The 72,089-nt window shown below is 40.2% G+C and overlaps 1 protein-coding gene, 1 non-coding gene and 1 pseudogene across 2 annotated transcripts; 1 reads left to right on the top strand and 2 right to left on the bottom strand.

Moving 5' to 3' along the window:
* Positions 1-35,547: 35,547 nt before the first annotated feature.
* Tesl (testis derived transcript-like) lies at positions 35,548-49,115 on the top strand. Its single transcript, NM_001113750.1, is given in 2 exon segments — positions 35,548-35,667; positions 47,791-49,115. A coding segment is annotated over 1 exon segment (1,221 nt). The 5' UTR covers positions 35,548-35,667; positions 47,791-47,792; the 3' UTR covers positions 49,014-49,115.
* A 6,765-nt stretch (positions 49,116-55,880) lies between these two features.
* Positions 55,881-56,163, bottom strand: LOC147998341 (Nuclear RNase P; annotated as a pseudogene).
* A 9,391-nt stretch (positions 56,164-65,554) lies between these two features.
* On the bottom strand, positions 65,555-65,659 carry LOC120099418 (U6 spliceosomal RNA). The gene has a single exon (XR_015647274.1). It is a non-coding gene; the product is annotated as a U6 spliceosomal RNA (small nuclear RNA).
* Positions 65,660-72,089: the final 6,430 nt, after the last annotated feature.

Raw genomic sequence — 72,089 nt, 5'->3', positions numbered from 1 at the left:
GGGAATTGCTATTCCTGGCACGTTTTTTCCCACCAATGATTCTAGACATTGCCGCTGGCAACCTGGAGAATGGAATGGTTTGTCCCTCTCCCAGGTCTCTGGATTGGGCCTCTGTGTTACCCTTATAACTCCCCCCTTACAGTATGCCCACCTTTGTAATCTCACCATTGCCCCTGATAAAAACAGTCAATACCTGTTGCCCCCTAATGATGCCTGGTGGGTTTGCCTCGATGGCCTTACTCCCTGCCTTTCAACTGAGGCCTTTTCCCCCATGAAGTCAGATTTTTGTATTCTTGTACAATTAGTTCCTCGATTAATTTATTATCGTTCAGAGGAATTTTTTCATCTCTGGGATCAGTCTTCTGACCTATCCCCCACCTTGGTCCGTCAGCGACGAGAACCTATTTCTGCCATCACCATATCAGTACTCCTTGGCCTTGGTGCCGTGGGAGCAGGAACAGGTATCTCTTCACTCGTTCTCTCTAAATCCAGGTACCAAGAACTCAGCGCTACCATCGATGCTGACGTCCAAAGACTCCAGCAAGGGGTTGACGACCTGTCTGACTCTCTGTCTTCCCTCGCAGAAGTGATCCTTCAGAATCGCAGAGGACTTGATCTGCTCTTTTTACAACAAGGAGGACTCTGTGCAGCACTCAAAGAAGAGTGTTGCTTCTATGTAGACAAAACAGGCATGGTAAAAGAGAGTATGAAAAAGGTTAGAGAAGGCTTAGAAAAGAGAAAGAAAGAGAGAGAAAAAGATGAAAGCTGGTATCAGAACTGGTTTTCAACCTCCCCATGGCTTACCACCTTACTGCCCTCCATTTTAGGACCACTGGTAGGATTAATTTTGCTTATTTCATTTGGCCCTTGGGCTCTCAGTAGACTTACAGGCTTTATAAAGCGACAAATAGATGATTTAATGGCTAAACCTATACAGATTCATTATCATAGGTTGGCTATGGAGGATCAACAAACACAAGACAAAAATATTATCCCACCTCGGGCACTTCCCACTCCCATCTCCACCCAACCTAAGAAAGGGCATTTCTGCCCCAGGACCTAATAAGGGGAGGTGTCCCAGGCCCTCCACCCTCTTGGTGACAAAGTTCCTTCTACCTTTGCTAAGGGAGGCGAGATGAGACACTACAAGGGGATGCCTTTATACAAAGCTCCTGGGCCCCCTGAGAGACAAGCCTGGCTCTTTTGATGCTCTTTATAAGATCCCTAATTAATACTTTGTCTGTGGTTACGGGGACCCGTGATTTTCAACAGGCTCATGGCATGTAAGCAACAACCCGAAACCACTCAAGCTAGGCATATGCAGGTCCATTGTCATCACCATGAGATGAATGATCGAGGTGTGTGCCTTGCTATCAACCACCTCCCCCTGTGAGCTGAACTGGACAGTCAATGACGGGTAAGAGAGCAACATTCTCTGACCATTTGAGGCCTAAGACAGGAGGGCCGCCATAAGCTGCTGCCTTATCCAATGACGGGCCTAGAGACCTAAGAATGGTTTGCTCCAACCTAAGACAGGCGCAGTTCCCGAGGGGCTCTCTCATGGCTTAAAGTCCTGCCCGAGACCACCCTGCCTGCTTGTGCCTTCCGTTGCCTGAGCTAAGTGTTGTTCGCCTCATGGGCCTCTGTATCCAGACAACATACGTGAGAGTTAACACCAGCCAAAAATACCAGAAGTCAGGCCTCTATCCCTACCTTAGCAAAAAGAAAAAAAAAATGTTACCACCATGGTCCTTCTAAGTAAAGAAAAAGGGGGAGATGTTGGGAGCAGCCTTGAGATGGCGAAAGCAGCCTTCAAGTTAAAAAGCAATTATGTTCTAACCTTATGCTGGAATAATAAGCAATATTCTTCAGGTTAAAAAGCAATTATATTTTAGCCTTATGATAGAACAAAAAACAATAGCCTTAAGTTAGATCAAAGCAGCACCTGCAGCTCTACATAAATTCAATAGATAGCATAAATCTAGGTGTCAGATCACTGAGTACTGGTGGTCAGGCACTGACGGTCAGGTCACTAAGCAACCCACCCTGCTGTTCCCCCGCTTGGCTGATTTACCTGGCCAATATCCTGGTTATCAAGCCAGGCCCATTCTTTGTGGTCACCCAACTCCTCCCCACATTTTGCTTCTACCAGTATATCTTCAGCCTGAGAAAAATTAAAAATTGTCAGCTTGATCAGACTTCTTGACTTGCTGTCCGTTCTTTGCGTCTCTTGTCCCCCATTCTCTCCTAGGTGTACCCCAGACCCTGGTCGACTGCCCTGCGGGTCGGGGCAGATACTTAGAAAATTTCATCTTAATGCTAATTCTTTGAGGTTTCACAATAGAGTAACCAAAGAACAAGCAGCTCAAGTAGTCAGTAGTACCCCATTTATTTCCTCTCTCAATTTGGGAGTTAACCCAAGATGGTTACAGCCTAATGATATTTAACAAATAGATGTTACTCATATAACTGAGATTCCTTATAATTCTCAAGGACTATATATATTGTAAAACAGGCATTATTAATTTTTAAAACAATATCTTCATGAATAAGAAAGGGGGAGTTATATCCCTATATGCAATACTATTATTTAAATAGTGCTCTTTTATTTTAAATTTTAAAATTTGGAGACCAAGGAACTCTCTGTTTCTGGCACCCTACAACTAGGCATACTTATGCCTAGGTGAAATGGAAGGATATTTACTGGCATATAACATGATCTTATTCAGGTGTTTAATATGGGGAGGAGGGCATGTTTCTGCTTTTTTTCTACAGGATGCTACAGGAGTATGCTAGCTGCCAGAGTGGCTGGTGGGACATGCTGATGCTGGGACAAAGAATGATGTTGACCTGTGAGCTTGCTGTGTGCTATGACAATGGCAACTGGGAAGCTGTTTTGGATATATGTTCCTGACCCATCTCTGCTTGCCTATATCCCAGATTGGACAAGCTGCCTTGCTTCAAGCTTTTAGACCTTGTGGGACAGAAAACATGGAAAATGCCTTCAAAAAATCAAAGAGAGGCTCCCTGCCTCCAGCTCACTGCTCCCAAACCCCGTGGGAGAGAGAGCTCACCGCCGAGACAGGTGGGCACTCCTGAGACTGCAGAGCAGAAGAAACCACCAACACTGCCCACCCCTGCCCACATCCCTGGCCCAAGAGAAAACTGTATACGGCCCCTGGGTTCCCTTGGATAAGGGCACAGGAGCAGCAAATCCGCTGTGTCTGATACACCGCGGGAACCTGAAGGGACCGACCGGATAAACAGTTCTCTGCACCCAAATCCCCTGGGAGGGAGAGTTAAACCTTCAGAGAGGCCGACACACCTGGGAAACCAGAAGAGACTACACTCTGCCCACATCTCTGACTCCAGAGGAAAACACCAAATGCCATCTGGAACCCTGGTACACGGAAGCTCCCGGAAAGGGTGGAACAGATCTTCCTGGTTGCTGCCCCCACGGAGAGGTCATAAGCAACACCCCACAAGCAAACTTGAGCCTCGAGACCACAGGTAAGACAAACTTCCTGCTACAAGCGACCTGATTGGTGAACTCAAGACACAGGCCCACAGGAACAGCTGAAGACCTGTAGATAGGAAAAACTACATGCCCGAAAGCAGAACACTCTGTCCCCATTACTGGCTGAAAGAAAACAGGAAAACAGGTATACAGCACTCGTGACACACAAGCTTATAGGACAGTATAGCCACTGTCAGAAATAGCGGAACAAAGTAAAACTAGAGATAATCTGATGGCGAGAGGCAAGTGCAGGAAGCCAAGCAACATAAACCAAGACTACATGGAATCATGGGAGCCCAATTCTCCCACCAAAGCAAACACAGAATATCCAAACACACCAAAAAAGCAAGATCTAGATTCAAAATCATATTTGATCATGATGCTGGAGGACTTCAAGAAAGACATGAAGAACTCCCTTAGAGAAACACAGGAAAACATAAATAAACAAGTAGAAGCCTACAGAGAGGGATCACAAAAATCCCTGAAAGAATTCCAGGAAAAAATAAATAAACATGTAGAAGCCTATAGAGAGGAATCACAAAAATCCCTGAAAGGATTCCAGGAAAACAAAATCAAACAACTGAAGGAATTAAAAATGGAAATAGAAGCAATCAGAAAGAACACATGGAAACAACCCTGGATATAGAAAACCAAAGGAAGAGACAAGGAGCCATAGATACAAGCATCACCAACAGAATACAAGAGATAGAAGAGAGAATCTTAGGAAAAGAAGATTCCATAGAAATCATCAACTCAACTGTCAAAGATAATGGAAAGCGGAAAAAGCTACTGGTCCAAAACATACAGGAAATCAAGGACTCAATGAGAAGATCAAACCTAAGGATAACAGGCATAGAAGAGAGTGACGACTCCCAGCTCAAAGGACCAGTAAATATCTTCAACAAAATCATAGAAGAAAACTGCCGTAACCTAAAGAAAGAGATACCCATACGCATACAAGAAGCCTACAGAACTCCCAGTAGATGGGACCAGAAAAGAAACAACTCCGACACATAATAGTCAAAACACAAAATGCACAAAATAAAGGAAGAATATTAAAAGCAGCAAGGGAAAAAGGTCAAGTAACATATAAAGGCAGACCTATCAGAATCACAGCAGACTTTTCGCCAGAGACTATGAAAGCCAGAAGATCGTGGACAGATGTCATACAGACCCTAAGAGAACACAAATACCAGCCCAGGTTACATATCCTGCAAAACTCTCAATTAACAAAGATAGAGAAACCAAGATATTCCATGACAAAACCAAATTTACACAATGTCTTTCTACAAATCCAGCACTACAAAGGATAATAAATGGTGAAGCCCAACATAAAGAGGCAAGCTACACCCTAGAAAAAGAAAGAAACTAATCGTCTTGGCAGCAAAACAAAGAGAAGAAAAGCACAGAAACATAACCTCACATCCAAATATGAATAAAACAGGAAGCAATAATCACTAATCCTTAACATTTCTCAACATCAATGGTCTCAACTCCCCAAGAAAAAGACATAGATTAACAAACAGGTTATGCAATCAGGACCCTGCATTCTGCTGCCTACAAGAAACACAACTCAGAGACAAAGACAGACACTCCCTCAGAGTGAAAGCCTGGAAATCAACTTTCCAAGCAAATGGTCAGAAGAAGCAAGCTGGAATAGCCATTCTAATATCAAATAAAATGAATTTTCAACAAAAAGTCATCAAAAAAGGTAAGGAAGGACACTTCATATTCATCAAAGGAAAAATCCACCAAGATGAACTCTCAATCCTAAATATCTATGCAACAAATAAAAGAGCACCTACATACGTAAAAGAAACCTTACTAAAGCTCAAAACACACATTAAACCTCACACAATAATAGTAGGAGACTTCAACACCGCACTCTAATCAATGGACAGATCATGGAAACAGAAATTAAAGAGAGACGTAGACAGACTAAGAGAAGTCATGAAACAAATGGACTTAACAGACATTTATAGAACATTCTATCCTAAAGCAAAATGATATACATTCTTCTCAGCTCCTCATGGTACTGTCTCCAAAATTGACCATCTAATTGGTCAAAAAACGGGCCTCAACAGGTACAGAAAGATAGAAATAATCCCATGCGTGCTATCAGACCACCACGGCCAAAAGCTGGTCTTCAATAACAATAAGGGTAGAATGCCCACATATACAAGGAAGTTGAACAATGCTCTACTCAACGATAACCTGGTCAAGTAATAAATAAAGAAAGAAATTAAAGACTTCTTAGAATTTAATAAAAATGAAGGTACAACATACCCAAACTTATGGGACACAATGAGAGGTGTGCTAAGAGGAAAACTCATAGCTCTGAGTGCCTGCAGAAAGAAACAGGAGAGAGCATATGCCAGCACCTTGACAGCACACCTAAAAGTTCTAGAACAAAAAGAAGCAAATACACCCAGGAAGAGTAGAAGACAGGAAATAATCAAACTCAGAGCTGAAATCAGCAAAGAAGATACAAAAAGGACCATAGAAAGAATCAACAGAACCAAAAGTTGGTTCTTTGAGAAAATCAACAAGATAGATAAACCCTTACCCAGACTAACGAGAGGACACAGAGAGTGTGTCCAAATTAACAAAATCAGAAATGAAAAGGGAGACATAACTACAGATTCAGAGGAAATTCAAAAAATCATCAGATCTTACTATAAAAGCCTATATTCAACAAAACTTGAAAATCTTCAGGAAATGGACAATTTCCTAGACAGATACCAGGTAATGAAGTTAAATCAGGAACAGATAAACCAGTAAACAACCCCATAACTCCTAAGAAAATGGAAGGATTCATTAAAGGTCTCCCAACCAAAAAGAGCCCAGGTCCAGACAAGTTTAGTGCAGAATTCTATCTGAACTTCATAGAAGACCTCATACCAGTACTATCCAAACTGTTCCACAAAATTGAAACAGATGGAGCACTACCGAATTCCTTCTATGAAGCCACAATTACTCTTATACCTACACCACACAAAGACTCAACAAAGAGAGAACTTCAGACCAATTTCCCTTATGAATATCGATGCAAAAATACTCAATAAAATTCTGGCAAGCCGAATCCAAGAGCACTTCAAAACAATCATCCACCATGATCAAGTAGTCTTCATCCCAGGCATGCAGGGATGGTTTAATGTACGGAAAACCACCAACGTGATTCATTATATAAACAAACTGAAAGAACAAAACCACATGATCATTTCATTAGACGCTGAGAAAGCCTTTGACAAAATTCAAAACCCCTTCATGATAAAAGTCCTGGAAAGATTAGGAATTCAAGGCCCATACCTAAACATAGTAAAAGCCATATACAGCAAACCAGTTGCTAACATGAAACTAAATGGAGAGAAACTTGAAGCAATCCCACTAAAATCAGGGACTAAACAAGGCTGGCAACTCTCTCCCTACTTATTCAATATAGTTCTTGAAGTTCTAGCCAGAGCAATCAGACAACAAAAGGAAATCAAGGGGATTCAGATTGGTAAAGAAGGAGTCAAAATGTCACCATTTGCAGATGATATGATAGTATATTTAAGTGATCCCAAAAGTTCCACCAGAGAACTACTAAAGTTTATAAACAACTTCAGCAAAGTGGCTGGGTATAAAATTAGCTCAAATAAATCAGTAGTCTTCCTCTACATAAAAGAGAACCAAGCCGAGAAAGAAATAAGGGAAACGACACCCTTCATAATAGACCCAAACAATATAAAGTACCTCAGTATGACTTTAACCAAGCAAGTAAAAGATCTGTACAATAAGAACTTCAAGACTCTGAAGAAAGAAATTGAAGAAGACCTCAGAAGATGGAAAGATCTCCCATGCTCATGGATTGGCAGGATTAATATAGTAAAAATGGCCATTTTACCAAAAGTGATCTACAGATTCAATGCAATCCCCATCAAAATACCAATCCAATTATTCAAATAGTTAGACAGAACAATTTGCAAATTCATCTGGAATAACAAAAAACCCAGGATAGCTAAAACTATTCTCAATATTAAAAGGACTTCAGGGGGAATCACTATCCCTGAACTCAAGAAATATTACAGAGCAATAGTGATAAAAACTGCATGGTATTGGTACAGAGACTGAAAGATAGACCAATGGAACAGAATTGAAGACACAGAAATGAACCCACACAACTATGGGCACCTGAGTTTTGACAAAGGAGCCAAAACCAAGGATAGCATTTTCAGCAAATGGTGCTGGTTCAACTGGAGGTCAACATGTAGAAGAATGCACATCGATCCATGCTTATCACCCTGAACAAAGCTTAAGTCCAAGTGGATGAAGGACCTCCACATCAAACCAGACACACTCAAACTAATAGAAGAAAAATTAGGGAAGCATCCTGAACACATGGGCACTGGAAAAAATTTCCTGAACAAAACACCAATGGCTTATGTTCTAAGATCAAGAATCGACAAATGGGATCTCATAAAACTGCAAAGCTTCTGTAAGGCAAAGGACACTGTGGTTTGGACAAAATGGCAACCAACAGATTGGGAAAAGATCTTTACCAATCCTGCAACAGATAGAGGGCTTATATCCAAAATATACAAAGAACTCAAGAATTTAGACCACTGGGAGACCAATAACCCTATTAAAAATTGGGGTTCAGAGCTAAACAAAGAATTGACAGCTGAGGAACGCCGAATGGCTGAGAAACAACTAAAGAAATGTTCAACAACTTTAGTCATAAGGGAAATGCAAATCAAAACAACCCTGAGATTTCACCTCATTCTCACAACACTGAGAATGGCTAAGATCAAATACTCAGGTGACAACAAATGCTGGCAAGGATTTAGAGAAAGAAGAACACTCCTCCATTGTTGGTGGGATTGCAGACTGGTAAAACCATTCTGGAAATCAGTCAGGATGTTCCTCAGAAAATGGGACATTGAACTACCTGGGATCCAGCTATACCACTCTGGGAAATATACCCACAAGATGCCCCAACATATAAAAAAAATACATGCCCAACTATGTTCATAGCAGCCTTATTTATAATATCCAAAAGCTGGAAAGAACCCAGATGCCCTTCAACATAGGAATGGATACAGAAAATGTGGTACAACTACACAATGGAATATTACTCAGATATAAAAAACAATGCCTTTACTGCCAAAAACAATTCCTATACAAATGGTTGGAACTGGAAAATATCATCCTGAGTGAGGTAACAAAATCACAGAAAAACACACATGGTATGCACTCACTGATAAGTGGCTATTAGCTCAAATGCTTGAATTACTCTAGATGCATAGAACACATGAAACACAAGATGGATGATCAAAATGTGAATGCTTCACTCCTTCTTTAAAAGGGGGAACAAGAATACACTTGGCAGGGGATAGAGAGGCAAAGATTAAAACAGAGACAGAAGGAACACCCATTCAGAGCCTGCCCCACATGTGGGTCATACATATACAGCCACCCAATTAGAGAAGATGGATGAAGTAATGAAGTGCAGGCTGACAGGCGCTGGATGTAGATCTCTCCTGAGAGACAAAGCCAGAATACAGCAAATACAGAGGAGAATGCTAGCAGAAAACCACTGAAGTGTGAATAGGACCCCTGTTGAAGGAATCAGAGAAAGAACTGGAAGAGCTTGAAGGGGCTCGAGACCCCATTTGAACAACAATGACAAGCAACTAGAGCTTCCAGGGACTAAGCCACTACCTAAAGACTATACATGGACTGACCCTGGACTCTGACCTCAAAGGTAGCAATCAATATCCTAGTAAGATCACCAGTGGAAGGGGAAGCCCTTGGTCCTGCTAAGACTGAACCCACAGTGAACGTGATTGTTGGGGGGCTGGCGGCAATGGCGGGAGGGTGGGGAGGAGAACACCCATAAAAAAGAGGAGGGGGATGGATTAGAGGGATGTTTGCCCAGAAATCGAGAAAGGGAATAACATTTGAAATGTAAATAAGAAATAGTCACGTTAATAAAAAAATAAAATAAAAAATATATCTAATAAAAAATTTTAAAAAATTTTAAAAAGATGGAGAAAAAAAAGAAGCCTATAGAACTGCAAATAGATTGGATCAGAAAAGACACACCTCCCGACACATAATAGTCAAAACACCAAATGCACAAAATAAAGAAAGAATATTAAAAGCAACAAGGGAAAAAGGTCAAGTAACATATAAAGGCAGACCTATCAGAATCACACCAGACTTTCGCCAGAGACTATGAAAGCCAGAAGATCCTGGACAGATGTCATACCGTCCCTAAGAGAACAAATGCCAGGCCAGGTTACTGTATCCAGCAAAACTCTCAATTAACATAGATGGAGAAACCAAGATATTCCATGACAAAACCAAATTTACACAACGTCTTTCTACAAATCCAGCACTACAAAGGATAATAAATGGTAAAGCCCAACAGAAGGAGGCAAGCTACACCCTAGAAAAAGCAAGAAACTAATCGTCTTGGCAACAAAACAAAGGGAAGAAAAGCACACAAACATAACCTCACATCCAAATGTGAATATAACAGGAAGCAATAATCACTTTTCCTTAATATCTCTCAACATCAATGGTCTCAAGTCCTCAAAAAAAGGCATAGATTCAGAAACAGGATATTCAAACAGGACCCTGGATTCTGCTGCGTATAGGAAACACACCTCAGAGACAAAGACAGACACTCCCTCAGAATGAAAGGCTGGAAATCAACTTTCCAAGCAAATGGTCGGAAGAAGCAAGCTGGAGTAGCCATTCTAATATCAAATAAAATCAATTTTCAACTAAAAGCCATCAAAAAAGATAAGGAAGGACACTTCATATTCATCAAAGGAAAAATCCACCATGATGAACTATCAATCCTAAATATTTATGCCCCAAATACAAGGGCACCTACATATGTAAAAGAAACCTTACTAAAGCTCAAAACACACATTGCACCTCACACAATAATAGTAGGAGATTTCAAAACCCCACTCTCATCAATGGACAGATCATGGAAAGAGAAATTAAAGAGAGACGTAGACAGACTGAGAGAAGTCATGAGCCAGATGGCCTTAACAGATATTTATAGAACATTCTATCCTAAAGCAAAAGGATATAACTTCTTCTCAGCTCCTCATGGTACTTTCTCCAAAATTGACCATTTAATTGGTCAAACAACAGGCCTCAACAAGAACAGAAAGATAGAAATTATCCCATGCGTGCTATCAGACCACCCAAAGCCTAAAGCTGGTCTTCAATAACAATAAGGGAAGAATGCCCACATATACATGGAAGTTGAACAATGCTCTACTCAGCGATAACCTAGTCAAGGAATAAATAAAAATGACATTAAAGACTTCTTAGAATTTAATAAAAATGAGGTATATCATACCCAAACTTATGGGACACAATTAAAGCTGTGCTAAGAGGGAAACTCATAGCTCTGAGTGCCTGCAGAAAGAAACAGGAGAAAGCATATGTCAGCAGTTTGACAGCACACCTAAAAGTTCTAGAACAAAAAGAAGCAAATAAACCCAGTAAGAGTAGAAGACAGGAAATAATCAAACTCAGAGCTGAAATCATCCAAGTAGAAACAAAAAGGACCATAGAAAGAATCAACAGAACCAAAAGTTGGTTCTTTGAGAAAATCAACAAGATAGATAAACCCTTAGCCAGACTAATGACAGGACACAGAGAGTGTGTCCAAATTAACAAAATCAGAAATGAAAAGAGAGACATAACTACAGATTCAGAGGAAATTCAAAAAATCATCAGATCTTAGTATAAAAGCCTATATTCAACAAAACTTGAAAATCTGCAGGAAATGGACAATTTCCTAGACAGATACCAGGTACCGAAGCTAAATAAGGAACAGATAAACCAGTGAAACCACCCCATAACTCCTAAGGAAATAGAAGCAGTCATTAAATTCTCCCAACCAAAAAGAGCCAAGGTCCAGACGGGTTTAGTGCAGAATTGTATCAGACCTTCATAGAAGACCTCATACTAATACTATCCAAACTATTCCACAAAATTGAAACAGATGGATCACTACCGAATTCCTTCTATGAAGCCACAATTACTCTTATACCTAAACCACACAAAGACCCAATAAAGAAAGAGAACTTCAGACCAATTTCCCTTATGAATATCGACGGAAAAATACTCAATAAAATTCTGGCAAACCGAATCCAAGAGCACATCAAAACAATCATCCACCATGATGAAGTAGGCTTCATCCCAACCATGCAGGGATGTTTTAATATACGGAAAACCATCAATGTGATCCATTATATAAACAAACTGAAAGAACAAAACCACATGATCATTTCATTAGATGCTGAGAAAGCATTTGAGAAAATTCACCACCCCTTCATGATAAAAGTCCTGGAAATATTAGGAATTCAAGGCCCAATCCTAAACATAGTAAAAGCCATATACAGCAAACCAGTTGCTAACATTAAACTAAATAGAGAGAAACTTGAAGCAATCCCACTAAAAAAAGGGACTAAACAAGGCTGCCCACTCTTTCCCCACTTATTCAATATAGTTCTTGAAGTTCTAGCCAGAGCAATCCGACAACAAAAGGAAATCAAGGGGATTCAGATTGGTAAAGAAGAAGTCAAAATATCACCATTTGCAGATGATGTGATAGTATATTTAAGTGATCCCAAAAGTTCCACCAGAGAACTACTAAAGCTGACAAACAACTTCAGCAAAGTGCCTGGGTATAAAATTAACTCAAATAAATCAGTAGCCTTCCTCTACATAAAAGAGAAACAAGCCGAGAAAGAAATTAGGGAAATGATACCCTTCATAATAGACCCAAACAATATAAAGTACCACTGTATGACTTTAACCAAGTAAAAGATCTGTACAATAAGACCTTCAAGACTCTGAAGAAAGAAATTGAAGAAGACCTCAGAAGATGGAAAGATCTCCCATGCTCATGGATTGGCAGGATTAATATAGTAAAAATGGCCATTTTACCAAAAGCGATCTACATATTCAATGCAATCCCCATCAAAATACCAATCCAATTCTTCAAAGAGTTAGACAGAACAATATGCAAATTCTTCTGGAATAACAAAAAACCCAGGATAGCTAAAACTATTCTCAACAATAAAAGGACTTCAGGGGGAATCACTATCCCTGAACTCAAGCAGTATTACAGAGCAATAGTGATAAAAATTGCATGGTATTGGTACAGAGACAGACAGATAGACCAATGGAACAGAATTGAAGACCAAGAAATGAACCCACTTACATATGGGCACCTGATTTTTGACAAAGGAGCCAAAACCATTCAATGGAAAAAAGATAGCATTTTCAGCAAATGGTGCTTGTTCAACTGCAGGTCAACATGTAGAAGAATGCAAATCGATCCATGCTTATCACCCTGTACAAAGCTTCAGTCCAAGGAACAAGGACCTCCACATCAAACCAGATACACGCAAACTAATAGAAGAAAAACTGGGGCAGCATCTCGAACATATGGGCACTGGAAAAAATTTCCTGAAAAAAACACCAATGGCTTATGCTCTAAGATCAAGAATCGACTAATGGCATCTCATAAAACTGCAAAGCTTCTGTAAGGCAAAGGACACTGTGGTTTGGACAAAATGGCAACCAACAGATTGGGAAAAGATCTTTACCAATCCTACAACAGATAGAGGGCTTATATCCAAAATACACAAAGAACTCAAGAAGTTAGACCGCTGAGAGACCAATAACCCTATTAAAAATTGGGGTTCAGGGGCTGGGGATTTAGCTCAGTGGTAGAGCGCTTACCTAGGGAGTGCAAGGCCCTGGGTTCGGTCCCCAGCTCCGAAAAAAAAAAAGAACCAAAAAAAAAATTGGGGTTCAGAGCTAAACAAAGAATTCACAGCTGAGGAATGCCGAATGGCTGAGAAACACCTAAAGAATGTTCAACAACTTTAGTCATAACGGAAACGCAAATCAAAACAACCCTGAGATTTCACCTCATACCAGTGAGAGTGGCTAAGATCAAAAACTCAGGTGACATCAAATGCTGGCTAGGATGTGGAGAAAGAGGAACACTCCTCCATTTTTGGTGGGATTGCAGACTGGTAAAACCATTCTGGAAATCAGTCTGGAGGTTCCTCAGAAAGTGGATATTGAACTACCTGAGTATCCAGCTACACCTCTCTTGGGCATATACCCAAAAGATGCCCCAACATATAACAAAGACACATGTTCCACTATGTTCATAGCAGCCTTATTTATAATATCCAGAAGCTGGAAAGAACCCAGATGCCCTTCAACAGAGGAATGGATACAGAAAATTTGGTACATCTACACAATGGATTATTACTCAGCTATCAAAAACAATGCGTTTATGAAATTCGTAGGCAAATGGTTGGAACTGGAAAATATCATCCTGAGTGAGGTAACCCAATCACAGTAAAACACACCTGGTATGCACTCATTGATAAGTGGCTATTAGCCCAAGTGCTTGAATTACCCTAGATGCATAGTACACATGGAACTCAAGACAGATGATCAAAATGTGAATGCCTCACACCTTCTTTAAAAGGGGGAACAAGAATAAACTTGGCAGGGAATAGAGAGGCAAAGATTGAAACAGAGACAGAAGGAACACCCATTCAGAGCCTGCCCCACATGTGGCCCATACGTATAGAGCCACCCAATTAGAGAAGATGGATGAAGTAAATTAGTGCAGGCCGACAGGACCTGGATGTAGATCTCTCCTGAGAGACACAGACAGAATACAGCAAATGCAGAGGCGAATGCCAGAAGCAAAGCAGTGAACTGAGAACAGGACCCCCGTTGAAGGAATCAGAGAAAGAACTGGAAGAGCTTGAAGGTGCTCGAGACCCCATATGTACAACAATGCCAAGCAACCAGAGCTTCCAGGGACTAAGCCACTACCTAAAGACTATACATGGACGGACCCTGGACTCTGACCTCATAGGTAGCAATGAATATCCTAGTAAGATCACCAGTGGTAGGGGAAGCCCTTGGTGCTGCTAAGACTGAACCCCCAGTGAACGTGATGGTTGGTAGGAGGGCAGCAATGGGGGGAGGGTGGGGAGGAGAACACCCTAAAGAAGCGGAGGGGGAGGGATTATGGGGATGTTTGCCCGGAAACCGGGAAAGGGAATAACATTCGAAATGTAAATAAGAAATACTCACGATATTAAAAAAATAAAATAATATAATATATCGAATAAAAAATTTAAAAAGAATTTTAAAAAGATGGAGAAAAAAAAAAAGAAGCCTACAAAACACCAAATAGATTCGATCAGAAAAGAAACACCCCCGACACATAATAGTCAAAACACCAAATGCACTAAATAAAGAAAGAATATTAAAAGCAGTGAGGGAAAAAGCTCAAGTAACATATAAAGGCAGACCTATCAGAATCACACCAGACTTTTCGACATAGCCTATGAAAGCCAGATGATCCTGGACAGATGTCATACAGACCCTAAGAGAACACAAATGCCAGCGCAGGTTACTGTATCCGGCAAAACTCTCAATTAACATAGATGGAGAAACAAAGAGATTCCATGACAAAACCAAATTTACACAATGTCCTTCTACAAATCCAGCAATACAAAGGATAATAAATGGTAAAGCCCAACACAAGGAGGCCAGCTACACCCTAGAAAGAGCAAGAAACTAATTGTCTTGGCAACAAAACATAGAGAAGAAAAGCATACAAACATAACCTCACATCCAAATATGAATATAACAGGAAGAAATAATCACTATTCCTTAATATCTCTCAACATCAATCGTCTCAACTCCCCAAGAAAAAGACATAGATTAACAATCAAGATATGCAATCAGGACCCTGGATTCTGCTGCCTACAGGAAACACACCTCAGAGACAAAGACAGACACTACCTCGGAGTGAAAGGCTGGAAATCAACTTTCCAAGCAAGGTCGGAAGAAGCAAGCTGAAGTAGCCATTCTAATATCAAATAAAATCAATTTTCAACTAAAAGCCATCAAAAAAGATAAGGAAGGAAACTTCATATTCATCAAGGGAATAATCCACCAAGATGAACTCTAAAATCCTAAATATCTATGCCCCAATCACAAGGGCACCTACATATGTAAAAGTCACCTTACTAATGCTCAAAACACACATTGCATCTCACACAGTAGTAGTAGGACATTTCAACACCCCACTCTCGTCAATGGACAGATCATGGAAAGAGAAATTAAAGAGAGACGTAGACAGACTAAGAGAAGTCATGAACCAAATTGACTTAACAGATATTTATAGAACATTCTATCCTAAAGCACAATGATATACATTCTTCTCAGCTCTTCATGGTACTTTCTCCAAAATTGACCATTTAATTGGTCAAAAAACGGGCCTCAACAGGTACAGAAAGATAGAAATAATCCCATGCATGCTATCAGACCAACCACGGCCGAAATCTGATCTTCAATAACAATAAGGGAAGAACACCCACATATACATGGAAGTTGAACAATGCTCTGCTCAACGATAACCTGGTTAAGGAATAAAGAAAGAAAGAAATTAAAGACTTCTTAGAATTTAATAAAAATGAAGGTACAACATACCCAAACTTATGGGACACAATGAAAGCTGTGCTAAGTGGAAAACTCATAGCTCTGAGTGCCTGCAGAAAGATACAGGAGAGAGCATATGTCAGCACCTTGACAGCACACCTAAAAGTTCTAGAACAAAAAGAAGCAAATACACCCAGTAAGAGTAGAAGACAGGAAATAATCAAACTCAGAGCTGAAATCATCCAAGTAGATACAAAAAGGACCACAGAAAGAATCAACAGAACCAAAAGTTGGTTCTTTGAGAAAATCAACAAGATAGATAAACCCTTAGGCAGACTAACGAGAGGACACAGAGAGTGTGTCCTAATTAACAAAATCAGAAATGAAAAGGGAGACATAACTACAGAATCAGAGGAAATTCAAAAAATCATCAGATCTTACTATAAAAACCTATATTCAACAAAACTTGAAAATCTTCCGGAAATGGACAATTTCCTAGACAGATACCAGGTACCAAAGTTAAATCAGGAACAGATAAACAAGCTAAACCACCCCATAACTCCTAAGGTAATAGAAGCAGCCATTAATGGTCTCCCAACCAAAAAGAGCCCAGGTCCAGATGGGTTTACTGCAGAATTCTATCAGACCTTCATAGAAGACCTCATACCAATACTATCCAAACTATTCCACAAAATTGAAACAGATGGAGCACTACCAAATTCCTTCTATGAAGCCACAATTACTCTTATACCTAAACCAGACAAAGACCCAACAAAGAAAGAGAACTTCAGACCAATTTCCCTTATGAATATCGACGCAAAAATACTCAATAAAATTCTGGCAAACCGAATCCAAGAGCACATCAAAACAATCATCCACCATGATCACGTAGTCTTCATCCCAGGCATGCAGGGATGGTTTTATATACGGAAAACCATCAACGTGATTCATTATATAAACAAACTGAAAGAACAAAACCACATGATCATTTCATTAGACGCTGAGAAAGCATGTGACAAAATTCAACACCCCTTCATGATAAAAGTCCTGGAAAAAATAGGAATTCAAGGCCCATACCTAAACATAGTAAAAGCCATATACAGCAAACCAGTAGCTAACATTAAACTAAATGGAGAGAAACTTGAAGCAATCCCACTAAAATCATGGACTAAACAATGCTGCCCACTCTCTCCCTACTTATTCAATATAGTTCTTGAAGTTCTAGCCAGAGCAATCAGACAACAAAAGGAAATCAATGGGATTCAGATTGGTAAAGAAGAAGTCAAAATATCACCATTTGCAAATGATATGATAGTATATTTATGTGATCCAAAAGTTCCACCAGAGAACTACTAAAGCGGATAAACAACTTCAGCAAAGTGGCTGGGTATAAAATTAACTCAAATAAATCAGTAGCCTTCCTCTACACAAAAGAAATACAAGCCGAGAAAGAAATTAGGGAAACGACACCCTTCATAATAGACCCAAACAATATAAAGTACCTCGGTGAGACTTTAACGAAATGACACCCTTCATAATAGACCCAAAAAATATAAAGTACCTCGGTGTGACTTTAACCAAGCAAGTAAAAGATCTGTACAATAAGAACTTCAAGACTCTGAAGAAAGAAATTGAAGAAGTCCTCAGAAGATGGAAAGATCTCCCATGCTCATGGGTTGGCAGATTTAATATAGTAAAAATGGCCATTTTACCAAAAGCAATCTACAGAATCAGTGCAATCCCCATCAAAATACCAATCCAATTCTTCAAAGAGTTAGACAGAAAAATTTGCAAATTCATCCGGAATAACAAAAAACCCAGGATAGCTAAAACTATTCTCAACAATAAAAGGACTTCAGGGGGAATCACAATCCCAGAACTCAAGCAGTATTACAGAGCAATATTGATAAAAACTGCATGGTATTGGTACAGAGACAGACAGATAGACCAATGGAACAGAATTGAAGACCCAGAAATGAACCCACACACTATGGGCACCTGATTTTTGACAAAGGAGCCAAAACCATTCAATGGAAAAAAGATAGCATTTTCAGCATATGGTGCTCGTTCAACTGGAGGTCAACATGTAGAAGAATGCAAATCGATCCATGTTTATCACCCTGTACAAAGCTTAAGTCCAAGTGGATCAAGGACCTCCACATCAAACCAGATACACTTAAACTAATAGAAGAAAAACTAGGGCAGCACCTCGAACACATGGGCACTGGAAAAAATTTCCTGAACAAAACACCAATGGCTTATGCTCTAAGATCAAGAATCGACAAATGGGATCTGATAATACTGTAAAGTTTCTGTAAAGCAAAGGACACTGTGGTTAGGACAAAACAGCAACCAACAGATTGGGAAAAGATCTTTACCAATCCTACAACAGATAGAGGCCTTATATCCAAAATATACAAAGAACCCAAGAAGTTTAGACCGCAGGGAGACAAATAACCCTATTAAAAAATGGGGTTCAGAGTTAAACAAAGAATTCACAGCTGAGGAATGCCGAATGGCTGAGAAACACCTAAAGAAATGTTCACCATCTTTAGTCATAAGGGAAATGCAAATCAAAACAACCCTGAGATTTCACCTCACACCACTGAGAGTGGCTAAGATCAAAAACTCAGGTGACAACAAATGCTGGCAAGGATGTGGAGAAAGAGGAACACTCCTCCATTGTTGGTGGGATTGCAGACTGGTAAAACCATTCTGGAAATCAGTCTGGAGGTTCCTCAGAAAATTGGATATTGAACTACCTGAGGATCCAACTATACCTCTCTTGGGCATATACCCACAAGATGCCCCAACATATAAAAAAGACACATGCTGCACTATGTTCATAGCAGCCTTATTTATAATAGCCTGAAGCTGGAAAGAACCCAGATGCCCTTCAACAGAGGATTGGATACAGAAAATGTGGTACATCTGCACAATTGAATATTACTCAGATATCAAAAACAATGCCTTTATGAAATTCCTAGACAAATGGTTGGAACTGGAAAATATCATCCTGAGTGAGGTAACAAAATCCCAGAAAAACATACCTGGTATGCACTCATTGATAAGTGGCTATTAGCCCAAATGCTTGAATTACCCTAGATGCATAGATCACATGTATCTCAAGATGGATGATCAAAATGTGAATGCTTCACTGCTTCTTTAAAAGGGGGAACAAGAATACACTTGGCCCGGAATAGAGAGGCAAAGATTAAAACAGACACACAAGGAACACCCATTCAGAGCCTGCACCACATGTGGCCCATACATATACAGCCACCCAATTAGAGAAGATGGATGAAGCAAAGAAGTGCAGGCCGACAGGACTTGTATGTAGATCTCTCCTGAGAGACACAGCCAGAATACAGGAAATGCAGAGGCGAATTCCAGCAGCAAACCACTGAACTGAGAATAGGACCCCCGTTGAAGGAATCAGAGAAAGAACTGGAAGAGTTTGAAGGGGCTTGAGACCCCTTATGAACAACAATGCCAAGCAACCAGAACTTCCAGTGACTAAGCCACTACCTAAAGACTATACATGGACTGACCCTTGACTCTGACCTCATAAGTAGCATTGAATATCCTAGTGAGATCACCAGTGTTAGGGGAAGCCCTTGGTCCTGCTATGACTGAACCCCCAGTGAATGTGATTGTTGGTGGGAGGGCGGCAATGGGGGGAGGGTGGGGAGGGGAACACCCATAAAGAATAGGAGGGGGAGGAATTAGGGGGATGTGTTCCCCGGAAACCGGGAAAGGGAATAACATTCGAAATGTAAATAAGAAATACTCAAGTTAATAAAAAATAAATAGATAGATAAATAAATAAATAAATAAATAAATAAGAAATGTTCTACAATGCAGTTATATACCATTGCAACATAATTTATAAAAGTTCATTCTATTAATTGGAAAAATATTAAGAACCCAGGAGTAAATTAGTCTAGTAGGGTAAAAGATTAAATATAATTCTTACCAAAGGAAACAGTCAATGCATGTTTAAAGTCAGTTCTATTTTATTTAACATTAAATAAAGTAAATGGAAACTAAAAAAAAATCAAAGAGAAATTATGACTCTTCTCTTTCCTTTAATGTGGCAATCAATCATAGACTGGTCAATCCGATATTGGAAATAACAGTTTTTATTTGGAAGATTCGTTCTGGACATTTTCAGAGACATTTAAAAGTTCACAATTGTCTTATATGAAGTTACATTTGATGCAGGAGCTAAATTTTTAACAAATGTTAATACAAGTGTTAAAACTCCTAATCTTTTATTTATTGGTCATGTTAAAATTACTTTTGTTCCTTCTACAATATTTAATGTTAGTTATATTGATTTGCACTTTCAATTTTGTTACTGTATTGAAATCTGGCATATACTAACTTTGTTTTATTGTTTGTGAGTATTATAGGACCTTGATGTTCTGAAAAAGGCTTGCAAATATTGGAAGAAGTGAGTCAGGTTTTAACCAGAAGATATAGGATAGTGGATTTGATTATTGCTGGTATAGTGTTATAGCAATAACACTATTGCTTTGATCCAAGAAGTTAAGACAGTTACTTTTGGTATTCATTTATCAAAAATGTTAATGTTTTGAGTATTCAAGAAGATTTATATGTTTGGAACAATGGATTGATGATTGTTGTGTTACCCAAATTGTGCTAATGCTGGAGATAGTGTTTACCATTCTTCACAGGAATGTCATCTACCTGAAGCTGCTGGAGACCATGAAACTCTGCCCTGGTTGTACAGATCTCAGGCATGGTTACCTGTTGGTCATTCTGGAGAGAAAATCAGCTGATCCTGAACCATCATAGGAAAGACCTTGGCATCTTCACTGCAATTGTAGCAGCCATTACCACTGCAGCCACTGCCACTGCAGTGTCTGGGATTGCACTCTCCCAATCTGATGTTAAGGCAAGCACAGTGGATAAACTTTCAGGAAAAGTTGCTGACAAATGGGAATTCTAAATTTAAATCAACAGTCAGTGCTTTTACAGAAAAATCTTGATCTCTTATCTTCACACATGTTTGTGTGAAACCTTACAGTGACCCTTGGTGTTATGGCACTCAGTGCTGCAGTAGTTCTTCACATGCACAGACAGCACTCCCAGTCCTTGACAGCAACTAAACAGGTGTTTCTCTCCTTGGTAGGAGACAATCCCTCTGTCCAAATCTGGCTCAGCTTTTAGAAGTAGTTAGCCAAAGATGGGCAACTCTTTGGGAACAATGGCCATGTAAGACAGAGGCTCTGAAACTGGCAGAGATTTCCAAAGATGGGCAAGGGGCTTGGTTTTCCCAAAGTGTCCTAAAACAGGCGCTACTTTAAAAATAAAAATATGGGGACTTGCCAGACCCTCCCAGGGTCCCTCAAGTGGTTGCCCCCTGCTGAGCCTTACTAATTCATCTAGAAACTTTTTGTTCTTAAGAACAAAGGAGCTCTGCCCCCAGACCCTGTGAGAGAGAGACCCAACCGCCTAGTCAGGTGGGCACTCCTGAGGCTGCAGAGCAGAAGAGACCACCAACACTGCTCACCCCTGCCCACATCCCTGGCCCAAGAGGAAACTGTATAAGGCCTCTGGGCTCCCGTGGGGGAGGGCCCAGGAGCGGCAGGACCCCTGCCTGAGACACCACCAGAACCTGAAGGAAACAGACCGGATAAACAGTTCTCTGCACCCAAATCCCGTGGGAGGGAGAGCTAAACCTTCAGAGAGGCAGACAAGCCTGGGAAACCAGAAGAGACTGCTCTCTGCACACACATCTCGGACGCCAGAGGAAAAAGCCAAAGACCATCTGGAACCCTGGTGCACTGAAGCTCCCGGAAACGGCGGCACAAGTCTTCCTGGTTGCTGCCGCTGCAGAGAGCCCGTGAGCAGCACCCCACGAGCGAACTTGAGCCTCGGGACCACAGGTAAGACCAACTTTTCTGCTGCAAGAAAGCTGCCTGGTGAACTCAAGACACAGGCCCACAGGAACAGCTGAAGACCTGTAGAGAGGAAAAACTACACGCCGTAAAGCAGAACACTCTGTCCCCATAACTGACTGAAAGAGAGGAAAACAGGTCTACGGCACTCCTGACACACAGGCTTATAGGACAGTCTAGCCACTGTCAGAAATAGCAGAACAAAGTAACACTAGAGATAATCTGATGGCGAGAGGCAAGCACAGGAACACAAGCAACAGAAACCAAGACTATATGGCACCATCGGAGCCCAATTCTCCCATCAAAACAAACATGGAATATCCAAACACACCAGAAAAGCAAGATCTAGTTTCAAAATCATTTTTGATCATGATGCTGGAGGACTTCAAGAAAGACGTGAAGAACTCCCTTAGAGAACAAGTAGAAGCCTACAGAGAGGAATCGCAAAAATGCCTGAAAGAATTCCAGGAAAACATAAATAAACAAGTAGAAGCCCATAGAGAGGAGACACAAAAATGCCTGAAAGAATTCCAGGAAAACATAAATAAACAAGTAGAAGCCCATAGAGAGGAGACACAAAAATGCCTGAAAGAATTCCAGGAAAACATAAATAAACAAGTAGAAGCCCATAAAGAGGAGACACAAAAATCCCTGAAAGAATTCCAGGAAAACACAATCAAACAGTTGAAGGAATTAAAAATGGAAATAGAAGCAATCAAGAAAGAACACATGGAAACAACCCTGGATATAGAAAACCAAAAGAAGAGACAAGGAGCTGTAGATACAAGCTTCACCAACAGAATACAAGAGATGGAAGAGAGAATCTCAGGAGCAGAAGATTCCATAGAAATCATTGACTCAACTGTCAAAGATGACGTAAAGCGGAAAAAGCTACTGGTCCAAAACATACAGGAAATCCAGGACTCAATGAGAAGATCAAACCTAAGGATAATAGGTATAGAAGAGAGTGAAGACATCCAGCTCAAAGGACCAGTAAATATCTTCAACAAAATCATAGAAGAAAACTTCCCTAACCTAAAAAAAGAGATACCCATAGACATACAAGAAGCCTACAGAACTCCAAATAGATTGGACCAGAAAAGAAACACCTCCCGTCACATAATTGTCAAAACACCAAACGCTCAAAATAAAGAAAGAATATTAAAAGCAGTAAGGGAAAAAGGTCAAGTAACATATAAAGGGAGACCTATCAGAATCACACCAGACTTCTTGCCAGAAACTATGAAGGCCAGAAGATACTGGACTGATGTCATACAGACCCTAAGAGAACACAAATGCCAGCCCAGGTACTGTATCCAGCAAAACTCTCAATTAACATTGATGGAGAAACCAAGATATTCCATGACAAAACCAAATTTACACAATATCTTTCTACAAATCCAGCACTCCAAAGGATAATAAATGGTAAAGCCCAACATAAGGAGGCAAGCTATACCCTAGAAGAAGCAAGAAACTAATCATCTTGGCAACAAAACAAAGAGAATGAAAGCACACAAACATAACCTCACATCCAAATATGAATATAATGGGAAGCAATAATCACTATTCCTTAATATCTCTCAATATCAATGGCCTCAACTCCCCAATAAAAAGACATAGATTAACAAACTGGATACGCAACGAGGACCCTGCATTCTGCTGCCTACAGGAAACACACCTCAGAGACAAAGACAGACACTACCTCAGAGTGAAAGGCTGGAAAACAACTTTCCAAGCAAATGGTCAGAAGAAGCAAGCTGGAGTAGCCATTCTAATATCAAATGAAATCAATTTTCTATTAAAAGTCATCAAAAAAGATAAGGAAGGACACTTCATATTCATCAAAGGAAAAATCCACCAAGATGAACTCTCAATCCTAAATATCTATGCCCCAAATACAAGGGCACCTACATACGTAAAAGAAACCTTACTAAAGCTCAAAACACACATTGCACCTCACACAATAATAGTGGGAGATTTCAACACCCCACTCTCATCAATGGACAGATCATGGAAACAGAAATTAAACAGAGACGTAGACAGACTAAGAGAAGTCATGAGCCAAATGGACTTAATGAATATTTATAGAACATTCTATCCTAAAGCAAAAGGACATACCTTCTTCTCAGCTCCTCATGGTACTTTCTCCAAAATTGACCATACATTTGGTCAAAAAACGGGCCTCAACAGGTACAGAAAGATAGAAATAATCCCATGCCTGCTATCAGACCACCACGGCCTAAAACGGGTCTTCAATAACAATAAGGGAAGAATGCCCACATATACGTGGAAATTGAACAATGCTCTACTCAGTGATATCCTAGTCAAGGAAGAAATAAAGAAAGAAATTAAAAACTTTTTAGAATTTGATGAAAATGAAGGTAAAACATACCCAAACTTATGGGACACAATGAAAGCTGTGCCAAGAGGAAAACTCATAGCGCTCTGTGCCTGCACAAAGAAACAGGAAAGAGCATATCTCAACATCTTGACAGCACACCTAAAAGCTCTAGAGCAAAAAGAAGCAAATACACCCAGGAGGAGTAGAAGGCAGGAAATAATCAAACTCAGAGCTGAAATCGACCAAGTAGAAACAAAAAAGACCATAGAAAGAATCAACAGAACCAAAAGTTGGTTCTTTGAGAAAATCAACAAGATAGATAAACCCTTAGCCAGACTAACGAGAGGACACAGAGAGTGCGTCCAAACTAACGAAATCAGAAATGAAAAGGGAGACATAACTACAGATTCAGAGGAAATTCAAAAAATCATCAGATCTTACTATAAAAGCCTATATTGAACAAAACTTGAAAATCTACAGGAAATGGAAAATTTCCTAGACAAATACCAAGTACCGAAGTTAAATCAGGAACAGATAAACCAGGTAAACAACCCCATAACTCCTAAGGAAATAGAAGCAGTCATTAAAGGTCTCCCAACCAAAAAGAGCCCAGGTCCAGACGGGTATACTGCAGAATTCTATCAAACCTTTATAGAAGACCTCATACCAATATTATCCAAACTATTCCACAAAATTGAAACAGATGGATCACTCCTGAATTCCTTCTATGAAGCCACAATTACTCTTATACCTAAACCACACAAAGACCCAACAAAGTAAGAGAACTTCAGACCAATTTCCCTTAGGAATATCGACGCAAAAATACTCAATAAAATTCTGGCAAACCGAATCCAAGAGCACATCAAAACAATCATCCACCATGATCAAGTAGGCTTCATCCCAGGCATGCAGGGATGGTTTAATATACGGAAAACCATCAATGTGATCCATTATATAAACAAACTGAAAGAACAAAACCACATGATCATTTCATTACATGCTGATAAAGCATTTGACAAAATTCAACACCCCTTCATGATAAAAGTCCTGGAAAGAATAGGAATTCAAGGCCCATACCTAAACATAGTAAAAGCCATATACAGCAAACCAGTTGCTAACATTAAACTAAATGGAGAGAAACTTGAAGCAATCCCACTAAAATCAGGGACTAGACAAGGCTGCCCACTCTCTCCCTACTTATTCAATATAGTTCTTGAAGTTCTAGCCAGAGCAGTCAGACAACAAAAGGAGGTCAAGGGGATACAGATCGGAAAAGAAGAAGTCAAAATATCACTATTTGCAGATGATATGATAGTTTATTTAAGTGATCCCAAAAGTTCCACCAGAGAACTACTAAAGCTGATAAACAACTTCAGCATAGTGGCTGGGTATAAAATTAACTCAAATAAATCAGTAGCCTTCCTCTACACAAAAGAGAAACAAGCCGAGAAAGAAATTAGGGAAACGACACCCTTCATAATAGACCCAAATAATATAAAATACCTTGGTGTGAATTTAACCAAGCGAGTAAAAGATCTGTACAATAAGAACTTCAAGACACTGAAGAAAGAAATTGAAGAAGACCTCAGAAGATGGAAAGATCTCCCATGCCCATGGATTGGCAGGATTAATATAGTAAAAATGGCCATTTTACCAAAAGCGATCTACAGATTCAATGCAATCCCCATCAAAATACCAATCCAATTCTTCAAAGAGTTAGACAGAACAATTTGCAAATTCATCTGGAATAACAAAAAACCCAGGATAGCTAAAACTATCCTCAACAATAAAAGGACTTCAGGGGGAATCACTATCCCTGAACTCAAGCAGTATTACAGAGCAATAGTGACAAAAACTGCATGGTATTGGTACAGAGACAAACAGATAGACCAATGGAATAGAATTGAAGACCCAGAAATGAACCCACACACCTATGGTCACTTGATTTTTGACAAAGGAGCCAAAACCATCCAATGGAAAAAGGATAGCATTTTCAGCAAATGGTGCTGGTTCAACTGGAGGTCAACATGTAGAAGAATGCAGATTGATCCATGCTTATCACCCTGTACAAAGCTTAAGTCCAAGTGGATCAAGGACCTCCACATCAAACCTGATACACTCAAACTAATAGAAGAAAAACTGGGGAAGCATCTGGAACACATGGGCACTGGAAAAAATTTCCTGAACAAAACACCAATGGCTTATGCTCTAAGATCAGGAATCGGCAAATGGGATCTCATAAAACTGCAAAGCTTCTGTTAGGCAAAGGACACTGTGGTTCGGATAAATCGGCAACCAACAGATTGGGAAAAGATCTTTACCAATCCTACAACAGATAGAGGTCTTTTATCCAAAATATACAAAGAACTCAAGAAGTTAGACCGAAGGGAGACAAATAACCCCATTAAAAAATGGGGTTCAGAGCTAAACAAAAAATTCACAGCTGAGGAATGCCGAATGGCTGAGAAACACCTAAAGAAATGTTCAACATCTTTAGTTATAAGGGAAATGCAAATCAAAATAACCCTGAGATTTCACCTCACACCAGTGATAATGGCTAAGATCAAAAACTCAGGTTACAGCAGATTCTGGCGAGGATGCAGAGAAAGAGGAACACTCCTCCATTGGTGGCGGGATTGCAGACTGGTACAACCATTCTGGAAATCAGTCTGGAGGTTCCTCAGAAAATTGGACATTGAACTGCCTGAGGATCCAGCTATACCTCTCTTGGGCATATACCCAAAAGATGCCCCAACATATAAAAAAGACACGTGCTCCACTATGTTCATCGCAGCCTTATTTATAATAGCCAGAAGCTGGAAAGAACCCAGATGCCCTTCAACAGAGGAATGGATACAGAAAATGTGGTACATCTACACAATGGAATATTAGTCAGCTATCAAAAACAACGGCTTTATGAAATTCGTAGGCAAATGGTTGGAACTGGAAAATATTATCCTGAGTGAGCTAACCCAATCACAGAAAGACATGCATGGTATGCACTCACTGATAAGTGGCTATTAGCCCAAATGCTTGAATTACCCTAGATGCCTAGAACAAATGAAACTCAAGATAGATGATCAAAATCTGAATGCTTCACTCCTTCTCTAAAAGGGGAACAAGAATACCCTTGGCAGGGAATAGAGAGGCAAAGATTAAAACAGAGACTGAAGGAACACCCATTCAGAGCCTGCCCCACATGTGGCCCATACATATACAGCCACCCAATTAGACAAGATGGATGAAGCAAAGAAGTGCAGACAGACAGGGGCCGGATATAGATCGCTCCTGAGAGACACAGCCAGAATACAGCAAATACAGAGGCGAATGCCAGCAGCAAACCACTGAACTGAGAACAGGACCCCGGTTGAAGGAATCAGAGAAAGAACTGGAAGAGCCTGAAGGGGCTCGAGACCCCATAGGTACCACAATGCCAAGCAACCAGAGCTTCCAGGGACCAAGCCACTACCTAAAGACTATACATGGACTGACCCTGGACTCTGACATCATAGGTAGCAATGAATATCCTAGTAAGAGCACCAGTGGAAGGGGAAGCCCTGGGTCCTGCTAAGACTGAACCCCCAGTGAACTAGACTGTTGGGGGGAGGGCAGCAATGGGGGGAGGGTTGGGAGGGGAACACCCATAAGGAAGGGGAGGGGGGAGGGGATTGTTTGCCCGGAAACCAAAGAATTATTATTAATTATTAAATAAATTTTTTAAAAAAAGAAAGAAAAAAAAGAAAAAAGTGTTGTACTTATACAATGGAAAATTATTCAGTCATTAAAGACAATGAAATCTTAAAGTTGTAGGCAAGTGGATGGAACTAGAGAAGATTATACTGAGTGAGGAGACCCAGACATATCAAGACAAACATAGTATGTATTCATTTATAAATCGACATTAGGGGTTAAGTAAAGGATAGTCACACCACAATTCTCAGACTGAAGGAGCGTAAGCAAAACAAGGAGGGCATAATGGGGAGAGGGCTTATGGATCTCCTTGGGAAGGGGACATAGAGTAGATTTTATAGGTGGATTTGAGGCAGGTAGGGATAAAAACAGGAGGAATAAGGCAGTAGGTGGGAAATCTGGAGGGATAGAGTACAGAATAGATGACCTGAGTTTATGGGGATTTGGGAGATGAAAGGATGGTCAAAACTCCCTGAAATCAACCTGTGTGATCCTAGGAAAATTGCCTACTAATGGCAGATATGGAACCTTGTTGAGAGCCGCACAGTTTGGAGCAGTTTGAAATACACAAATTAGGACACTGGTGTGAATTTAAAGACTGATGGTCTCCAGATATTCTAACTCTTTAACTATAGAATGTTGATAATAACTTCTAAGAAGTCCTAAAAACTTTCTTGCTCATTCCAAGGGTTAACAGTTGCTGGCTTAGGCTATTAACATTTGTAGACTAACAAGAGGGAGGGGGCAGCAGTTAACTTTCAGCCTGCTAGTTGAGGTAGCAGGAAGAATAAGGGACATGATGTTGAGAAGTGATTTTTATCATTTATTTCTAGGTTGTAAATTTTACTATGAAAGCTCTCTAAGAAAAAGTGGGAAAGCAGAATAATCCCGATGATCCTAAGCAGAAAAAGGGAAGTTTGAGCACATCTCTTTGTCCTCAGCATATATACATCTTTCAGAATACATGATCACATGAGAAAAAGTTTCCACATAAATTCAAATCATAAATCAAATAGGAAGTTTAAAACACAGTATGTTTACATGCATATCCATTGGGAGTAATTATCTGGCTAAACATTCATCATTTGTCACAGCTCTACAGGTTCATGGAGAGCTAAAAACCATAACAAAGTTGTTAGTGAAGTTTTGTATCTATAAACCCAGTCAACATATTACCTTCTGCCCTGGCACCTATAATAAATCATTAGTTCCTTTTATAAGACCTTTGGTTCATAGTTTTCCAACCTCTTGGAATGTATTCTGAGGGGTAGAATATCTAAGATACTAAGAGGATACTAAGAGGCAATCAACTGGTGACACATGGGAGACTGGCAGACTTCTCATTGCAGTTTTGACTATCAGAAAGAACCTAATAGCAGCCATACTATAAAAGAGATTAATAAATGCTGTTTTATGAATTTTAGGAATTCTTATATGATCCTTATTAAGAATTAAGAAGTTACTTACTCATCCATAAGGCATCATTACAAGACAGTGCATCTTTGTTGTTCTGCAGAGATCTGCTCAAAACAATGGGCTAGTACCTAGCGATTGTCATATATGTTTAACAATAACAGGAAAAATATTAATAGCAGGAATTTTTCCTAAACTGATTGTCTCCTGGGCCTTGCAAATCTGTCATGGATTATTTATTAATTCCAAACAGTCTCATCTCAGCAAGATCACCTGCTAGTTATTAGCTTGTCCTATGGTTGCTCCTAACAGTTGTTTAATTTCATTCATTTTGATGGCCCTCAGGGATACTCTCCTGTTTCCCCCTCCTATATTTGATCAAGCTTCCCTTTTCTTCTCCTCCTCCCTTCTCCATCCCAGGTCCCTCCCTCCCTCTACCTCTCTTGATTGCTTTCTTCTCCCTCCTAAGTGGGCTTGAAGCATCCTTACTTAGGCCTTTCTGATTCCTAACCTTCTTAAGTTCTGTGGATTGTATGGTAGGTATTCTGTATTTTTGGCTAATATCCATTTATTAGTGAGCATATATCATGCATGCCGTTTTGGTTCTGAGTTACCTCACTCAGGATGATATTTCTAGTTCCATTAATTTGCCTGCAAAACTTTATAATGTTCACATTATTAATGGCTGAAAGTTGTCCCAGAGAACTCATACAGTCCACCGCTAGTAGAAAGAAAGGGCATCAAGTTGAAGACTAGGGTTGGCATCCCACAGTCAAAAACCCTGATCCAGAATTGTCCCTGTCTAAAAGAACTGCAGGGACAAAAATGGAGATGAAACTGCGGGGAAGTCCAGTGACCAGCCCAAATTTGGACCCATCTCAATGGGGGCTCCAAAACCTGGCACTAGTACTGATGCTATAGTGTGCTTACAGAGAGGAGCCTTACATTGCTGTCCTCTGAGAGGCTCAACAAGCATCTGACTGTAACAGAGGCAAATACTTACACCCAATCATTGGGCTGAATCCCAGGACCCCTGTGGTTTAATTAAGGAAAGGCTAGAAGAAAAGGAGGAATAGGGTTCAATTACCCTGAATCCACAAGATCCCTTAGATAATGAGCTGCCAATCAGGCAGCATGCACTAGCTGGCCTGAGGCCCCAGATTTTATATATATGTCAATCACAGGACTGCCTGGTCTGGCATCAGTGAGAGAAGAAGCAGGTAACCCTCAAGGGACTTGAGGCCACATGGAATGTCAAGGTCTGGCAGGAGGATGGGTAGTGGAGATATCCTCTTGGAGATGGAAGAAGAAGGTAGGGATATGAAGAATGGTGGGAGGGTAAAGCAGGAGGGGAGTAATGACTAGACTGTAAAAAATTAAAAGTAATAAAAAGTGTAAGCAGTATTTACCTATAAATCCAGCACAGGATGACAATGGACACCATCATTTGGCAAAGCAGCACAATTTTGCCAATATCATATCCAATAGAAAGCTAATATACAAAATATGTAAAGTACATAAGAATCAGGACAGATACACAACAGAAAAATTGAGTACAGATATAAAAAGAGAATTCTCCAGAGAAGAAACTCAAATTACAAAGAAGCACTTAAAGAAATAATCAGCAACCTTAGTCATCGGGAAATGAAATTCAGAACTATTTTGAGGCTTCATCTTATACCAGACAGAATTGCCAAGATCAATATAACAAATGAGGGCTCATGCTGCTGAGCATGTGAAGTAAGGGGAGCATTCACCTAGTGAGAGTGAAACTTGTACAGCTGCTATACAAATCAATGTGGCAGTTTCTCAAGAAGCTGGGAATAGCTTTATCTCAAAATCCAAATATAAAATTCTTGGGCATAAACCAAAATGATATTTCAACCTTTCGTATAAACACTTGCTCAATCATGTACTTTACGCCTCATTCATAATAGCCAGAAATTGGAAACCACTTGGATCCCCATAAATGAATTAATTAGTGGCTAAAGGAAATGTGGTACATTTACACCATACAATTTATTAAACCATTAAAAAAGAATTTTAAGTCTAGGTTTGACTTTAATAGGAATACAAATAAGAATTGATTTAGATCTCATGGGAAAAATAAAAACAGTCCCTTCTGTAGATGAATGAATAATTGTATTATAATCCTAAAATCTAGTCATCAACATAGTCGTTATTAGTAACATCCTTTAGTGTATAGGGTCTTAACTTGGCCCAGGGGGTAAACTTGACTTCTGGTGATACAGTTAATATCACTTTTTGCCCTTCAATTTGAGAGTCACTATCTTTTTGGTGACTGTCTCCTCACCCTCTGCTATTGTCTTTGATACCCCTAGGCTAGAGGAGCCAGAGGGGAATTCACAATATTTCATTGGATCTATATAGAGTGACAGATAAATGCCTGTTCCCAAATTTATTCTCAAGATGTAAAAATAGGGCACGTTATTGAATCAGGAGGTTAGAATGTGCATATGTATAAGGCTATTGCTGGAAATCAGTAAGAATCTGATATTTGAAGAATAAGTAAGAACAATATTTGAAGGTTTATAAACTAAGGGACAAATCAACAGTCAGTTCTGTTTGTTTGTCTTAATAAAAGGAAGTATTAACAAGCAAATCTATATCTGCAACATGAATTCCTTCTATACAATTAGATAAACCACAAATAAGGTTAAGTATCCGCCTGTTGAATAGAAAAAGCTTTCACAAATTTTTGTTAAAAAACCTGTTTGTATAAGAAAATTCCATAGCTTACCAGCTGAATCATAAGGACTTCCTATATTTCCTATAGTCATCAAAGAATGAAATTCAAACATCTATAAAATTCTATAATGCTCTTAAAAACTGATTCTTAATTGAAACATTTTAATACAGCAAGAATCAAACCCATATAATTGTTGATATTGGGTACTCCTCTGATTTACTAATTGAGAAAGAAGAGTAAGATAAACAGTATTTTATGTTCTTGTGGTGTAAACAAATTGATGGTAGAGATTTATCTTCTTGTACTATAACACCTGTGGGAGAGAATTTAGTAAGGAAAATAATAAGTTTAAAGGCAATGAAGAATCCACTTGAAACACAAAAGCCTCTTTTATCTAATTCTAATAACTACAGTGCATTTCTTAGCTCTCATGTTAATATGTGACAACTACCCAACACTAGAGTTGAAATATTTATTAGTTAGTGCATCTGAAATATTAAGTGCAGTTCCTGAGAAATTTAGAAATCAATTCTGTTTCCTTGTCATGCCCTAGCTTGCCTACATTGTAAACTTTACATTTTCATAGGCTCTACTAAATCCTTATCAGGAAGGACAGAGAATTAAATATTAGATTGACTAGTAAACTCCTCACTCCATTCTTAGGGATGATTTTCAGACAATGGAAGATACATATCTAAAGGCAGACCCAGTAAGGGAGATGAAGGAGTTAGTGGCACTGTTTTTAAATTTAATTTTGCCTGAAAATCTCCATTTTTACCTTTTTTAAGGTTTGGTTTTCTACTTTATATTCATACAAGGCATTAACCTCTTTCATATGACTAATATCCTCTTTATTTTACTTAAGTATTTTAATAACAGCCTCAATTAATGTCCGAGTGACCCAAAGTTGAACAGGTGTCTCTTTCCCCTTTTTATATACATTTTCACTATTCTTTGGTCACTGTACCATACTTCATGTAAAGTCTCTTCATCTGGAAACCAGGTATTGCAATAACCATGAACAATGTTCAAGCAATCTGATAATTTTAAATTTGATACTTTTGCTTCTCCTTAGAAAAATAATGTACAAGTTCAACATAAGATAAAGTTCTCCCTGGTTTCTGCCCCATTATATTCACTGTTTTAGGGTTTTACTGCTGCTAACACATACAATTGGCAAGGAAAGACTTATAGAAACAACATTTAATGGGGGCTAGCTTAAAGGTTCAGAGGTTCAGTCCATTATCATCACAGCAGGAACATAGCAGCATCCAGGCAGGCATAGTGCAGGAGTAGCTGGGTGTTCTACATCTTCATCTAAAGGCTGCTAGTGGAAGGCTGATTTCCAATTGGCTAAGGTAAAGGTAAAGGTAAAGGTAAAGGTAAAGGTAAAGGTAAAGGTAAAGGTAAAGGTAAAGGTAAAGGTAAAGGTATTAAAGTCCATGCCCAGAGTGACACACCTTCTCCAACAAGGCCTGTCAGAGTGGTCTGTAATCCATTTGGTCATTTTGGCATGCCTGGCTACCCAGGTCAGAAGGGAAATATTAAATTCTTTTAGACGAATAGAACTGAGGATTCTATGAATAGAGGTAGATTTTTTGAGGAAACCTTTGTCAGTATATGTTAATTTAGAATTTGTTTGAGAAAAATAAAAATCTTAGTGAGTTTTCAAGTCAGTGGCTTGGTCTGAAGCCCCCATAATCAGAATTTGTATCAAGCACACTTGAAATGAAAGTGTGTATCTAAAGTTGCCTGGTTCAAAAAAAAAATAGAATGTAGTCATCTTCCTTGACATAGTATGCATGTCAGAAGTTCTTCATTGCATCACATTCGAAACAACAGTTTACCTTAGACTGAAGAAAAATCGAGGAACCATTTATTTGAAAAAAAGTATTTGAGGCTCACTCCATAAGATCAGAAAATTATGTGAGAATACCCACATTAAATTAATGTCTAAGCCTTCTTTGAAAAACTGGAATGATTTGAAGCTCACTTTGATTCGGTGGGAACATCAGGTGCATCCTTAATCAAAGGTAGAAGGGGTGATTACCTTGGATAGAGGAGGTCACTAGTGACAGGAGAAATAATCATAGTGTGAAAAAATCTCATGATACTCTGAACCAAACTAAAAAAATTAAATTGACTACCATATCATATGAGGTCCTACTATTGCCTCACCTTTATCTATTCTTCAGAGTCTAGGGTATCCATATGTTTAGCTGAGTCTGCAAGGAACAAAGTATAAATACAAGGATGGAAGAAAAGCTTGGGTATGTATGGCAAAATGATTGCTTCCTAAGAATTATGTTCACCTGAAGATAACTGAGCAAGATTATTAATATCAAACCGTATCAGGTGACTTTACTCTAGGATGAGTCTCCTTGTTTTGATTTCCATGAACTTGAACCAGAAGGAGTAATGTTCCTTGGTCAGAGGTGAAGTAGCCAATGTGCTCTTGCCATGAAAGAGATGTCCTGAGAGCCCATTGAGTCAAAGGGGTGAGTTTTAAGGCCTTAATCATCAGAGAAAAAAAAACTACTAAAATTTTGGAAAGGGGAAAGTTCCTAGACCACGTTGGACAGAAGTGGAATATCTCCATTTTTACTTTCTGTAGAGGAGGATGGTTTAGGTAGGCACTCCGAGTCTCCATGTCTTCAGATAACTCTATAAAATTCGTGGCTCTTAAGTACTATATTGCTGGCTTAACAGAAAATTGAGGTTTCTTTTGATAGGTTGTTTCAACATCCTGGGATCTATTCCCTGCTTAAACTTACAGTGAGCCATGCTGGTGTGGATGTAGAGCACAGGTATCTTTCTTGTGAGCAGCTTAAAGACAGATGGCCTTGGATTCAGACTGAGCCCCCACACCCACTGCATTGCCATGGACTCTAATTCAGAGTTCTCTAAGTTGTTTTTGTTTTGTTGTTAAAATGTATTGATAGTCAGTAATGTTTGATGTCTCTTAGTTGGATCGTAGACCTGAGTCAGCAAGGAACAGAAAGAATTTCCTATGCATTCTTGTTCACAGGGATTCAGAATCAAGCACACTGCATCAGAGCATGAAAGTTTGATGTGCAGATCTAGGGCACAGGGTGAGTTCTGCAGATTACTTCATCAGAGGAGCATGTCTTAAAATCCTGCTGAAGAAGACTAAAGTGTTTTTATTCAAAAACAGTATGTTATAATGCTTGCCCCCTGGCATACCATTAAAGTCAGGGGCTACTATCATTAGAGGAAATAAGTCTAAGGCCTTCTTCAGAAGCTGTTCCAACAGGATGTCAGCCCCCTTGAAGTCAAGGATTAGTTTAATTCGGACATATTCTGGGCATATATAAGACTTGATAGAGTTATTAACTGGAGGCAGAAATTGTTCTGATTCTAGAAGGATAGGACTGAAGCTCCATTGTGACTGCATAAATTCCATTGCACATTGATTCTGAAAGGGCTATATAGATGTGGCCTTCTTGGGACACTGAAGTGATCTGAAGTACTTTGCTTAAAAGTTTTATCTCACGATACCTTCAGTCATAGAGAATGTGTATGACACCCTTGATCTGAAAGCGTAAGTCTGGAGTCCATTTGGGCAATTAGTGACTATCTCGGGTTTCCTGCTTTTCAAAGGAATGGTGTGCCAATGGCCCCTTGAACACTAGGGAGTGTCTAACACCTTTGCTATCAAGGGGGTACATCTAAAACACCCTTGAGTTACTGGTGAAAGTTATGAGCCACATTGGTTTTAGCACATTGGTTTTAAGGCCAGTGGAGCTACTGGGGAAGATCTGACGATCCCTGGTTCTGTACGGACAGATTAGATGCCCACTTGGTCCATACAGTAATTTGGAAGACCTGTCATTCTGAAGTGGTATGTTCAAACCCTGTTTGAGAATTAGTGGAACATATTTGGGTTCCTAGTTTAGACAGAGTATGCCTGAAAACCCTTTGAACTCTTTAGAATGACTTGAGCTCCACTTCAGACATTGGGAAAAGTGTGAGTCTTACTGGTTCTGAAGGAATATATCTGAGAAGGCATTATCAGAAACAAAATTTGGAGAACTATTAGATAGAAGGAGAATGATTGCAGCATCCACAAACAGGAACTATTAAGGATACTATTCTTTAGAGGCAGAAAGCCTCATAATGTGTTGGGAAACCTAGGGAGGTCAAAGAGTTTCGTGAGTAGCAGGTGAAGATCAAGGGTCAACTTGTGCAGTAGGGAAGACCTGAATATTTCCTTACACATTCTTAATGGGAACCTAAGACATCTATATCATGCAGGCCAGTCTGTGGTGTAGTTAATTTCCAACATGCTTGGAGGCATTTCTCAGCTAGGCCTCCTGATAAATCAGCTGCCTACTTCTGAACATGAAGGACTCTGGTGTTGTTAAAAACAGTCCCATAGCTCCTCAGATAAAGGGTGAATTTCCTTCATACCCATCCTGAGGTAGTGACTGTCCTAGAATAATTTGTTTATGTGCAGACATTTTTTGCCCTGATTGATGTGATAGAGAATATTCCAGAGTACCTAGTGGAGATAAGGTAGGCTCCAGAGAATTTTAGGAAGATGGAAAATATTTCAGATAAATTGGGGAAGTTGCTGAAGATTCTAAATTATTCCATCAAGATGTGGAAAGTCCAAAATTGTTTGGGGAGGATAGGAAAAGGTCTCTAGCATCTTGGAGGGGAAAATTTAAAAAAAAAACTTGGTGCCCATGAGAAAGACAGTGAATTTGTTTCAGACCCTGAGGTAGACAGAACAGATTTGAAGAACCTTTGGGAAGATGGCAATGCTTTTAATTTGCTGTTATAAAATTGGGAAGATCTCTGAGTTTCCAAGCAAGGAGATCTGAGCCCTAGATCATCTTTTTTACAGGACAAAATTTCTCTACTCACCATCTGGCGAAAGTTTCACAGTTTCTTGGCAAGATCTTGATGTTTCTAGAACACACTGGGAAGCCTGGGGAGGTCTCAGAGACAATGAAACAGGATGAGACACTCCTAAATCCATTTGGGTAGATGGTGAAGGTTCCAAATCTTGGAGTAATGCATGTGATATTCCTGGCTTGCCCTGTGTACAGGTGAAAACTTCCAAAATGCCCTGTGAAGGCAGGCAGTGTCTGCCAGCTTCTTGGGCAGATAACAAAGGTCCTGAACTCACTTGAAAAGTTAGGGACATTGCCAAAGGCCTAGGGAAGATGATATAGATCCTAATGTTTCCTGTCCAAATAAAAAAATTACCATGGGACTTTTGGACAAATTCATAGATCTGAAGAGTCTAAAGCAGATGGATCTGTTTGGTGGAAACTTTGAGAAGAATTAAACGACTCAGTTGGTCCCTGACGTGACAAAATTCAAAGTTCCTGCCTTTTTGGAGCATGATGGGTCAATCCCAAAAACATTGGGGTAAATGCTGAATGTTCTACTGTGCACTGTATAGAAGTGCATGATATTCCTGTACCTTGCATGTGTAGGCACAGACTAGAAAGCCCTTAGGCATATAAAGAATTTCCTTGAGACCTTTGTGTAGATGTGAACCAACATATGGTCCCATTTGTAGATGGGAAGGAACCCACAGTTCCTTGAGCATAATAAGATGCTTTTAATGCCTTGCTTCAAGGAAGAAAGTCTCAGAGGTTCAGGAGCAACTTAAGAAGTTTTGATGTATACACAATTGACTAAGCAACGATGGAAAGTATAAGAGGCCCCTAAGCTGATTGCAAAGGTGTTAGATACTCTTGACCAGATGAGAAAGTTGCTGTACCCCCTTGGCTATAAGATCAGTGTCTACCAGATTCTGGAAGTGATGCTGGCAAATCTATATTCTTGGAAGCAGATTGAGAAGGTTCCACATACTCTCTCACACATGCTAAATGCTCCAAGGTGCTCTAAATACACTTTTATTGTTCCCAAATCCCTGTGGAATATGCTGAAGGACCTGAAACACTTTGGTTCGAGAAAAATTACTTTACACAGGCAAAGTACTCTCTTCAGACCTGGAAAGTTCCTTGGGCTTTCAAGGGGATAACAAAGGTCCTTGAACCCCTGGTATAGATAGGGAATGCTGCTGAACACCTAGTGCAAATGTGGAATGTTCTGGATCTGTTGGTAAAGACAAAAAGGATTCTTGAGATTTATGAATAGGTTGTAAAGATCTAATAGCCATTGGGTAAGATGGTAAACATAGTTAAGCATGTTGGGCAGATAGAGAATATCTTATATCTGCCTGGCAAGAAGTTGGATGATTCAAAGTCTGATGTGGACAGTTTTGGGGACCTTAGGCAGATTGCGAATGTCCCAAAGCCCCTTGGGATGATGTCCAAGATCTTAGAGTTCCTTGTGCAGATAGGGAAATTACCAGAGACATTTGATCAGATGGGAAAGCTTCTGGTAGCACTTGGGAACTTTGTGCTGACCCAGAGGAATTGGTTTTGATAGCATATGTCCTTGTTTTGCAGACATAGAATGCCCTAGTGTGGCTTGTGCAGATAAGAAATGCCACACCAACAATGCCCTTAGCAGATGGGGAAGTCTTATGGTTCCTTGTTCAGATGTGGACACTCTCAGATTTCCTTTTTTCTGATAGGCAAGGTTTCACAGGCCCTTGATCAGATTGAGACCATGACAGAGTCACTTGTTTCAATGCACAAAGACACAGATATTCACCTGGAGGTGTTGATATAAAAGGTCCTATAACCTCTGAAGCAGATTAAAAGGATTTCTATACAAATGGCAAGTGTGCCAATGTACTCTGAATCATTTTGTATTGTCACCAAAACCCTGTGTAATTTGCTGAAGGTTCTAGAATACTTTGGATGGGTTATGAGGAACTTTGCACTTACAAAGTTCCCTTGGCAGCTGTGCAAAGTTCATTGGGACCTTGAGAAGACAGCAAAGGTCCCAGAGTTCCTGTACTACATAGACGATGTCCCTGAGCACTTGATTCAGATGATTAATGTTGTACTTACCAAGGTGAAGATATAAAAGATCTGTAATTATCCTGGATAAATGGGAAAGGTTCAATTTTCCTTGAGAAGGATGATGAACATTGTATAGTATCTTGAGGAGACAGAAAACTCCAGAGTCTCCAGAAAAAAAGTTGTATGTTTCAAAGACTTTTGAACAGATGACAGTTCCTACAGTTTCTTATTTAGATATAGACAGTTTCAGAGACCCATGTGCAGATATGGAAGTTTCCAGAACCCCTTGTGAAGATGACAAAGATCCAAAAGTACATTGCACCTGTAAGGAAATTACCAGAGGCACTTGGACAAATGGAAAATTCCCAGTTCTTGCTGATCAGTTTATAACCCAGAGCCTCTGAGATAGAAGGCAAATGTTCTTCAGTTTACTTAGCAGTTCTGAGATGTCCAAAAGTGGCTTCTGCATACAGGGTAGCTTGTTCAATTGTCCAAGCACCAGAATAGATGGTGAGAGATGGTGAGCATAATAGAGAACCTTGTGCTTTTGCATTCAGTTCCAGAGTTGCTTATGAATACAGGCAAGTTCCCACAGCTTTTTGCAAAGATTGAGAAGGAGATGGATTTGTTGATGTTGGTGAGGAAAGTCCAAGAGGCTTTGGGGTGAAACAATGTTCCTGTAGTCCTTAGCACACATAGAGACATTCCCAAAGCATCTCAGGCAAGACAAATACTTATGTGTTCACTGGAGAGACTTCAATGATTCCAGAATCTTTTAGGAAGATAATTACTGCTTGAGAGACTGTTGAGTATATGGTGACAAGTTCTGCATTCTCTGAGCAGATAAGCAAAGTTTGGTAGATAGCAAATATGCTAGGTCCCTTGAGACTACTAAAGAAGATTCTTCTATATCTGTGATAATATAGTGAAAATCCTGTAGGTCTTGAGGGAAAAGGCTAAGGGTGTGTAGTCCCTTGGGCAGATAACAAAGCATTCTGAGATTCTACCATGGATGGTAAGTGCCCTAGCTTATTTTGGAAAGATTCTGAATACTCTAGAGACCCTGGGGTAGATGTCAAATAACTCAGAGTCCCCTGGACAGACACAGAATATTGTAAAGTACTCTGCTTACATCTCAAATTTGGTAGAGCACCTGAAATAATTTGAGAAGGTTTCTGAGAACATGGTGCTATTGATAAAATTTTTGGTCCCTGGGGAAGATAACAATATTTTTTAATATTTCCTTTGTAGATGAAGAACTTGGAAACTTTCTAGAGGATTATAAATATTTCAGAATATCTTGCATAGATAATGTCTAGAAGCCTTCTGAAAAGAATTGAAATTTTTCATAGGTCCTCGTTCAGATGGCAAGTTTCTAGGCTACTAGTTTCAGATATGGGCAGTCTTATAGCCCTTCTAGGAGATAGAGAATTTTTCTCAATCCCCTATGTAGATTATAATATTCTCGGATTCCTGTGAGCATATTGAGTTGATACTAGAGACCAAATATTACATAGTGAATATCCTACAATGCCTTGTTATGATATAAACTAACAAAGACTATCTTCTGATTTTTATTTTGAGCCTTTCCCTTGGTCAATTGCCAATCCCTTAATGTAGATGGCAAAGCATACAGATTCTGTTTGGTATGTGTATATTGGGTTGTTACCAAAAGGTCTATGACCTATGGAGTAGATGGAGAAGGTGTTTGTACAGGTTCTACAGAGAGTGAATCTTTTACACCTTCCCTGGCAGATAGCAATGACTCTTTAGATGCCTGGCAAGATGAGGAAGATACCAAAGCCGCTGTAGTAAAAGATCAATGTGGAGCAGAAAGGGAAGTTCCTTTGGCTTCTATTATGATGGAGAAAATTCTGTCTTCACACATTTATCAAATGTACAAGCTTTCTGTGTTCTTATTTTGAGGGTTGTATAATTCCTGGAGATAACAAAAGTCATAGAACCCCTTGTGTGTATGGTGAAGGATCCAACATTCCCTCTTTTGGTATGCACAGTTCAACAGATCATTCAGAAGTTTGCAAATGATCTAGTTGTGTAGGGTAAATGGGTCAGTTTGTAAAATACCTGGTATACTTGGTGAGTTTCCTAGAAACTCTGAAGATAGAAAAGGTCTTTGAATACTTCTGTTAGGTTGGTAAGGTCCCTGGGAACCTAAGACAGATATTGAATATTGGTGAGAACCTTGTATCAATAGAGAAAGTTTTGAAAGCTCCTGTAAAGCAGTAAGAGGTTTCAGTGGACTTTCAGGAAATAATACATTTTCTACCCTACTTTTTGTAGCTCTGTACAGTTCCATAACCAATTGCATTAAGAAGCAAATGTTCTACTGATCCTTGAGAAGCTGACAGTGAATCCATAATCACTTGTAGAGATAAGGAATTTTCTAAAGACCTTTGAGCAAAGGCCATAGATTCTTGAGTTCCTCTTGCAGAGGAAGAAGATTCCACAACCATTCCAGCATATTGTGAATGCTATGGTGTGTCATTTCCTAATGAGGAAAGTACTGTATGCCCTGGAGCAAAGGACAAACTCTGGGAGTCCCACAAATACTTGGAGAAAATCCCAGCCCAGTTTGAGAAGGTGTCAAAGTTCTGAGTCTCTCCTTGGCCTGTTGGCAATGTTTCAAATACCCCGGAAAATGTTTTAAATGTTCTGGACCCACTTGGTTAGATAGTGAAAGACCCAGAGTTCCTTTAGCAGATATGGAAAGTGCTACATGGTCTTTGGCAGACAGCATATATTCAACAGCCCATGGAACAAATATATAGGAGTGCAGACCACATGTAGGAGAATTTTCTACATCCTTAGAGTTAGATGTTAGTTTCAAGAGCCTCCTGGGCAGATGTCAATCATTTGTGAGCACCCTGATTAGTTGTGGAATTTTTCAGAGCACCTACACTTGGAAGTCAAAGTTTTAAAGCATTATTTTCACATTGAAAATGTCTTATAGCTGCTCTGTAAAAAAGCAGGATTCCTCAGAGCCATTACAGCTGGTTTCAAAGTTAGTATAGTCCCTTGTGCTAAGGTAGGCAGTTCTAGAGCTCTTTGGGCTGACAGTGAAAGTCCCTCAGCCCCTTGGGCTGATGTTAAATATCTGAGATTTCATTGTGCAGGTAAGATCCCACAGGATCCTGGTCAGACAGCACATGTCTTGGAAACCCTGAGACATTTGTCAAATGTACCAGAGATCACTGAGCATGTAAATATGCCCAATATCCACTTCTACAGATAACAATGGTCCTTGGCACTCCAAAGGAAGTCAGGGAAGGTTCCATAACACGTACACAAGACAATTTCTTAGCGTAGAAGTGGGCAGTTCAAGAATCAGTTGTGTAAATTGGTACTGTCCCAACAGTCCCTTGGGCAGAGGGCAGAGGTGCTATACTTCCTTCTGAGGATGAGGGAATTTTCTTTTGCTATTGCATAGATAGTATGATGTTTATGGCCCCTGATCCATTTTGAAGTAAATCTAGAACTCCATGACATTCAACAAACACAATGACAACTCGGGAATACTGTTAGGAGATAGGAGATATTTGAAGATATCTTGGTCTGATAAAGACATTGGGAAGTCCCTATTTTCAAAGGGAGCATCACTGTCTCCAATGTTTAGTGTCCCTTTTCATACTAGAAGAATGTTGGAATCTTCTTTTCTGTGGGACAATAGAGTTGAGAATATATCTTTGACCCTCTTCTGTAGATGAGGACAATCCTTGTTCCCTCTGACAGATTGGCAAGTTTTCAGATGCCTGGGGAAGATAATGAGGGTGCTATATCACTTTGTGTATAGGCAGGAAAACCAGGGTCCCTTAGGTGGACTCAGGAGTTTCTACCACTTCTTTTGTATGTGTGGAAATATTTGCATATACAGGAGATAATATAGTGTATTTCATACCACTTATCCCAGGAAGCTTCCTTCCACTTATTACCCATCTGAGTAACACTTGCTTATTTAGTAACCATGTACAAGTCTTGCTCCATAGGGATAGCAGGTTATAAGGCAGCAACAACTCACATGATCTCACCATGAACACAATATAATATCTTCCAGATCCAAATTGTCTGCAGATCAACCCAGACCATGTTTAAAACACAAGATGTTTGATAACCTTTCCTCTTTTTCCCTTTTTCTCTTTCATGTATTTGGCATTAAATCTTTGTGTTCTGGATGAAGAGGTCACCTAGTTTCTTGATATTGTGATTATGGACAAATTGATGCCATTTGCATTTCTAGTACTAAAATAAACAGAGGAAAGCAGGGGCTTGGAGACTTTGGTCATGGCAATGTAAGCTGAGAGTCTGGAGCCTGTAGTTATGGTTATTTAAAACATCTTGTTTGTGACTAGTATTTAAAGGTAAGTATTAAGAGGGACTTTTCTTATTTCAAAGGACATTGGTAGGTATTTACAAACCCCAACTATAATTTCTTTCAATATAGTCATTCCAGAGGGATTGTTTTCTTGGACAATAAAGGAGAAAAAAATTAATCTGTTATGTCCTTCCTTTGACATTGATCTGAAGACGTTGCTAAACATATATCAAGTAGAGAGCTTCAGAGCTTGTGTGCTTATTGAAAACATGTGTTTTTAAGGCACCAATGTTGATTCTGAGGGGAATGTGATCACACAGTGTTTGTGAAAAAGGAAGCATGACAGAACTGAGCTGTGTCTCTTACAGCTGAACTTGCTGGTGTACCGTACATACTTTACATCTGACTTCCAAATGATTGTGGCTTGGACGATCTGATAATACACTGCCTGTCTCAAATGATTGTTTCATGCTTAGATTGGACCGATTGATAAGTGGCTAGCAGAATAAAAAAAAACTTACCCAAAATATGATCTATAATCATAATTTTAGAATTTTAAAACAAGTTGGAATCACATTGACTTAATTCTTTCCTTATCTGGACAGATAAGGAAATGACATGAAAATCATTGAATGTAGCTGGTGACGCTGTAGGACCAGACCACAGTTTTCTTGACTTTTCTTCATTGATATTTCTTTATTTTCACAGTTCTGTTTTCTTTGTTCTTGACTATTTATAACTATACAATTCTCATATCTAGAAGGTACTATCTAGCAGCAGGCATCTGGTCCTCTGGCTCTTACAGTGCCTCCCATACATTGTTCACTGGTACTATTGTAGGTATATCAGTGGGTTTCAGTATGCCATAGTCCGTCATCCTCTGAACTTTTAGCAGTTGTAGATTTTGAAAATAGTTTCCCTTTACTGCCAAGAGATGTTTCTTTGATGAGGAGTGAGGTAGACACTTATCTATAGTTATAAACTTATGTATTTAGACTAGTCTACTGGTTTATAAACATGGCAGTAGGTTCTTCTTTAGTGTCCATAAACTCTTAGCTGTAGACAATTTTTTGGTTTTCAGTACCAGCCATAAATCTCTATTTACAGGGTCTGTCTTAAGTCCAAGTAGACAGCTGTTGGCTACTCATCAAAAAAAAAATAGCACTATTGCACCATCATGGATATCTTGCCAGGGAAGTCACTGTAAAATCTAGATTTATAGCTGGATAATCCAGCAAATTGTTTTTTCCTTTGTCATTCTTCATAATAGCTTTCGGTTACATGATTGACAGATCCCGGCAATGTGGCTTCCAGATAAGTTCTAGAATGTAATGATATTTTTATCCTGAGCACATTCTGAAAACTCTTTAGGTTTCAATTAAATCATCTGTAAAGAACAGATGAAAATAGTGCCTGCTTCCTATATATAGTGTGAGGTTCTGCAAGATTTAAATAGTAAATGTAATAGAATACTGTTTCTGGTATTTAATAAATATTTGTCATTGCTGCGATTATACTTCCATAATTTAAAGTAATCCTTTAATTGTAATTCCTAAACTCTTTATACATTTGTCTGCTTTTAAGTCTCTGCCCTCTGTGTTCTCCCTGTACTTGTATTCAAGTCACATAAGGGGCAATGACACAAATTCATGAGTTTTGTGATTTCAGTATTTGTAGTCTTTTCTTTTTATCTTTATTAACTTGAGTATTTCTTATTTACATTTCGATTATTATTCCCCTTCCAGGTTTCTGGGCCAACATCCCCCTAACCCCTTCCCCTCGTCTTCTATATGGGCGTCCCCTCCCCATCCTCCCCCCATTACCACCCTCCCCCCAACAATCACGTTGACTAGGTGTTCAGTCTTGGCAGGACCAAGGGCTTCCCCTTCCACTGGTGCTCTTACTAGGCTATTCATTGCTACCTATGTGGTTGGAGCCCAGGTTCAGTCCATGTATAGTCATTGGGTAGTGGATTAGTCCCTGGAAGATCTGGTTGGTTGGCATTGTTATTCATATGAGGTCTTGAGCCCCTTCAAGCTCTTCTAGACCTTTCCCTGATTCCTTCAACGGGGGTCCTAATCTCAGTTCAGTCTATTGCTGCTGGCATTCACTTATGTATTTGTCGTATTCTGGGTGTGTCTCTCAAGAGAGATCTACATCTGGTTCCTGTCACCCTGCACTTCTTTGCTTCATCCATCTGATCTAATTGGGTGGCTGTATATGTATGGGTGACACGTGGGGCAGGCTCTGATGGGTGTTCCTTCTGCCTCTGTTCTAAACTTTGCCTCCCTATTCCCTTCCAAGGGTTTTCTTGTTCCCGTTTTAAAGAAGGAGTGAAGCATTCACATTTTGGTCATCCTTCTTGAGTTTCATGTGTTCTGTGCATCTAGGGTAATTCAAGCACTTGGGCTAATAGCCACTTATCAGTGAGTGCATACCATGTATGTTGGGCTTTACCATTTATTATCCTTTGTGGCACTGGATTGGTAGAAACATATTGTGTAAATTTGGTTTTGTCATGGAATATCTTGGTTTGTCCATCTATGTTAGTTGAGAATTTTGATGGATACAGTAACCTGGGCTGGCATTTGTGTTCTCTTAGGGTCTGTATGGAATCTGTCCAGGATCTTCTGGCTTTCATAGTCTCTGGTGAGAAGTCTGGTGTGATTCTGATAGGTCTGCCTTTATATGTTACTTGACCTTTTTCCCTTACTGCTTTTAATATTCTTTCTTTATTTTGTGCATTTGGTGTTTTGACTATTATGTGACAGGAGGAGTTTCTTTTCTGGTCCAATCTATTTGGAGTTCTGTAGGATTCTTGTATGTTTATGGGCATCTCTTTCTATATGTTAGGGAAGTTTTCTTCTATGATTTTGTTGAAGATATTTACTGGTCCTTTGAGCTTGGACTCTTCACTCTCTTCTATACCTATTATCCTTAGGTTTGATCTTCTCATTGAGTCCTGGATTTCCTGTATGTTTTGGGCCAGTAGCTTTTTCCATTTTCCATTATCTTTGACAGTTGTGTCGATGATTTCTATGGAATCTTCTGCTCCTGAGATTCTCTCTTCTATCTCTTGTATTCTGTTCGTGATGCTTTTATCTACGGCTCCTTGTCTCTTCCTTTGGTTTTCTATATCCTGGGTTGTTTCCTTGTGTCCTTTCTTTATTGCTTCTTTTTCCATTTTTAACTCCTTCACCTGTTTGATTATGTTCTCCTGGAATTCTTTCAGGGATTTTTGTGATTCCTCTCTATAGGCTTCTACTTGTTTATTTATGTTTTCCTGCATTTCTCTAAGGGAGTTCTTCGTGTCTTTCTTGAAGTCCTTCAGCATCATGGTCAACTGTTATTTTAAATCTAGGTCATGCTTTCCTGCTGTGTTTAGATATTCAGTGTTTGCTTTGGTGGGAGTATTGGGCTCCAATGATGCCACGCAGTCTTGCTTTCTGTTGCTTGGTTCCCTGAGCTTGCCTCTCACCATCAGGTTTTCTCTGGTGTTACCTTGTTCTGCTATTTCTGACAGTGGCTAGTGCTATAGGCCTGTGTGTCAGGAGTGCTGTAGACCTGTTTTCCTGTTTTCTTTAAGCCAGTTATGGGAACAGCGTGTTCTACTTTTGGGCGTGTAGTCTTTCCTGTCTACTGGTCTTCAGCTGTTTCTGTGGGCCCGTGTCCTAAGTCTACCAGGCAGGTCTCTTGGAGCAGAAAAGTTCATCTTACCTGTGGTCCCACGGCTCAAGTTGCTTGTTGGGGGCTGCTTTTGAGCTGTCGGTGAGGGCAGCAACTAGGAGGGTCTGTGCCACCTTTTGCTGGAGCCCCTGTGCACCGGGATCCCAGACAGCGTTAGGTGTTTTCCTCTGGAGTTAGAAATGTGGGCAGAGTGTAGTCTCTTCTGGCTTCCCAGGCGTGTCTGCCCCTGTGAATGTGTAGCTCTCCCTCCCACGGGATTTGGGTGCAGAGAACTGTTGATTGATTCCCTTCAGGTCCCGACGGTGTCTGGACTGCATGGGGTCTGCTGTAAGAGTGCCAGTATCTTCTGGTTCCCAGAGGCCGTATACAGTTTCCTCTTGGGCCAGGGATGTGGGCAGGGATGGGCAGTATTGGTGGTCTCTCCGCTCTGTAGTCTCAGGAGTCCCCACCTGTCCAGGTGGCAAGATCTCTCTCCCAAGGGGTTTGGGTCAGTATTTGTAGTCTTATATAAAGTTTATTTTGCTTCATTTCCTTTCATGATAAAAGCAATGAGAATAGAAAATATGCTATATATGTGCTTTCAGCTTTCATTCATATTTTTGGTATCACAGCTCACCAAACATTGTGAAGCTCATAAGAAATTTGTTTGAGGGTTACATCAACAAGCGTATTAAGTGGAGTTAAAAGTGTGATCATTGATTTTTTTAAAAATTTAGAAATTCATAATAGATTTCCTTTTGTTTTCCTTCTTAAGAGATGGACTTAGGTCACAAGCCAGGATTGGGGGCCCCATGTCTAAAATGCAAAGAAAAATGTGCAGGGTTTGAGCTACACTTTTGGAGGAAAATATGTCGTAATTGCAAATGTGGACAAGAAGATCATGACATACTCCTAAGCAATGATGAGGACCAGAAAGTCGGGAGACTCTTTGAACACACTGAGTACACTAACATAATCACCAAGCTGAAGTCAGAAGGAATGCCTATGTTCAAACACAATGTTATGGCAATGACCAATCCATGTACTGCCGAGAAGAAATTCTTCAACACTGGTAGCTATGAGTGGGCTCCCCCTGTCCAGAGGCAGGAACTGGCCAGGAATTACATGGCTAAGGAGAAACTGTCATTGTCTGGTTCATGGGCAACACAGTACCTGAAGAAGCAGCTATCGAAGCAGCTTCCTGCACATGACCAGGACCCTTCTAAGTGCCATGAGTTGTCTCCCAATGAAGTTAGGGAGATGGAGCAGTTTATAAAGAAATATAAGGATGAGGCTTTGGGAGTGGGTGCCATGAAGCATCTCTCTGAGGTGAATGATCAGGGTGACAAGGTGCAGAACCCTGCCAGAGTCAGAAACACCACATCAGCATTGAGTTCTAAGGAAAAGTCTACAGAGCCTAAGAAGACCCAATATTCTTGTTACTGTTGCAAACAACCCATAAAAGAAGGAGATACAGCCATCTATGCTGAAAGAGCTGGGTACAATAAACTCTGGCACCCATCTTGTTTTATCTGCAGCACCTGTGGGGAACTCCTGGTGCACATGATTTACTTCTGGAAGAACGGGAAGCTGTACTGTGGCAGACATTACTGTGACAGTGAGAAGCCCCGCTGTGCTGGCTGTGATGAACTGATATTTAGCAAGGAATACACCCAAGCAGAAAACCAGAATTGGCATTTGAAACACTTCTCTTGCTTTGATTGTGACAAAATTCTGGCTGGAAAAATTTATGTGATGGTCAATGATAAGCCTGTGTGCAAACCCTGCTACATGAAGAACCATGCTGTGAAGTGTCAAGAATGCCAAAGTGTCATCGACCCGGAATTGCAGAGAGTAACATATAATAATTTTAGTTGGCATGCATCTTCAGAGTGCTTCCTGTGCTCCTGCTGCAGAAAGTGTCTTTTTGGACAGAAGTTCATGCCTGTAAATGGGCTGGTTTTCTGTTCCATGGAATGTAAGAAAATGATGTCTTAAGAGGAGTGTAACAAGCAGCGGAGAGCTAGAGCTGTCCACAGTGGCTTACATTTCATGATAATCTGCAATTTCAAAAAATAAAAGAAATAATTAAAAAGTAAACCAGATTTGTCCGATGTTTTTCTTTTTTCATCTTAAGAATTTTGTGTTTTAATTTTATTTTTTATTTTTTGCTATTTCTTTATTTTCTCCATCTTTACTAACTTGTGTTTTTCTTATTTATATTTCAATTGTTATTCCCTTTCCCGGTTTCCTGGCCAACATCCCCCTAACTCCTCCCCTTCCCCTTCTATATGGGTGTTCCCCTCCCCATCCTCCCCACATTAGCATGCTCCCCCAACAATCACGTTCACTGGGGGTTCAGTCTTGGCAGGACCAAGGGCTTCCCCTTCCACTGGTGCTCTTATTAGGCTATTCATTGCTACCTATGAGGTTGGAGCCCAGGGTCAGTCCATGTATAGTCATTGGGTAATGGCATAGTCCCTGGAAGCTCTGGTTGGTTGTCCTTGTTGTTCATATGGGGTCTCGAGCCCCTTCAAGCTCTTCCAGACCTTTCTAACATTCCTTGAACGAGGGTCCCGTTCTAGTTCAGTGGTTTAATGATGGCATTTGCCTATGTATTTGCTGTATTCTGGCTGTGTCTCTCAAGAGAGATCTACATCTGGTTCCTGACACCCTGCACTTCTTTGCTTCATCCATCTTATCTAGTTTGGTGTCTGTATATGTAGGGGCCACATGTGGGGCAGGCTCAGAATTGGTGTTCCTTCTGCCTCTGTTATAAACTTTGCCTCCCTATTCCCTTCCAAGGATTTTCTTGTGCCCCTTTTAAAGAAGGAGTGAAACATTCACATTTTGGTCATCCTTCTTGAGTTTCATGTGTTCTGTGCATCTAGAGTAATTTGAGCATTTGGGCTAATATCCACTTATCAGTGAGTGCATACCATGTGTGTTTTTCTTTGATTGGGTTACCTCACTCAGGATGATATTTTCCAGTTCCATTCATTTGCCTATGAATTTCATAAAGTCATTGTTTTTGATAGCTGAGTAGTATTCCATTGTGTAGAGGTACCACATTTTCTGTATCCATTCCTCTGTTGAAGGGCATCTGGGTTCCTTCCAGCACATGTGTCTTTGTTATATGATGGGGCATTTTTTGTGTACATGCCCAAGAGAGGTATAGCTGGGAACTCCGGTAGTTCAATGTCCAATTTGCTGAGGAACATCCAGACTAATTTCCAGAATGGTTGTACCAGTCTGCAATCCCATCAACGATGGAGGAGTGTTCCTCTTTCTCCACATCCTCACCAGCATTTGCTGTCACCTGAGTTTTTGATCTTAGCCATTCTGAGTGGTGTGAGGTGGAATCTGAGGGTTGTTTTGATTTGCATTTCCCTTATGTCTAAAGATGTAGAACATTTCTTTAGGTGTTTCTCAGCCATTTGGCATTCCTCAGCTGTGAATTCTTTGTTTAGCTCTGAACCCCATTTTTAATAAGGTTATTTGCCCCCTGCAGTCTAACTTCTTTGGATATTTTGGATATAAGGCCTCTATCACTTGTATGATTGGTAAAGATCTTTTCCCAATCTGTTCATTGCCGTTTTGTCCTAACAACATTGTCCCTTGCCTTACAGAAGCTTTGCAGTTTTATAATATCCCATTTGTTGATTCTTGATCTTAGAGCATAAGCCATTGTTATTTTCTTCAGGAAATTTTCTCCATTGCCCATGTGTTCGAGATTCTTACCCACTTTTTTTTCTATTAGATTGAGTTGTCTGCTTTGATGTGGAGGTCCTTGATCCACTTGGATATAAGAGAGTGATAAGAATGGATCAATCTGCATTCTTCTACATGCTGACGTCCAGTTGAACCAGCACCATTTGCTGAAAATGCTATCTTTTTTCCATTGGATGGTTTTGCTTCCTTTGCCAAAAATCAAGTGACCATAGGTGTGCGGGTTCATTTCTGGGTCTTCAATTCTATTCCACTGGTCTATCTGTCTTTCTCTGTATGAATATCATACAGTCTTTATCACTATTGCTCTGTAATACTGCTTGACTTAAGAGATATTTATTCTTCCGGAAGTTATTTTATTGTTGAGGATAGTTTTAGCTATCCTGGGTTTTTTGTTATTCTAGATGAATTTTCAAATCGTTCTAACTCTATGAAGAATTGGGTTGGAATTTTGATGGGGGTTCCATTAAATATGTAGATCGCTTTTGGTAAAAAATGACCATTTTTACTATATTAATCATGCCAATCCATGATCATGGGAGATCTTTCCATCTTCTGAGATCTTCTTCAATTTCTTTCCTTAGAGGCTTGAAGTTCTTATCATACAGATTTTTCACTTGCTTGGTTAAAGTCAAACCTAGGTATTTTATATTGTTTGGGACTATTATGAAGGGTGTCGTTTCCCTAATTTCTTTCTCGGCTTCATCCTCTTTTGTGTAGAGGAAGGCTACTGATTTATTTGAGTTAATTTTATACCCAGCCACTTTGCTGAACCTGTTTATCAGGTGTAGTAGTTCTCTGGTTGAACTTTTCAGATCGCTTAAATATATTATCATATTATCTGCAAATTGTGATATTTTGACTTCTTCTTTTCCAAACTGTATCCCCTTGATCTCCTTTTGTTGTCTGGTTGCTCTGGCTAGAACTTCAAGAACTATATTGAATAAGTAGAGAGAGAGTGGGCAGCCTTGTCTAGTCCCTGATTTTAGTGTGATTGCTTCAAGTTTCTCAGCATTTAGTTTAGTGTTGGCTACTGGTTTGCTGTATATGGTTTTTACTCTGTCTAGGTATGGGCCCTGAATTCCTGTTCTTTCCAGGACTTTTATCAGTGTTGAATTTTGTCAAATGCTTTCTCCACATCTGATGAAATGATCATGTGGTTTTTATCTTTCAATTTGTGTATATAGTGGATTATGTTGATGGTTTTCCATATATTAAAACATCCCTGCATCCCTGGAATGAAGCCTACATGATCATGACTGATGATTGTCTTGATATGCTCTTGGATTCGGTTTCAAGAATTTTATTGAGTATCATTGTGTTGATATTCATAAGGGAAATTGTTCTGAAGTTCTCTTTCTTTGTTGGGTCTTTGTGTGGTTTATGTATAAGTGTAATTGGGGCTTCATATAGGGAATTCGGTAGTGCTCCATCTGCTTCAATTTCATGTGATGGTTTGATAGTATTGGTATGAGGTCTTCTATAAAGGTCTGACAGAATTCTGCACTGAACTCATCTGGCCCAGGGATCTTTTTGGTTGGGAGACTTTTAATGACTGCTTCTATTTCTTCAGGAGTTATGGTGTTGTTTAAATGGTTTGTTTGTTCCAGATTTAACTTCGGTACCTGATATCTGTCTACGAAATTGTCCACTTCATCCAGATTTCAAGTTTTGTTGAATATAGGCTTTTGTAGTAGGATCTGATGAATTTTTGAATTTCCTCTGGCTCTGTTGTTATGTCTCCCTTTTCATTTCTGGTTTTGTTAATTTGGACACACTCTCTGTGTCCTCTTGTTAGTCTGGCTAAGGGATAATCTATCCTGTCGATTTTCTCAAAGAACCAACTTTTTGTTCTGTTGATTCTTCGTGTAGTCCTTTTTGTTTCTACTTGGGTTATTTCAGCTCTGAGTTTGATTATTTCCTGCCTTCTACTCCTCCTGGGTGTATTTGCTTCCTTTTGTTCTAGAGCTTTTAGGTGTGCTGTCAAGCTGCTGACATATGCTCTCTCCTGTTTCTTTCTGCAGGCACTCAGAGCTATGAGTTTTCCTCTTAGCACAGCTTTCGTTGTGTCCCATAAGTTTGGGTATGTTGTACCTTCATTTTCATTAAATTCTAAGAAGTCTTTAATTTCTTTCTTTTTTTCTTCCTTGACCAGGTTATCATTGAGTAGAGCATTATTCAACTTCCATGTATATGTGGGCATCCTTTCCTTATTGTTATTGAAGACCAGCTTTAGCCCATGGTGTTCTGATAGGACGCATGGCATTATTTCTATCTTTCTGCATCTGTTGAGGCCTGTTTTATGACCGATTATATGGTTAAGTTGGAGAAAGTATCATGAGGTGGTGAGAAGAAGATATATCCTTTTGTTTTATGATAGAATGTTCTATAAATATCTGTTAAGTCCATTTGGTTCATGACTTCTCTTAGTCTGTCAATGTCTCTGTTTAATTTCTGTTTCCATGATCTGTCCATTGATGAGACTGGGGTGTTGAAATCTCCTACTATTATTGTATGAGGTGTAATGTGTGTTTTGAGCTTTAGTAAGGTTTCTATTATGTATGTAGGTTCCCTTGTATTTGGAGCATATGTATTTAGGATTGAGTTCATCCTGGTGGATTTTTCCTTTGATGAATATGAAGTATCCTTCCTTACCTTTTTTTATGACTTTTGGTCGAAAATTGATGTTATTCGATATTGGAATGGAATGGCTACTCCACCTTGCTTCTTCAGACCATTTGCTTGGACAGTTGTTTTCCAGGCTTTTACTCTGAGGTAGTGTCTGTCTTTGTCTCTGAGGTGTGTTTCCTGTAGGCAGCAAAATGTTGGGTCTTCACTGCGTATCCAGATTGTTAATCTGTGTCTTTTTATTGGAGAATTGAGTCCATTGATGTTGAGAGACATTAAGGAATAGGTATTGTTCATTCCTGTTATATTCGTTTTGGATGTGAGATTATGTTTGTGCTTGTCTTCTCTTTGTTCTGTTGCAAAACGATTAGTTTCTTGCTTTGTCTAGGGTGTAGCTTGCTTCCTTGTGTTGGGCTTTACCATTTATTATCCTTTGTAGTGCTGGATTTATAGAAAGATATTGTGTAAATTTGGTTTTGTCATGGAATATCTTGGTTTCTCCACCTATGTTAATTGAGAGTTTTGCTGTATACAGTAACCTGGGCGAGCATTTGTGTTCTCTTAGGGTCTGTATGGCATCTGTCCAGGATCTTCTGGGTTTCATAGTCTCTGGTGAGAAGTCTGGTGTAATTCTGATAGGTTTGCCTTTATATTTTACTTGACCTTTCTCCCTTACTGCTTTTAATATTCTTTCTTTGCTTTGTGAATTTGGTGTTTTGACTATTATGTGACAGGAGGAGTCTCTTTTCTAGTCCAATCTATTTGGAGTTCTGTAGGCTTCTTGTATGCCTATGGGTATCTCTTTTTTTAGGTTAGGTAAGTTTTCTTCTATGATTTTGTTGAAGATATTTACTGACATTTTGAGTTGGGAGTCTTCATGCACTTCCATACCTATTATCCTTAGGTTTGATCATCTCATTGTGTTCTGGATTTCCTGTATGTTTTGGGTCAGTACCTTTTTCTGTGTTACATTATCTTTGACAGTTGTGTCAATGATTTCTGTGGACTCTTCTGCTCCTGAGATTCTCTCTTCTATCTCTTGTATTCTGTTGGTGATGCTTGTATCTACGGCTCCTTGTTTCTTCCTTTGGTTTTCTATATCCAGGGTTGTCTCCCTTTGTGCTTTCTTTATTGCTTCTATTTCCATTTTTAATTTCCTTCACCTGTTTGATTGTGTTTTGGGGTAATTCTTTCAGGGATTTTTGTGTTTCCTCTCTATAGGCTTCTGCTTGTTTGTTTGTGTTTTCCTGCTTTTCTCTAAGGGAGTTCTTTATGTCTTTCTTGAAGTCCTCCATCATCATGATCAAATGTGATTTTAAATCTAAATCTTGCTTTTCTGGTGTGTTTGGATATTCAGCCTTTGCTTTGGTGGGAGTATTGGGCTCCAATGATGCCATGCAGTCTTGGTTTCTGTTGCTTGGGTTCCCATGCTTGCCTCTTGCCATCAGGTTTTCTCTGGTGTTACCTTGTTCTGCTATTTCTGACAGTGGCTAGACCATCCTATAGGCCTGTGTGTCAGGAGTGATGTTGCCCTGTTTTCCTGTTTTCTTTCAGCCAGTTATGGGAACAGAGTGTTCTGCTTTTGGGTGTGTAGTCTTTCCTGTCTACCAGTTTTCAGCTGTTCCTGTGGGCTTGTGTCCTGAGTCCAACATGCAGGTCGCTTGGAGCAGAAAAGGTCCCACAGCTGAAGTTGCTTGTGGGGGGCTGCTTTTGAACTCTCCTTGGGGGCTGCAACCAGGAGGGCCTGCTCCACCTTTTCCTGGAGCCCCTGTGCACCGTGGTCCCAGATGGTGTTAGGTGTTTTCTTTTGGAGTCAGAAATGTGGGCAGAGTGTAATCTCTTCTGGCTTCCCAGGTGTGTCTGCGCCTCTGAAGGTCTAACTCTCCCTCCCAGGAGATTTGGGTGCATGGAGCTGTTTGACTGGGTCCCTTCAGATCCAAGCAAGTTCTGGACTGCAGTGCTCCTGCAGTTTTAGTTGACTCTGCTCAAATTTTGAATTATTGTCTTTCCTGTCTTAATCTGTATTTCTTCTGTATTCTTTCTGTTATTGTATACCTATCTCCACTAGATCCCTTGACCAATTTTGCTTAATCTTTCTTGTCCCTGTACCTTCTTCCTAATGTCCAGCACTGACTATTAAAATCCAGAGCTACTATGTTGGATCTCTGTTTACTCAGGATCTATGTGTGTATAGCAGCATAAGCCTCTATGACCCTTTCAAGAAACATTGTTGTTCTTTTATCAATTTCCTGTCTAATATCATATCTAAACCTTGACCAAATTATTGTTGAGACCTGCCAAAAGAGCCTGGTGGTAAATCTAGAGATGACCATTACCTTCAACTGTGTTGAAGTCCCACTCTTTGTGGGTTCCCCATGGGGCCAGGTGCCAGTTTCTTGACCTCTGTCTGTGAAGAGAACCTGCAAGAGTGTTGGGTAAGTGACTGCACTGAGTGCCCTCAGGTGCACGGAAGTGAGGGCTTCTTGCTTCTCAGTGGGCTGAGTGTGGCAGGAGTGGGTTACAACTCAGAGATTGCATCTTTTCAGACAAGGAGTGAACACATATTCTGGCAAGAAGAATAACCATTTACTGAGCAAAATGAGTGGTCATGAGTCTGTTCCAAGCCCTAGTGAGAAATACATTTGACCACTCGGGGTCTCTCCTGTCCAGTCTGTCCAGGCATGGAGCCATGCTTTCTGGGAACTCACCTTCTCACTCAGGAAGAGCCCAGTTACTGCCACAGAAGACTTAGACTTTCTAGGGGCCCTGGATGCCTGTGTGCTCTGACCTTGTTCTTGGCAGAGGGGAAAGAAGAATGTACCTGTGTGAGCCTGGCCACCAGACCTACTGTATGACTGGTCAGGTTCCTTGTTCCTGCAACATGCCACACTGAAAAGGGAGTTTGTGTGGCTCGGTGTGCCCTGTAAAACATGGAGCCAGTTCTGAGACAAAAAAAAAAAGATCACCAAGTGGCTGCTGGGAATTGAACTTAGCAGGAGCTATGGAAGAACAGTCAGTGTTCTTAACCACTTAGCCATCTCTCCAGCCAGTGTTAGGGGACAGTGTGCCTACTCCTTGTGCCCTGTGCCCCTGTCAATGCTACTGGTAAGAGTGTTAAGGCTAGAGTTGGCTCCTATTGTTCCTTGTGACCCTTTGGCTGATTCTGTTGACAAGTACATTAGCAGGAGGAAACGAGGGAAGGGTTTTGAAAACTTTATCATCTACTGCTGATACCGAAAAGAGATGGAAGGTCTCATCTCTTGGATGTAGCTGTCCAACATGAAAAGCCCACCACTCCAAGCTTCAATAAGTGGTACTTAGCCCTAGCTTCCTTAGTTAAAAGGAATGAATGAAATGAATTCAAAGATTCAGACTCACAGATTCACAGATTTCTGCTTCAGAACCAGAAAGCAACACAGGGAGGACAGCAACTGACAGTGGAGCTCTCCCTCAAATTCCTCGAACTGATGGGTGGGTACCTCATGTAGAGGGAAGTGTTTCATTAATTGGTTCTTAATTGTGTCAGTAAAAAAAAGGCAGAGGCAAATTGCTGGGCAAAGAAAATGGGTGGTACTTCCAGGCCCCAGGAGGAAGAGAGAGGATGCAGGGAAGGAAAATATTTCGAACCAGGTTTTAGAATGAGGAGGAAGTTGTGGTCATGTAAAGTCTTGGGGCACCTAGAGTTTGTATATGGGGGCAAAGGACGCTGGCTGGAGCAAGCTGATAGGATTAGGGCAGAAATTTCTTTGCCCAGCCATGGAGTTAAATGACTAGTTTCAAAATATAAAGCTGCCTAGTGTTTTCCATATGTGGAGCCAAGGTGGGCAAGAGGAGAAAAAGGGCAGCCAGGAAAATTGTTGGCAACTTAGCAAAGCCAGCCAGGAGGAGCTGGGGAAGTGATCATAGCTCCCAGGAAAAATGGCCAGCTGGCCATTTGCAGAGCTGAGACCCGCAGTGATCGATCACAGAGCTAAACCAGGAGAGGTTGGAACATAGGCCTTGGCACCTGACAAGAAGGTTAACATTATTATAAAATTAAAAGCAACACCTCATCCACCCTGGGAGGGGGTGCAGAAATATTTTCCTGACCCTCCAGTATGTCTGCTCTGAGCTACTCCCTGTCATTTATGCTAATACCTTGAGGCTTTTTTAAAAAACAAAAGGAGAATAGACACAGAAAATATACAGGGAGACACTAGATACTGGCCCTATCAGACCCTCCAGGTTGGGGGATCCTAGAAGACTGGGGTTTCCTAGCCCATGCATGCACCAAATGTGCCCAGATTGCAAAATCCACAGAGACCATCAGGAACCATATCTCCAAGGCAAGCACATGAGAGTCTTTATTTAAGCTCAAGCTTGGGCCACAAACCTTCATGATGCAACAGGATAGGAGAGCAGCCCTGAGGTTTGGGGAAAGGAGGTTTATAAAGAAAAAAACACAAGCAGGGGATCCCAAGCTTTGGCAATACATGAGAGGGTAAAGGAATGTTGGCCTTTAATCTAATTGGTTAAACATCTGGTTAAACAATAAGGTGGGAACCTATATCAAAAAGGAGCATCTTGACATGGGAACACTCATTTTTCTAGACCACTCTGTTGTTATTAGCTAGCTGCAGCTGTTGTGTCTATTTTGCAACTTCCAGGGAACATTTTGTGATTTTTTTTTTCTCAGACTTGAAGGGTAGGGGATATGCTTCTCTAAGGGCAAGTTAACTTAGAATGGAACCTTAAAAACAAAACAGAATTTATCCTTCTACCTCAGTCCCTTCATTAACAAACTACTTTCTTAGGCATTTCAGGCCAGATATGGATCCCAAGCATGGGGCAAGGACATGATCTTTGGGTCAATAACTACACATAGTTCTCATTTCCACTGGACTGAGACACTCCACTCACAGGTATGGCACCATGAAGACATAGACATTATATACATATGAGACAAAAGGAACACAATTCTTAGATTAGAGAGAGGTTAAAAGCCTCAGAGACAAAGCCATGGATACTGGGCTCAATTGCTCTCACTGTGCAACAGCAATATCCTGACTTGGTGTAACCTTACCAGCTATCATCTTGACAGCAGGGTCAATGTTGACCCACAGGTTTTATCAAAGCTGGCCGTGTGGAACTATGCTATAACCAAGCTTTTAGAGACCTTTACATATAGAAGAAGGTGAAAAGCTGACACTGTAGATACAAGTTCCTGCATCTATCAGGGCTTAGGGCAAGGCATGGCTTCAAAATTGCTGAAGGCAGGTCTTCTGTGGACACAGGGGGAAAGCTTGCACAATTGCCTCAGAAATGAAACCATGAATACTGGAACCAGGGGCATAGCTCCATTGTGCTTCATTAGGAAATGACAACATCCTGACTTGGACATTGGCCCAGGACCCTCAGCTATCATCTTGACTCCAGGTTATAAGGTAAGTCCCAAGGCAGACATCTTAATACTATGAGATCAGGTCTTAGAGATCACTGGCCAAGTAAAAGGCATGTATGCAGATTATCATTTAACACCTCCGCTGAGAAATTGTTTCAAACCTTAATGAAGGCAGGTCCCAGGTGGACATGGGAAAAGTTACCTTATTGTCTATACCACTAAGACCTTGAGTTTTCAGTTCAGAGTTCAAATTCTTAGGAGAGAGGATATTTATTGCCAACTTTTTGTTCATCTTGTCCACAGACCACAGTCTCTGCCATCAGGTACCCTGTGCATGGGTGAGAGGGTCAGCTGAAAGCTATCTTTCATAGCTTGCTCATGGCTCAGCTGGAAACATCCCCAATAAATATGTGCTCAAATGACAGGTCATACATGATCCATCTCTTGGGAGAATAAAATGTCATAAGAAAAACACTGCATCTCAGCTTCTTTCTTCCTGTTGGGACCTGGATGCTGACCCATAAAGATCTCGTTGGGATTGCCTAGCACCCAGTATGATCTCCTTATCTGTTGCAATTTAATACTTCTCCCCACCTCATCCCCTCATTGCTACTGAGTATATTTTTATTTTCTTTCTCTAAAGGACCCAACATCCCTCCATGAGTTGTAACTTTCTTTTTCCTCTTCTTTTTTTTCTTTTTTCTTTTTTTCGGAGCTGGGGACCGAACCCAGGGCCTTGCGCTCACTAGGCAAGCGTTCTACCGCTGAGCTAAATCCCCAACCCCCTTTTTTCTCTTCTTATAAACATTTAACTACTACCAACATACATATGACACACCAAGTACACACTTGGATTTCTTATGGCGGTATGTTTGTCGGGGTGAGGAGGAGCTCTCTGCCATTTGTGATATGTCTTAGAGCACATATGTGGGCAACTTACTTGTGGTTCCTTCTAACGCATATTATCCTACCTTCATCAAGGAGCAGAAACAGACCAGGTAGCTATGTGCACAACATTGTCCCTGGATTCATGATTACTTTTTGAACCCTCATCTATAACTAGCTCCTATTTCTAGGAATTGGGTACTGCCTTTGGAATTTTAAGCTCTCTTCGCAGGTTTGGGGATCCACAGAAAATCCACAAAGAGTTTTACATATTTGTCAACCCTTCTTTTCCATTTTCCTACCTTAGCCAATCCTTCTTCCATCTCCTCCTTCTGAGGTATTGGTCACTTTCACTTGTTCTCTCTATCCCATACTCCTATCCCCATTCTGTGTCTCCAGCATACTTGTATTATTAAAGACAAGTTAGCTTGTGAGTGTGTGTGTGTGTGTGTGTGTGTGTGTGTCTGTGTGTGTCTCTGTGTGTGTGTGTGTGTGTGTGTGTGTAAGTGCATCCCTTCTCCTGATTTGAATAGTGATTTTGTCCTTCTCCATATATTCAAATACTTAGGAGAAAACAAGAAGCTTTGGGTTACTTTTAAGTTTGGCAAAGTGAGACAAAAAGTGTCAGCTTGAGGACATGGTACTGGTCTACAGCTATGATACCATCAGAGTTTGCCTTGGTTTATATGGGGGTGCTACAGACTTCTGTACTTGACAATATGTAAATATGTTAAAGAATGTACAAGATAGACTCCTGTTTTTTGGAGAAAAGATAATTGACACATACACTTTAATATACAGTCTGGGACCAGGAATGCACAGGTTGTGGTTATACAAAGGGTTGACGAAGCATTTGTACTTTCTACTCATTCTACTCTGATTCCCATCTGTGGCCTCAGAAAATGAAGCAATCAACATGGAAAGTATCTGTGTTTTCTGTCATCTATGCAAACTTCCATATCCTATTGCCAGGTATAAGTTCATTGCTGGCTCTAGGGTAAGTCTGGGTAAGAGTTTTCTCTCTTGTTCTAACCACCCACTTCCTTCTCTGTTCTATGCACTCTTCCTGTCAGTAGCTTGGTGTGTGAGTATGAAGAGGGAGTTCAGGCAGCCTTAAACTAGAAGCTTTGTAGTAGAATGGCTGTAAAATATCTTCAAACCAGTGGGAAAACTGACCAATTTGTGGCATAGCCCTCAATTTTCCTAATACTACAACCCTTTAATATAGTTCTTCATGTTGTGGTGACACACAACCATAAATTTATTTTATGGTTATTTTATAACTGTGATTTTACAAGTGTTGTGAATTACTGTCTTAGTCGGGGTTTCTATTCCTGCACAACCATCATGACCAAGAAGCAAGTTGGGGAGGAAAGGGTTTATTCAGCTTACACTTCCACATTGCTGTTTCATCACCAAAGGAAGTCAGGACTGGAACTCAAGCAGGTCAGGAAGCAGGAGCTGATGAAAAGGCCATGGAGGGATGTTTCTTACTGGCTTGCTTCCCCTGACTTGCTCAGCTTGCTTTCTTATAGAATCCAAGACCACCAGCCCAGGGATGGCACCACCCACAATGGGCTGGGTCCTTCCACCTTGACCACTAGTTGAGCAAATGCCTTACAGCTGGGTCTCCTGAAAGCATTTCCACAACTGAGGCACCTTTTCTGTGATAACTCCAGCTTGTGTCAAGTTGACACACAAAACTAGTCAGTACAATTACAATGTAAAATATATGAAATGCAGTGTATCTGATGTCCTCTGTGAAACAGTCATTTAACCCTGAAGAGTTTCAACCATCATGTTGGGAACCATTGTTCTATGGATTATCCTGACAGCCAGTGTAAAGTATAGGGTTTGATTTTTTTTCAAAATCTACGTGATTTAGGGATCTTAAAGACTTCAACCTCCCTTCTAACCAACTGACCAGAGGTAAGGGAGAAAGAAGTGCCAACGAGTAGCTATAGCATCCATGTGGTGGATCCATGTGCTAACTGAAACATAGCAATTGGGGGTCAGTCCTTAGAGCCACTGACAGGGGTTGATCCAGATACCTGTAGGGTCTTCTGCTGAAGGCAGCCAGGGATTGGAGAAGTTATATAGCAGACTTTTCTCTGAGGGAATAAAGCTTAATTTACTGGGGCGGACACTCCCTCTGGCCAGCAGAGGAACTAACTATGAACTCTTTTTAACACTTTGCGACATGGGAGAAAGAGAAGTAAAGAGAGAAAATTCACAGACACATACACACAAACACAAACACACAAACACATACACACACACTGAGTGATTGAAACAAAAGACAGAGTCCAATAACTCATACACACAAATACATATATACATACAGACCTGCATATAAACATACATACAGACAGACATATTCACACACACATACATACATACATACATACATACATACATACATACATTCACACATAGGATAGCTAGAGCAAAGCTCTAGCAAGCAAGCTCCAAGCATTTCAAACATATATACATAAATCAATAGCATGAAAAATACAGAATTTATACAAACATGGTACAAATATGCAGATGCTGATCAACATATGTACTCCACTAGGCTTAAAAGTTAGCATACATCACTTCTCGGCCTTTTGGCTAAGATCAAGTGTAAAAGTTAGCATACAAAGTTATTCATTATGCAATTTCATTCACCCCCTTTCCTTACTTATTTACTTATTTATATGTGTACAAGTACTTTATCTGCACATATGTCTGTACACCACATATATGCCTGGTACCTGCAAAATTCTGAAGAGGGTGTCAGTTCACACTGGGAAGGGTACATACAGTTGTTAGCTATAATGATGAAGTGGAGTCTTCTAGTTCTTTGGAAAGTTAGTTATGTCAAATGATCCTTTACTGAGGCACACAGGTGAGAGATTGTTTTCCTGAAGCTGACACAGGTGAAAGGACGTTTTGCTGGAGCAGACATGGGGAAGAATATTTTCCTGAAGCTGACACAGGTGAAAGGATGTTTGGATATAGCAAACAGGTGAAGGAATGCTTGATGGAGGAATATAAATATGACCCCCACAGACAGTGAGAGATGAATCTTGGTTTGGTTTGCATTGCTTCACTATTTGCTACCAACCTGCATGTATTGGTTTGCCTCATATAACATTGTTGAGTTCAACTCATGATAACTCTGACATTGAGAGAAACTAGCCCAAGAACTGCTCCTGTGGTTCCTGAGGCAGCTTGCCCCTTCTGTGGCCTTGCCTCAGGTCAGTTATTGAACCTGTCAGTTTCCTCAGGATTGCACTCCAGCTGCTTGGTGTCCGCTTGCTGAAAGGACTGACTGCACTGCAGGTTCATGCCTGGTGTCTGCCTGCTGACAGGACTGGTCTGCAGCTGCTGAGTCCTATTAGGCAAACATTCCAGTGTTTGCTATGGGACTGAACTGCTGCCCAAGAACATCGGGCTCACCCCCAAAGAACTATTGCTGAGTAGGTCCACTTCCCCTCTAACCTAATACATTTTCTCTTCCACTACCTCTGCTGGGTGGTGATCTGGAGGAGAGGTTGAAGCTTTATTAAAAGTAGTCTGCAAAGATGTATGCATACAGCATGTGGATCTGGAGGTTGAACACAGGTCCTCTGGAAGAGCAGCCAGTTCCTTCAGCTGCTAAGACATCTCTCTAGCCTCCCTTTTCCATATTGTTCAACCTGCTGTATTGACATCCCAGATCCCATGACTTCCACTGGCTAGTTTCTTTCTTCCTTCAATAGTTGTCAGTGGTGTTTGAATGATCTGTCTCCCCTGTTCTCTGGCATTTGGATACTTGGTCCCCTGTTGGTGGCTGTTCGGGGAGTCTTAGAGGTATGGCCTTGCTAAAGAAAGTATGTCACTAGGGGCTTGTTTTGAAAGCTATAAGGCTCACAGCATTTCAAGTTTTCTCTCTAGTCTTCCTGCTCCTTGTTTGAGATGTGACCTCAGAGCTCTGTGCCTGCTGCTTGCTGCCATAGTCACTTCCTCACCATGCTTAACTGTTATCTCTCTAGAGTTATAAGCCAAATAAATCTGTCCCTCTACCAGTTGCCTTGGTAATAGTGTTTTATTTCATTGATGTTACAGTAATTGCTATACACCCCTTTATGTTTTTATATGATATGTATTCCATTATGCTTTTCTATTTTCCCTAAAGATTTATTTTCTCTGTTTATGCTTCATTTTCTCTATTAATGAGCTACCCCCACCCAATGACACACATGCATGCAAATATATAAAAATTAAATCTTAAATCTACATTGGAGAGAAAGCCTATGTTAATTTTCTCTTTCCAAATCTGTGCTACTTCACCTAACATAACAATCTCTCCTTCCATTCTTTTTCTTCCACATGCCATGATTTCAGCTTTATTTGCAGTTGCCTAAAATTCCACAGTGTATATATACTTACTGTATTGTATGTATTCAACTCATAATGGAAAGAAATTGTTCCATTTTTAGCTAATGTGAATATTGCAGCAATAAACGTGTTGCAAGTATGTCAGTAGTAGGACTTGGGGTCTTTTGAGTATTTGTCCAGGAGTGTGACAGCTAGGCCATATAATAAGTTTCTATTTGGCTGATTTCAGCTCGGAATTTGATTATTTCCTGCCATCCACTCCTCTTGGGTGAATTTGTTTATTTTTGTTCTAGGGCTTTCATGAGTGCTTTCAACCCATCAATGTATGCTCTTTCCAGTTTCTTTTTGGAGGCACTCAGAGCTATGAATTTTCCTCTTAGCACTGCTTTCATTGTAACCCAAAAGTTGTGGTATATTGGGCCTTCATTTTTAAATTCTACAGAGGATTTAAATTCTTTATTTCCTCTTTGACCAAGTTATCGTTGTTCAGTTTCCATGTATAAGCAGACTTTCTATTGTTTTTGCTGTTATTGAAGGCCCGCCTTAGTCCATGGTAATCTGATAGGATTCGTGAGATTATTTCAATCTTCTTTTATCTGTTGTGGCCTGTTTTGTGACCAATTATATGGTCAATTTTGGAGAAGGTACCATGAGGTGGTAAGAAGAAGGTTTATTCTTTTGTTTTAGGATTAAATATTCTATAGATATCTGTTAAATCTATTTGGTTCATAACTTCTGTTAGTTTCACTGTGTGTTTTTTTAGTTTCTGTTTCCATGATCTGTCCATTGATGAGAGTGGGGTGTTGAAGTCTCCTACTATTATCCTGTGAGGTACATTATGTGCTTTGAGCTTTAGTGAAGTTTCTTTTATGAGTGTGGGTGCTTTTACATTTAGAACATAGATATTCAGGATTGAGAGTTCATCTTGGTGGATTTTTCCTTTCATGAATATGAATTGTCCTTCCTTATTTTTTTTATAACTTTTGGTTGAAAGTTGAATGTATTTGATATTAGAATGGCTACTCCAGCTTGTTTCTTGGGGCCATTTGCTTGGAAAAAAATTTTTCCAGCCTTTTACTCTGAGGTAGTGTCTGTCTTTGTTACAGAGGCGTGTTTCCTGTATGCAGTTGTTGCGCCCAACCTCGACCAGCAAGGAAGAAACGACCAGAGGAGATCTTCTTCAAGCAGTTTATTCAGGAAACTTGATACAATCTTCTACCCCGGTTAATGCCCTACATCAGCTTAAGTACCCAACGCCAACCAACCCCAACGTGCCATGTGGGTCATGCAGACAGGCTGTCACTATGCAGAACCTAGCAGGCCAGGCAGGCATAGCCAAATAAGGACTTGTTTACTACAAGGAGCGCTCACCGTCAGGAGGGTGGAAGGCAGAAACCAGTGCCATCTTTGAGGCGAGGCATGTTGCAGCTCCCTATATGCAGCCAAATGCTGGATCCTGTTTACATATCCAGTCTGTTAGTCTGTGTCTTTTTATTGGGGAATTGCATCCACTGATGTTAAGAGATATTAAGGAATTCAGTTATTGTTGTTTAAAAATATGGAACTCTTCACAAATCTTTTTGTCATCCTTGCCCAGAGGTCATCTAACATTCTCTGTATCATTCCTAATTAATATATGTGCTGCAGGTCTGGATGCCTGCTGGGTCTGGATGTTATCAGCTCTGACTGTTGTCCATGCAGCAGAGGGCCTGAGTCAATCATTGCAGCAAGGTTTTTAAGCAACTAGGGTCACAGTAGCCAATTAGAATGCTATCGATGTAATGGACAACATAGCACTTAAGAGTAAAATGGTTAATAGTTGTCAAAATGAACACCTGGCAGATGGTGGGGCTGTTTTTCATGCCCTGCAACAGCACCTTCCATTGGATTCACTGTGTAGGCACATTATTATACAGCTAGTATTGAGAAGGCAATATTAGCTTAGAATTTGTGGGACTGGCCAATCCATGACAGGTCTACATTGAGGCCCAATACATGACAGGGAGCCCATGCTCAACACTGCCTAGATGATCAGGATCTGATGGTTCAAAGACCTAGGGCACAACCAACCAGAACATTGGTAAAAAAAAAAAAAAGTCAATGAAATAATTCTTTTTTTTTTATTAACTTGAGTATTTCTTATATACATTTCGAGTGTTATTCCCTTTCCCAGTATCCGGGCAAACATCCCCCTCCCCCTCCCCTTCCTTATGGGTGTTCCCCTCCCAAACCTCCCCACATTGCCGCCCTCCCCCCACCAGTCTAGTTCACTGGGGGTTCAGTCTTCGCAGGACCCAGGGCTTCTCCTTCCACTGGTGCTCTTAATAGGATATTCATTGCTAGCTATGAGGTCAGAGTCCAGGGTCAGTCCATGTATAGTCTTTAGGTAGTGGCTTAGTCCCTGGAAGCTCTGGTTGCTTAGCATTGTTGTACATATGGGGTCTCGAGCCCCTTCAAGATCTTCCAGTTCTTTCTCTGATTCCTTCAACGGGGGTCCTATTCTCAGTTCAGTGGTTTGCTGCTGGCATTCGCCTCTGTATTTGCTGTATTCTGGCTGTGTCTCTCAGGAGCGATCTACATCCGGCTCCTGTCGGTCTGCACTTCTTTGCTTCATCCATCTTGTCTAATTGGGTGGCTGTATATGTATGGGCCACATGTGGGGCAGGCTCTGAATGGGTGTTCCTTCAGTCTCTGTTTTAATCTTTGCCTCTCTCTTCCCTGCCAAGGGTATTCTTGTTCCCCTTTTAAAGAAGGAGTGAAGCATTCACATTTTGATCATCCATCTTGAGTTTCATTTGTTCTAGGTATCTAGGGTAATTCAAGCATTGGGCTAATAGCCACTTATCAATGAGTGCATACCATGTATGTCTTTCTGTGATTGGGTTACCTCACTCAGGATGATGTTTTCCAGTTCCAACCATTTGCCTACGAATTTCATAAACTCGTTGTTTTTGATGGCTGAGTAATATTCCATTGTGTAGATGTACCACATTTTCTGTATCCACTCCTCTGTTGAAGGGCATCTGGGTTCTTTCCAGCTTCTGGCTATTATAAATAAGGCTGCAATGAACATAGTGGAGCACGTGTCTTTTTTATATGTTGGGGCATCTTTTGGGTATATGCCCAAGAGAGGTATAGCAGGATCCTCAGGCAGCTCAATGTCCAATTTTCTGAGGAACCACCAGACTGATTTCCAGAATGGTTGTACCAGTCTGCAATCCCACCAACAATGGAGGAGTGTTCCTCTTTCTCCACATCCTCGCCAGCATCTGTTGTCCCCTGAGTTTTTGATCATAGCCATTCTCACTGGTGTGAGGTGAAATCTCAGGGTTGTTTTGATTTGCATTTCCCTTATGACTAAAGATGTTGAACATTTCTTTAGGTGTTTCTCAGCCATTTGGCATTCCTCAGCTGTGAATTCTTTGTTTAGCTCTGAACCCCATTTTTTAATAGGGTTATTTGTTTCCCTGCGGTCTAACTTCTTGAGTTCTTTGTATATTTTGGATATAAGGCCTCTATCAGTTGTAGGATTGGTAAAGATCTTTTCCCAATCTGTTGGTTGCCGTTTTGTCCTAACCACAGTGTCCTTTGCCTTACAGAAGCTTTGCAGTTTTATGAGATCCCATTTGTCGATTCTTGATCTGAGAGCGTAAGCCATTGGTGTTTTGTTTAGGAAATGTTTTCCAGTGCCCATGTGTTCCAGATGCTTCCCTAGTTTTTCTTCTATTAGTTTGAGTGTGTCTGGTTTGATGTGGAGGTCCTTGATCCACTTGGACTTAAGCTTTGTACAGGGTGATAAGCATGGATCGATCTTCATTCTTCTACATGTTGCCCTCCAGTTGAACCAGCACCATTTGGTGAAAATGCTATCTTTTTTCCATTGGATGGTTTTGGCTCCTTTGTCAAAAATCAAGTGACCATAGGTGTGTGGGTTCATTTCTGGGTCTTCAATTCTATTCCATTGGTCTATCTGTCTGTCTCTGTACCAATACCATGCAGTTTTTATCACTATTGCTCTGTAATACTGCTTGAGTTCAGGGATAGTGATTCCCCCTGAAGTCCTTTTATTGTTGAGGATAGTTTTAGCTATCCTGGGTTTTTTGTTATTCCAGATGAATTTGCAAATTGTTCTGTCTAACTCTTTGAAGAATTGGATTGGTATTTTGATGGGGATTGCATTGAATCTGTAGATTGCTTTTGGTAAAATGGCCATTTTTACTATATTAATCCTGCCAATCCATGAGCATGGGAGATCTTTCCACCTTCTGAGGTCTTCTTCAATTTCCTTCTTCAGTGTCTTGAAGTTCTTATTGTACAGATCTTTTACTTGCTTTGTTAAAGTCACACCGAGGTACTTTATATTATTTGGGTCTATTATGAAGGGTGTCGTTTCCCTAATTTCTTTCTCGGCTTGTTTCTCTTTTGTATAGAGAAAGGCAACTGATTTATTTGAGTTAATTTTATACCCAGCCACTTTGCTGAAGTTGTTTATCAGCTTTAGTAGTTCTCTGGTGGAACTTTTGGGATCACTTAAATATACTATCATATTATCTGCAAATTGTGATATTTTGACTTCTTCTTTTCCAATCTGTATCCCCTTGACCTCCTTTTGTTGTCTGATTGCTCTGGCTAGAACTTCAAGAACTATATTGAATAAGTAGGGAGAGAGTGGGCAGCTTTGTCTAGTCCCTGATTTTAGTGGGATTGCTTCAAGTTTCTCTCCATTTAATTTAATGTTAGCAACTGGTTTGCTGTATATGGCTTTTACTATGTTCAGGTATGGGCCTTGAATTCCTATTCTTTCCAGGACTTTTATCATGAAGGGGTGTTGAATTTTGTCAAATGCTTTCTCAGCGTCTAATGAAATGATCATGTGGTTTTGTTCTTTCAGTTTGTTTATATAATGGATCACATTGATTGTTTTCCGTATATTAAACCATCCCTGCATGCCTGGGATGAAGCCTACTTGGTCATGGTGGATGATAGTTTTGATGTGCTCTTGGATTCGGTTTGCCAGAATTTTGTTGAGTATTTTTGCGTCGATATTCATAAGGGAAATTGGTCTGAAGTTCTCTTTCTTTGTTGTGTCTTTGTGTGGTTTAGGTATAAGAGTAATTGTGGCTTCGTAGAAGGTATTCGGTAGTGATCCATCTGTTTCAATTTTGTGGAATAGTTTGGATAATATTGGTATGAGGTCTTCTATGAAGGTTTGATAGAATTCTGCACTAAACCCGTCTGGACCTGGGCTCTTTTTGGTTGGGAGACCTTTAATGACTGCTTCTATTTCCTTAGGAATTATGGGGTTGTTTAACTGGTTTATCTGTTCCTGATTTAACTTCGGTACCTGGTATCTGTCTAGGAAATTGTCCATTTCGTGAAGATTTTCAAGTTTTGTTGAATATGGGTTTTTATAGTAAGATCTGATGATTTTTTGAATTTCCTCTGAATCTGTTGTTATGTCTCCCTTTTCATTTCTGATTTTGTTAATTTGGACGCACTCTCTGTGTCCTCTCGTTAGTCTGGCTAAGGGTTTATCAGTTCATGTTGATTTTCTCAAAGAACCAACTTTTGGTTCTGTTGATTCTTTCTATGGTCCTTTTTGTTTCTACTTCTTTGATTTCAGCTCTGAGTTTGATTATTTCCTGCCTTCTACTCCTCCTGGGTGTATTTGCTTCTTTTTGTTCTAGAGCTTTTAGGTGTGCTGTCAAGCTGCTGACATATGCTCTTTCCTGTTTCTTTCTGCAGGCACTCAGCGCTATGAGTTTTCCTCTTACCACAGCTTTCATTGTCTCCCATAAGTTTGGGTATGTTGTACCTTCATTTTCATTAAATTCTAAAAAGTTTTTAATTTCTTTCTTTATTTTTCCTTGACCAGGTTATCATTGAGTAGAGCATTGTTCAATTTCCAAGTATATGTGGGCATTCTTCCTTGATTGTTATTGAAGACCAGTTTTAGGCCGTGGTGGTCCGATAGCACGCATGGGATTGTTTCTATCTTTCTGTACCTGTTGAGGCCCGTTTTTTGACCAATTATATGTTCAATTTTGGAGAAAGTACCATGAGGAACTGAGAAGAAGGTATATCCTTTTGCTTTAGGATAGAATGTTCTATAAATATCCGTTAAGTCCATTTGGCTCATGACTTCTCTTAGTCTGTCTACATCTATGTTTAATTTCTGTTTCCATGATCTGTCCATTGATGAGAGTGGGGTGTTGAAATCTCCCACTATTACTGTGTGAGGTGCAATGTGTGTTTTGAGCTTTAGTAAGGTTTCTTTTACATATGTAGGTGCCCTTGTATTTGGGGCATAGATATTTAGGATTGAGAGTTCATCTTGGTGGATTTTTCCTTTGATGAATATGAAGTGTCCTTCCTTATCTTTTTTTATGACTTTTAGTTGAAAATTGATTTTATTTGATATTAGAATGGCTACTCCAGCTTGCTTCTTCTGACCAATTGCTTGGAAAATTGTTTTCCAGCCTTTCACTCTGAGGTAATATCTGTCTTTGTCTCTGAGGTGTGTTTCCTGTAGGCAGCAGAATGCAGGGTCCTCGTTGCGTGTCCAGTTTGTTAATCTATGTCTTTTTATTGGGGAGTTGAGGCCATTGATGTTGAGAGATATTAAGGAATAGGGATTATTGCTTCCCGTTATATTCATATTTGGATGTGAGGTTATGTTTGTGTGCTTTCATTCTCTTTGTTTTGTTGCCAAGACGATTAGTTTCTTGCTTCTTCTAGGGTATAGCTTGCCTCCTTATGTTGGGCTTTACCATTTATTATCCTTTGTAGTGCTGGATTTGTAGAAAGATATTGTGTAAATTTGGTTTTGTCATGGAATATCTTGGTTTCTCCATCTATGTTAATTGAGAGTTTTGCAGGATACAGTAACCTGGGCTGGCATTTGTGTTCTCTTAGGGTCTGTATGACATCAGTCCAGGATCTTCTGGCCTTCATAGTTTCTGGCGAGAAGTCTGGTGTGATTCTGATAGGTCTGCCTTTATATGTTACTTGACCTTTTTCCCTTACTGCTTTTAATATTCTTTCTTTATTTTGTGCGTTTGGTGTTTTGACTATTATGTGACGGGAGGTGTTTCTTTTCTGGTCCAATCTATTTGGAGTTCTGTAGGCTTCTTGTATGCCTATGGGTATCTCTTTTTTTAGGTTAGGGAAGTTTTCTTCTATGATTTTGTTGAAGATATTTACTGGTCCTTTGAGCTGGGAGTCTTCACTCTCTTCTATACCTATTATCCTTAGGTTTGATCTTCTCATTGAGTCCTGGATTTCCTGTATGTTTTGGACCAGTAGCTTTTTCCGCTTTACATTATCTTTGACAGTTGAGTCAATGATTTCTATGGAATCTTCTGCTCCTGAGATTCTCTCTTCCATCTCTTGTATTGTGTTGGTGAAACTTGTATCTACAGCTCCTTGTCTCTTCTTTTGGTTTTCTATATCCAGGGTTGTTTCCATGTGTTCTTTCTTGATTGCTTCTATTTCCATTTTTAATTCCTTCAACTTTTTGATTGTGTTTTCCTGGAATTTTTTCGGGGATTTTTTGCGATTCCTCTCTGTAGGCTTCTACTTGTTCTCTAAGGGAGTTCTTCATGTCTTTCTTGAAGTCCTCCAGCATCATGATCAAATATGATTTTGAAACTAGATCTTGTTTTTCTGGTGTGTTTGGATATTCCATGTTTGTTTTGGTGGGAGAATTGGGCTCCGATATTGCCATGTAGTCTTGGTTTCTGTTGCTTGGGTTCCTGTGCTTGCCTCTCGCCATCAGATTATCTCTAGTGTTACTTTGTTCTGCTATTTCTGACAGTGGCTAGACTGTCCTATAAGCCTGTGTGTCAGGAGTGCTGTAGACCTGTTTTCCTCTCTTTCAGTCAGTTATGGCGACAGAGTGTTCTGCTTTCGGGCGCGTAGTTTTTCCTCTCTACAGGTCTTCAGCTGTTCCTGTGGGCCTGAGTTTTGAGTTCACCAGGCAGCTTTCTTGCAGCAGAAAAGTTGGTCTTACCTGTGGTCCCAAGGCTCAAGTTTGCTTGTGGGGTGCTGCCCACGTGCTCTCTGCAGCGGCAGCAACCAGGAATATA

This window comes from Rattus norvegicus, chromosome X, assembly GCF_021556685.1.
Source record: "Rattus norvegicus strain SHRSP/BbbUtx chromosome X, alternate assembly SHRSP_T2T, whole genome shotgun sequence".
NCBI lineage: Eukaryota > Metazoa > Chordata > Mammalia > Rodentia > Muridae > Rattus > Rattus norvegicus.
This window is presented reverse-complemented; position numbering and strand designations above follow the sequence as displayed.